The sequence below is a fragment of the Phyllostomus discolor genome, chromosome 7 (genome assembly GCF_004126475.2).
Source record: "Phyllostomus discolor isolate MPI-MPIP mPhyDis1 chromosome 7, mPhyDis1.pri.v3, whole genome shotgun sequence".
NCBI lineage: Eukaryota > Metazoa > Chordata > Mammalia > Chiroptera > Phyllostomidae > Phyllostomus > Phyllostomus discolor.
In genome coordinates this window covers 46012582-46067490 of record NC_040909.2, presented here as the reverse complement: position 1 = coordinate 46067490, position 54909 = coordinate 46012582, and the positions used below count along the sequence as shown (strand labels likewise).

General features: G+C 42.4%; 2 protein-coding genes across 4 annotated transcripts; one reads left to right on the top strand and one right to left on the bottom strand.

The window, feature by feature from the left end:
* The first annotated feature begins 11304 nt into the window (after positions 1-11304).
* WDR82 (WD repeat domain 82) lies at positions 11305-32513 on the top strand. Its single transcript, XM_028517813.2, is given in 10 exon segments — positions 11305-11783; positions 15949-16046; positions 18547-18613; positions 25941-26040; positions 26530-26646; positions 26892-26985; positions 26988-27046; positions 27478-27547; positions 28346-28488; positions 29462-32513. Coding segments are annotated over 10 exon segments (939 nt in total). The 5' UTR covers positions 11305-11622; the 3' UTR covers positions 29492-32513.
* A 1772-nt stretch (positions 32514-34285) lies between these two features.
* On the bottom strand, positions 34286-39275 carry PPM1M (protein phosphatase, Mg2+/Mn2+ dependent 1M). 3 transcript variants are annotated; one of them, XM_028518868.2, is made up of 10 exons: positions 39015-39274; positions 38098-38215; positions 37715-37969; positions 37128-37240; positions 36500-36584; positions 36289-36407; positions 36059-36122; positions 35748-35855; positions 35490-35638; positions 34286-35144 (listed from the first exon to the last, which is right to left on the bottom strand). In XM_028518868.2, the coding sequence occupies exons 1-10, from the start codon at positions 39236-39238 to the stop codon at positions 35000-35002; spliced, it is 1380 nt and encodes a 459-aa protein (XP_028374669.1). In that variant the 5' UTR covers positions 39239-39274; the 3' UTR covers positions 34286-34999. The 3 variants fall into 3 exon arrangements, with proteins under 3 accessions (XP_028374669.1, XP_035886756.1, XP_035886755.1); XM_036030863.1 differs by having other exon boundaries at positions 38098-38263; positions 39015-39143; XM_036030862.1 differs by lacking the exon at positions 35748-35855 and having other exon boundaries at positions 39015-39275.
* Between the last annotated feature and the right edge of the window lie 15634 nt (positions 39276-54909).

The window sequence follows — 54909 nt, the reverse complement described above, 5'->3', positions numbered from 1 at the left end:
GGAGCTGACAGAGTTTGGAAGAGAAAGATGTACATGGTTTTAAAAGAATTTACATTGGCTATGGATAAAGGGGTGGGGTAAGGTGAAGTGGTGCTGGTTCTGGGACAGGTGCATAATTGGTAAGGAAGAAGTGTCTGTTCTTTTGGATTGGTAGTGGGCAAGAGTCCAGAAAGTTCATACATAAGTAGAAAGCTGTGGTATCTGGTGGCTCTTGTGGTAGCTGTGGCTCTTCCCGAGATAATCATGAAAATAACCACCTGGAAGTCAATTCGAAATTTCAACATACATTCAGGAATGTTAGCAGTCTTGCTGGTTTTTGACATGTAGCTGTTAACTAATTAACCTCCCTTTGTTTCTTCCTCCCACCCTCTGGCCAGCTGTTAATTTAATTTAGGAAACCACAGAATTTTCTCCTTGTCAACATCTTAAACTTACACAATGTTATGTATCAATTATATTACAATAAATCTGGAGAAACAACAAAAAAACAACCCTACCCAACTAGCTTAAATAAGAAAAAAATGTGTTTTTAACATAACAAGTAATCTCAAGATGAGAGGGCTACAGGGCAGGTGCATAGATCTCGAGGATTCTGTGTCACTTTCCTAAGGGTGCTGTAAGAAAGTCACACACAGACTGGGTGGCATAAAACAACAGGATTTTATTGTCTCACAGTTTCTGGAGGCTAGTGGTCCAAAATCAAGCAGGGCCACACTCCTTCTGAAATCTGTAGGAGAGACAGCACAATCTCTGCCTCCATCGTCACATGACCATCTTTCTGTGCGTCTCTCTTCTTATGAGGATACCAGTCATATTGGATTTAGGGCCCACCCACTCCTTATCTAACTAATTATATCTGCAACCACCCTTTTTCTAAATATGATCACATTCTGGGGTACTAGAGGTGAGGGTGTCGATATATCTTTTTGGGAGGACATAATTTAACCCACAACAGACCCTTTCCATCTTTCTGCTTTCCTATTCTCAACCTCTGGCTTGCCTTTAGGCTGCTCTCTTTAAGGTAAAACCCGGCTACAGAAGTCCCAGGCATCACATTCATCAGAGGGATCATCTCTTCCTTGTATCTCTTTCAGAAGCAAAGAGATGTTTCTAAGACCTCCTCCTGCAGCAGACTTCTTCTCACTTATCATTTTGTTGATAGTTTCCTTTGCTGGTGGAGATATATACCCCCAAATGTTACTAAGAGTAAAGTCAGAGAATTTAATTCCTATGTTTTCTTCTAGGAGTTTTATGGTTTGGAGTCTTACATTTAAGTCTTTAATTCATTTTGAGTTTATTCTTGTATATGGTATAAGTGGTCTAGTTCCATTTTTTTTTACATGTGTTGGTCCAATTTTTCCAACACTACTTATTGAAGAGACCATCCTTACCACATTGTATATTTTTGTCTCCTTTGTCATGGATTTATTGATCATGTACGTGTGCATTTATTTCTGGGCTATTCTCTTCCATTGATCTATGTGGCTGTTGTTATGTCAGTACTATGCTATTTTGATTACTAGAGCCTTGTAGTATAGTTTGGTATCAGGTAGCATGACATCTCCAACTTTGTTCTTCTTTCTCAAGTTGCTGAGGCTGATCTGGGTCTTTTGTGGTTTCATATATGTTTTAGGGTTATTTGTTCTAGTTCTGTGAAAAATGCCATTTGTATTTTCATAGGGATTGCACTGAATCTTTAGATTGCTTTGGGTAGTATGGACATTTTAATGATGCTAATTCTTCCTATACATGAGCATGGTATATGCTTCAATTTATTTGTGTTTTCTTCAGTATCTTATAATTTTCTTAGCACAGATCCTTTGCCTCCTTGGTTAAATTTATTCCTAGGTATTTGATGCAACTGCAAATAGGATTGTTTCCTTAATTTCTCTCTTTCTTTTTTGTACTTACTGATTTTTAGAGAGAGAGAGAGGAAGAGAGAGAGAAATATGGACTTGTTCTTCCACTTATTTATGGATTCATTGGTTGATTCCTGTATGTTCCTTGACTGGGGGTTGAACTCACAACCTTGCCATATACAGATGACGTTCTAACCAACTGAGTTACCCAGCCAGGGCTTAATTTCTCTTTTTTTTAATTTGTTATTGGTGTATAAAAATACAGTTGATTTCTGAATAGTAATTTTGTATCTTGCTACTTTAGTGAATTCATTTATCAGTTCTGGTAGTTTTTTGATGGACTTCTTAGGGTTTTCTATATATAGTAACATGTCACCTGACCATTTTTATTTTATTAGAACTGTTTTATCCAAGTATAATAGGAGGTCTTAAGAACAGATCAAACCTCACATTTTTCAGCTAGGATGTGGTCAAGAGCAATTCTGTTGTATAATATAATTTGTGCAAGGGAATTAAAAGACTTTTCCTGATTGGCTGTTGCAGTGATGGTCATTGTAATACCTGCCCAAGGGAAAACTATTCTTTTAAATCTGGTAAGTTTACTGGGGTTGATATGTCCAGGCATTTAACATCCTAGATAATGTATGTAACCAGCTGCATGTTTTGACCTATGAGATAGGTTTAGCCCTGGTGGGGTGGCTCAGTTGGTTGGAGTGTTGTCCTGTATATCAAAAGGCCGCATTCTTCTCTGATCTGGAAGCACATGGGAGACAACCGATCCATGTTTCTCTCTCAAACTGATATTTCTCTCTCTCCTCTCTCTCTTCCCTCCTTCCTCTCTATCTAAAATGAATAAACATAGCCCCTGGTGAGGATTAAAGAAATAGGTTTAATGATCTCTGATGTTGAGTTACCTTTCCGGTCAGAAATTCAGGGGGAAAAAATTAACAGTAACTATTGTAGAGAGTACTTGGCCTCTTGTATTATTTGTGAGGTGGGAAGAAACTGAAATTAGGTATGGATTATACAGGCCTGGTCCAGAGTCTTGGGTTAGTTGTCCATAACACATATTGTCTGCTTTATTTTCTAGCAATTTAAAATTTTAAATCTTCTGTTGGTCAAGCAGTTCAGTTAGGTGTAAGAACTTTCTTTAAATTGGAAAACATGGCCCTAGCTGGGGTAGCTCAGTGGACCAAGCATGGGCTTGTGAAGCAAAGCGTCAATGGGTTTGATTCCCATTTGGGGCATATGCCTGGGTTGCGGGCCCTGTCCCCAGCTGGGGGGCATGTGAAGAGCAACCAAACACTGATGTTTTTCTCCCTCTCTTTCTCTCTAAAAAAAAAATAAATAAATTGGAAAACATGAATTCAAGAGTCATCACCTATAAATTTAGCCATACATGGATTAGTTAAGAGCACCTGAAATTTTGGAGAGATGAGGTAGGGGAGAAAAGATATGTTTTAATTTTGTTTATAAAAGTATAAGTTACTGAATTGGTATAGGTCATAGGTAGCTTAGGAGAAAAATTTTTTTTTTAATTATATTTTATTGATTATACTATTATAGTTGTTCCAATTTTTCCCCCTTTGCCCCCCGCCTCCACTGAACACACCTCAATCCCTCAGGCAATCCTCACACTTCATTCGTGTCCATGAGTCATATGCAAAAGTTTTTTGACTATGCTGTTTCCTATGCTGTACTTTATATTCACATGGCTGTTCTACAAGTACCTATTTGTACTTCTTAATCCCCTCACCTCTTCTCCCATTCCCCCATACCCACTCCCATCTGGCAACCATCAAAACTCTCTCTGTATCCATGATTCTGTCTGTGTCCTTGTTTGCTTAGTTTGGTTTTTAGATTCAATTGTTGATAGATTTGTATTTCTTTTGCTATTTTGTTGTTCATAGTTTTGATCTTCTTTTTCTTAAATAAGTTCCTTTAACATTTCATATAATAATGGTTTGGTGATGAAGAACTCCTTTAGTTATTTTTGTCTGGGAAGCTCTTTATCTGCTAGTTCAATGTTATGTTTTTAAAATTATTAGAAACCTGTAGTTTAGAGTAGTTGTCAGGTATTTTTAAAGAATTTCTTTGAAGATAAAACATGTTTATAAAAACATTTTTTTCCCAAAGCATCAGAATAAAACAATAATTGTCTATAAATGATAACAGACATAAAAATGGCCATGGTTAAAAATCTGGTGAGAGTTTACATATATACACATATTAAATAATACAGTTGACTTAGCTATCCATTCCAATCTAGTTAGCTTGACCATATTCAGGATGGGGAAAAAGTAGTTTCACAGTTGCTCTTATAAAAATAGTACAATAATTAATAAGTGCTATCACAAGAATAAATTTTGTGCTTTGCATACTGACAACTGTAAACCTACTTTTGCCCCACCCTGTATGAAATTCTTAAGACCCCTTTACCATGAATCTTCTATAATTTCTATAAACTATTTACAATATCCATAATCATTTTGTAACACTTGTACATTTTTCAGCTTTTTTCCTATCTTTTTCTTTCTAATTTTGAAGTAATTTTTAGGACAAAAAATTTTTTTTAACCAAAAAAAAACCCAAAACCCCACCCTTCTAAAACCCCTAACCAAGCAAACAAATAAACTAATGTCCATTGTAACTTTCCTTATCCAAAAAAATATATTTTGTTTTTCTTTAATAAAGTGTATCTCTATGCTTTATATCTTTTTAAATTGAAAACATATATCTTACTTTCACATCTAGTCATTTTGTTTTATCCTTATTATTTTCTAGTAGATTTACAAAAAAACTCCCATAGTTCTGTGTTTTAAAAAGGCCTCTTTTTTCTCCCACTCAGTTTCTATGAACAATGTTTTGGTTAGTTCCTGTATGTTTACATTTTAAAGGCATGATAAGATTTACAACTTTCATAAATAGAGAAAAAATGTTAAGTTTTTTAGCATGTTACCAGGACTTGTCAGAATTTTAGGAACTTTATATAACTTCTAGAAAAATTACATTAATATTAATAATCTATATAAATATAATCAAAGGTTTAATATTATTTATTTGATAATGCTTCCCATGTAATTTAAAATACCAAATAATTCTAACTATGTTAATATTTTTCTTTCATAAAGAGGAAGAACAAATCCTTTGAGGTGTTTCAGGGCCCTCTGGAACACCCCAAAGTTATTCTTAGGTCATTAAGACTTTATTTAAAATCTGATTTTGGGAAGTTTGTTAAAAATATTAAATGTTTAAAAATACTTGATCAAAAAGATCACAGATCATTAGGAAATAATATTTAATTATCCTCTTAACCAAATGATAATAAAAGATTTTAAAGACAAATAGATTACAATTGTAAACAACATTTTAGTTCTTATTATTGAGAAGATTCTGTTTTCTTAAGGACCTGATTACATAAAATACAGACCTTTATTTATTTTTTTAAAAGATTTTATTTATTTATTTTTAGAGAGGGAAGGGAGGGAGAAAGAGAGAGAGAGACAGAGACAGAGAGACAGAGAGAGAGAGAGAGAGAGAGAGAGAAACATCAATGTGCAGTTGCTGGGGGTTATAGCCTGCAACCCAGGCATGTACCCTGACTGGGAATCAAACCTGTGACACTTTGGTTCCCAGCCTGCACTCAATCCACTGAGCTATGCCAGCCAGGGCTAGACCTTTATTTTTTATGCAAAAAACTTTATAAATCTTATCAGGAACAGACCAATGACATAAGAAAACTGTCCTTTCAGTAGATGAAAGAACTTAAGTTTTAGCTTTATATAAACACATCATTGATAGTAAAGATTAATTAATTTTTTAAAATCCTCATAATAATAACTCAATGTTAGCCAGCTTAATTATAAGAAATAGTATTTTCTCATCCTGTCTTCCCATTCTGAAATTACCAAGACAAAATTATTTTTATTTCCCTTAAGGAAAACATATCTCTGTATCTTATACCATCTTTTATTAAAAACATATTAATTTCTTCTATATTAGCTATAATTTTTAACCCTTAAAATCTTAATTTTAGTGACAACTAAAAATAAGCAATTTACATTCTTTAGATTCATAAATTTATTAATACATTTCATTCCAAATGATTATATAGCTCTGTATTATTGATTGACCTGGAAGATGTTCATAGTATTATATGAAAAGGGTAGGTTATAAATAATATTATATTATGAAACCATTAAAAGTATTTTAGGAGAAAAATCTGAAAAGCTCCACATCAAAATGCTAAAAATTATGTTATATATATTTTATCATAATAAAAACAACTGTAACAGTAGCTATTTCTGGATCCTATTTTTAAAAATTACTTATTTGTATTTTTTTAAGTTTTCTGGAATGGATGTATATTTCCTTGCATCAAAACTAAGTAAATAAATGAAATAATGATTTAAACAAAGAGGAAAAAATTTAAGTCTGATGCTCTTTAAGGCAATCTGGTTCACTTCTGACTGCAAGCTTTCCCCTTTATACCCCCCTGCCCCCCACACACAAAGAGCTGGCCTTTCTGAGTCAGCTTATAGAACCCAGCCTTTAAGACAGCAGTCCCCAACCTTTTCGGCACCAGGGACGACCAGTTTTGTGGAAGACCTGGGGAGGGGTGTGGTGCAGGGGATGGTTTTGGGGTGATTCAAGTGCATTACATACAAGCTTACCTTGTGCTGTGCAGCCAGGTCCCCAAGGGTATCTACCGGTCAGCTGCCCTGAGGTTGGGGACCTCTGCTTTGAGGCACCGTTGGACTGGAAGCCAGGAGAGCTAAACTCTAATAGGGCTGGGAGCTAAGCTAGGAATGTAAAACAGGCTGAACCATTTCAAGACACTCTTAAAACATGCAAAAATGACCTTCATCATTCCAGAAATAATTCAGGAAGTCAAGTCTTGGAAGAAAGCTTCAGTTTTAACAATGAAATCTGTGAAAGGTATAGGAAATACAAAACTTAAAAGATACCCTGCAAAGATTTCTTTTGGCTGACAACATTCAGTAGATTATGGCTGTGTCTGTGGTTATTTTTGTAGGTTAAGAGGAACCAAAAAAACTTAATCTCAGTGCGTGTGTTCATTTCCCAACATTTATGGGACATGGCACTAGATTTGTCCTTGTTGCCATCTAACAATTCAAAGTCAACTCTACATCAGCCTTTCTAGCCTGTGAAATAAAGAAGCAGGGATTGCAGGGAAGTGAGTGCTCTGGGCCACGCAGGGCTTTTCTTCCATTGCTTTGCAGTTTGGAAAGTTGCCATCCATTCATGTTTCACTCAAACAGGCTTTTTCCAGACCCCAGAACAAAATGTAGCCAGGAGCTCTGCTCTTTGTCAAGGAGGCAAATTGTAGCCCAGACTGAGCCAGAATCTTCCCTTCTCCCCTCAGAGAATAACTTTTATGTGTAGGAATCCTGGCTCTTCTTTACTTAGGGGATGGGATACAGCCCAAAAGTTCTATCCAGAAAGACCCCAATTGTCCCAGGGTTTCTGTAGTGTTTTTACTCTTGTCCAGGTTATATCTGGATCTCTGGATATCACATCTTCCTAATATCAGTGATTTCAATGTTTCATCCTTTCCTCTTCAGCCACTGCAGTTTAGTAAAAGACTGTATTTTGCCAAGTATAATGCACATCCACGTTTTTGGCCCAAACTTTCAGGAAAAAAATCTTTTGATTTTTTAGTTCAATATTTTATTTATTTACATTTAGAAACAAAGCCGATTATTGTATTCCAGGGTAGTACTTTACATACAGATATCATATTTGCTTTCTAGAGTTACACTTTTAATGCATAAGCATAAATAAAAGAATTAAAAACATTTATATAGATAGGGAAGTAGTACTACCTATGTATAATGTACATCCTTATTTTTCCTTCAGAAATTTGGACAGAAAAGTGCTCATTACATTCAGCAAAATACGGTGGAATAAATCGGCTCCATCTCCATTGTTGGAGACCCCAGACAATTAACCATTTGAGTAGCTGGGCATAAGTTAAACATCTATGAACCCTCACAGGCTGCACCAAGTTTAATCCCTTGCACAGAAAATTAAAACCAGAGTTGGTGGTACCTATTTTGTGATTAGACATGCTTTCCTTTGTTAAGGGTCACCTTTCTCTCCTTTTAAGGCAAAGAATCCCATTTAAGAACCATTGAAACAATCCTGTTGACTATAAAGAGGGTAATTCTATTATTGTTCAGTATCTTTAATGTGGTGGTGGTTGCACAACTGTATATGGGTGTTAAAACTATCAATGAAAAAGCTTGATTTTTACTGTACATAAATTATATCTTGATTAATAACATCAACAACAATTGGTTTAGTTACATGAAAAACGTGTACAATAAAATACTAAAGCAGGGAAAAAAATGGTTGCATCTATAAAGCTTATACATATGTATAAATAATGAGGAGAAAATTAGGAGAATTTAAAACTGCATTTTGTTGAATGAGGAGATAATTTTCCCTTTTAAAAATTTCTCTGTAATTGATGCTATGAGTTTTGGAGCTGTAAATATGTTTTATTTTTTATTTTTATTTTTCTACACACTTCTTTTTAAAAATTTTGTTGAATTTATGGGACTGACATTGGTTAATAAAATTTTATAGATTTCAGGTGTACAATTCTAAATACATCATCTGTATGTTGTATTGTGTGTTCACCACCCTGAGTCAAGATTCCTTCCATCACCGTTTATCCCCACTACCCTCTTCTACCTCCTGCCACCCTTTTCCTCCAGTAATCACCACACTCTTGTCTGTGTCTATGAGGTTTTTCTTTCCTTTTTTTCGCTTATTCCCTTCACTTTTTTCACCTAGCCCCCCAACTACCACTCCTCTGACAGTTGTCAATCTGTTCTCTTTGTCTATGAGTGTTTCTATTTTGTTAGTTTATTTTGTTCCTTAGGCTCCTATAAGTGAAATCCTATGATACTTGTCTTTCTCTGAATGGTGTATTTCCCTTGGCATAATATGATCCAGGGCCATCCATGCAGTCTCAAAAGCTAAGATTTCCTTCCTTTTTATGCCCAAGTAAGCATCCCATTGTGTAAATGTACCATAGCTTTTTTACCCACTCATTTTCTGATGGGCACTTGGGCTGTTTCCAAATCTTGGCTATTGTAAACAATGCTGCAATAAACACAGGGGTGCATATGTCCTTGAGCATTTTTAGTGTTTCAGTTTTCTTAGGATATATTCCCAGAAATGGGATTGCTGGGTCAAAATGCAGTTCCATTTTTAATTTTTGGAGGTAATTGCTTTCCACAGTGGCTGCACTAATTTGCATCTCTACCAACAGTACCTGAGGGTTCCTTTTTCTGCACATCCTCACAACACTTGTTGTTTATTGATTTATTGATGATAGCCATTCTTATAGGTATGAGGTGATATTTTATTGTGGTTTTAATTTGCATGTGTCTGACATCTAGTGACATTGAGCATCTTTTCATATGTCTACTGGCTATCTGTATGTCCTCTTTGGAGAAGTGTTTGTTGAGGTCCTTTGCCCACTTTTAAGTTGAATTGTTTGTTTTTTTTTTGGTGTTGACTTGTATAAGTTCTTTATAAATTTGGGATATTAACTCCTTATCAGGTGTATCATTGACAAATATGTTCTCTCATTCAGTGGGGTATTTTTCCATTTTGTTGATGGTTTCCTTTGCTGTGCACAACCTTTTTACTTTAATGTAGTCCCATTTAAAATTTTTTTCCTTTGTTTCCCTTGCCTGAGGAGATATATCAGAAAAAGTATTACTATAAGATATGTCTGAGCTCTGGCTGGTATGGATCAGTGGATTGAGTGCCAGACTGGGAACAAAAGGGTAGCCAGTTTGATTTCCAGTCAGGGCACATGCCTGGGCTGCAGGCTACCTACCCAGTGAGGGGAGAGCAAGAGGCAACCACACACTGATGTTTTTCTCCCTCTCTTTCTCCTCTTCCTCTCTCTCTAAAAATAAATTTTAAAACAAACTTTAAAAAAAAGATATGTCTGAAATTTTATTGCCTATATTTTCTTTTTGGATTTTTTTATGGTTTCGAATGTAACATTTAAGTCTTTTATCAGTTTTGAGTTTATTCTTGTGTATGGTTTAAGAAGGTGGTCTAGTTTCGTTTTTTTGGTACATACCTGTCCAATTTTCCCACATCATTTATTGAATGTACTGTTTTAACCTCATTGTATGTTCTTGCTTCTTTTGTCAAATATTAATTCACTATAAAGGTGTGGGTTGTTTCTGGGCTCTCTATTCTGTTCCGTTAATGTATGTTTTTATGCCAGTATCATGCTGTTTGATTATTACAGCCTTGCAGTGTAGTTTGATATCAGATAGTATGATTTTCCAACTTTCTTCTTCTTTCTCAAGATTGCTGAGGCTATCCCAGGCCTTTTGTGGTTTCATGTATGTTTCTGGGATATTCTAATTCTGTGAAATATGCCGTTGGTATCTTTATAGGTATTGTGTTGACCCTTTAGATTGCTTTGGGTAGTATGGACATTTTAATGATGTTAATTTTTCCTGTCCATGAACACGGTATATGCTTCCACTTATTTGTATCTTCTTCAGTTTATTTCCTTAGTGTCTTATAATTTTGTGAATACAGGTCTTTTACATCCTTGGTTAAATTTATTACTTGGTACTTTTCTTTTGACACAACTATGAATGGGATTATTTTCTTAACTTCCTTTTCTGATGACTAATTGGTTTAAAAATGCAACTGATTACAGGATATTTATTTTGTATCCTACTACTTTACTGAATTCATTTTTCAGTTTTTGTAGTTTATTGGTGGAGTATTTACAGTTCTCTGTAGAGTATCATGTCATCTGCAGTAAGTACTTTTTAAAACTTAGATGAGTGTTTATTAAAATTTGTGGATCTGTACACTTAAAATTAGTTCAGTTTGTGCACTTTTATATTATACACTTAAGTTTTAAAAGAAGGCTTAAAGTTCTGGCTAGTGGTCACAAGAGTGTATAATCAAATTAAAAAATACTCATCCACTAAAATTTTGTGCAGTCTTCCATATGTTATATCTTAATAAGAAAAATACATAAAATGAAACTCTGTGCTGGCTCTGTCCGGGACTAGCGGCCAAAGCGGGCCACATCTGTTCACTGACCCCAGAGAGGCTCCAAGACCACAGCAGATCCCCACAGGACCTGCTTCTGCGTGGCCTTCGGTCTGGGCGCCTACGTCTCTTTCCGCTGGTTTTAAGATCCTGAGCTAAGGCCCATAGCTTCTAGGCATCAGAGGTCTTCCAGCCCACTGGATAAAGCCATTGGCAATCCCACTTCTTCAGCCCCACAACCTGGTGGAAAATCAGGGCCTCGAGCCATCCCGCCACTCCACATCTCGTTGGCCGTACTGACGTCACCGCCCCGCCTCCCGGCCTCGCGCCGCCGTTCCCGCCCCTCCCCTTTTCCCGGCGTGCACCGCGGTGAAGTCCCTCGCCCTCGGCTTCAGCCTGTCGCCCCAAGATGGCGGACACAATGAGCTGATATCGCGCCGGTTGCCCGTGAGCCTACCGTGAGGAGAAATGGTCGGCAAGGCCTTCACAGTCTAGGCAGGAGAACGTTGCACGAACAGGAGGAGGGAGAGGAGAAGGCGGCCCGACTGTCGGCCGCCCTCCCGTTCACCGCTAGTGAGGCACCCGCTCCTTCTGGGTCGGCCCCTCGGCAGCCCGCCCGCTCGTTCGCCCGCTCCTCGCGGGGCTCCGCCCCGGCCCTGCTCCGCTGCTGCCTCCTCCAGCAGCCGCCGCCATGAAGCTGACAGACGGCGTGCTGCGGAGCTTCCGCGTCGCCAAGGTGTTCCGTGAGAACTCGGACAAGATTAACTGCTTCGACTTCAGCCCTAACGGCGAGACGGTCATCTCAAGCAGCGACGACGACTCCATCGTGCTCTATGATTGCCAGGAGGGCAAGTGAGTGCGGCGGTGGCCCTGGGCCCGGATCTGAGTTCCTCCCTCCCTCTCGTGGTTCGCCCCGCGGCCGACTCCCCGCCTCGACTCCTGCCCCCGCCTTTTTTGCACTGGCTCTTGCCAAGGCCGCTTCCACTCCGAAGCCATTCAGATCTTATCTTTTCTTTTTAAAAATACACTAATGTTAGTATTATTTTGTATGTCTTCGGTCTCTCCAGAGAGCGCTGGTACATCTCTTGCCAAACCCCACCTTGACCTTGACCTTTAAAGCGTCGGGTTTGCCCAACCCCCTCCCCAGGAGGTAGCTTTTCCGCCCCTCGTACTCTATCTGAGCTGCCTGTCGGCAGAGCCTCTATCGCTGAACCGCCGAGGCTGCTCTCCTGCCTCATCCAACAGTTCTCTGTGCCCTCTCGTAGGTGACCTCGATTCAGTCCTGGCATTCTGCCCATCCCGTCCCTCAGCTTTCCCCGGCCTTTCTGCCGGAGGGCCGCGTGGGTTGCAGTTCTTAGGATTTATTTGTTGTGTTTCTTTGGGCCCCGTGACCTTTCGTTTCTGTTCCAAATCATGTTCTTACTCGTAAAGACGCGAGGACCCCGCTTATAAGTGAACTTTTTAGCAACATCTGAAACTTTTCCTTTTTGCCACACAAACGAATTTGGCTGTCCCATCCCGACCTGAATGTGAACCTCCCATTAGAACAAAGAAAACAGCGTTTAACAATTTCGTGTTTCCTCTTATGCTTAAAAAAAGTACACTTGTTGGTCTACTTGGAATTATCAAAATTCCGAGTCTAGTCTGATCGTGAAATTTCTACGTTGTCCCAAGTCCTCTGGAGACCCACCACCCCTGCATCTCTGCAACATCTTGTAAGCATAGCATTTTTCGCCTTTTCCCCTGGGGACCTTGTCAGTTTCACCTCACTCCTGTAGACTTGCTTTCTTTAAATCCTTGCTAAATTGTGAGTTTCTTTAGAGCAGAAACTGGTTTACGCTAAATTTGATTTCCCTCCAGCCACCTTTTCCAAGCAGCCTTGCAGATGTTAGGTTTTGTCAGACTTCATTCTATTGCCTAGTTCCAGATCTTATTTTGAAATCTTCGGGTTTTTCCTTTATCTGCTCCAACTGTCCTTTTTGCGTTAAAAAAAGCCGATGTCTTCTATAAACTTTCTTTTGGAACTTGTCTCCTTGTTTATGAGTTTAGTTATCTAAAGTAATTCTGTTTTGGTCTGAGCCATAATGTTCTCATTTTTTTTCTTCCACTGGGGCTATGAAAGGGTATTATGTAACTGGCTCTGGATCTGCCTGCAGTATGTGGGAGGGTTGCCTGTAGTGGTGGTCCTGGGGGAAGAGAATTTGTTAGTTGGATCGATGCTGAGTTACTTGAGTCAATTTAATTCATTTAGTGTATGGTTTGCTCTCCACATCTGGCTACTTTAATCAGCTTAGAAGAGAGAGTGACATATAAAGCTCTGGATGAGGATCAGTTTGGGGGCTCTGGAACTAGAAGTAGCTTGAGGTTGGCTTACTTGAAATGTTCAATGCTTGTGCACAGATTAGAACCTCTCCCTGGAACCTGAGAATGGATGTGTATATCCTCATTCAAAGGAAATAAAGGCTGTGATAGTATTTCTTCCTGGTTTGTCTCGTAATTTCCATTTGTGGGGAGGGATGACAGTGACTTTAAATCCTGTCTTGTTAAAAGTAAAATGTTAATTTTATGACATACTGTCATTTATTCACTTATGTAGCGTCATTATGTAATTATAAATTTACAGAAAAGTTTAGTGATCCAAAGAACTCCCATGTGGTCAAATAATTGGCTACATTTTGCCCCATTTGCTTATTCTCTGTGTACATATTTATACATACGCATTTTCTCTGTTTTTTTTACATACGCATTTTTTCTAAAAGTTGAAGATACCAGGTCCCTTTATCCCTAAACATAGATCCCTACAACATGGTTTTTTACACATGAGGACATTCTCTTACATGAGTATAACCAGAGCACAGTTATCCAAAGTTGGAAATTTAATATTGATATAATAATGTAGGGCATGCTTTAAATTTTTTTCTCATCAAATAATTTTGATCTTGTTCTATTGTGATCTGTGGCAGGAGAGTGGTTTCATAGTTAGGAGACCTTGGTTCTAGTTTGGCTTTGTGACCAGGTGTGTGACATTGGTCAGATCACTTCTCTGGTTATTAGGTGATCTCTATCCTCTAGGAGTCCGTGGTCCTAAGTGGTAATGTGAAGAAAAAATTTGCCACTGGTGTAGGTTAAACCAATATTGGAAGAAAAGTCGTTTTTTTGTAAGGCATAGTATCTTTATTAGCTGGTACTAATGATAGAAGTTGGGAGTTTGAAAATGGCTAAAATAATATTCTTAATGTTTTCTAGTTTACTATTCACTTAAACTTTCTTTATAATGGAGTTCATCCACTGAATGATTTTTCAACTTGATAATATGAAGGATACTATCTGTGGTAGGTGATGCAAATTATTCCAAGAAAAGGCTTTAATATTATTTATTCATACTTGATTACCAGAATCATAGTTGGTGGAAAGGAGCTTGTTAAAATACTTGTGAAAAAATGTTCTAGGGCTTTGCAAAGATCCTCTGAAATGGATGCAGTACATTAGAAAGTTGCTTTCAAACTAGGAAATGGTATGTGGTAAAAGATTCCTTTTATTAACAAAAACCCAGGTTAGGGTTACTGATAAATTTGAGGAAATAGGCTATATTTAAGTGGAGCTGAAAATATTCCTTATACCACACACACTCTAACATTGGCTCTTGAGGCTTTTCTGTTGCAGATAGACTGAAATACTGGTATAGGTAAACTCCTTTAACTGGTAGAGGCAAAGTTAATTTGAGAGCAAGCATATGCACACACTCATACTCATTTACTTACTGGTTACCACTATACAGTAGGTAACTAACCCAATGCACAACCCTGGTCAGAAGACTCTGCTAGGTAGCCTCTGAGCTGAACTGTTTAGTAGTAATGGTAGGAATGTGGAAAATCCAGTGCATTTGGAATGAGAAGTCTTGTTTGGAAGTAGTTTTTATGTAGGAAAACCCTTAACCTCACTGACATTAACAAATATTGAAAATGCAAATATTTGAATTCTTAAAGCTACCAGAGTCATCTGACTGTTTAGCATCTATGTGCCAAGATGATTTTGCATTGATGACGCAGTGAACTTCATAAATTGGAACTCTTGGCAAATACTGGTAAAGAATTTATTAAATCCGCCTACACCTAAGTGTAGAACAGGGGTGTCAAACTCATTTTCACTGGGGGTCACATCATCCATGCAGTTGCTTCAAAGGGCGGAAACAATTTTAGGACTGTATAAATGTAACTCCTTAACTGTTAATGAGTAGAAATTACATTTGACCCTTTGAAGACTGCCCCGAGGCTGATGTGGCCCCCAGCCCCCCCCACCCATGAAAATGAGTTTGACACCTCTGTTGTAGAACATTATGAAGTTTTTGGTTAATGATTTTGCTGAGTTAGGTTTGAGCTTGATCTTCAGGCTTCTATAGAGGAAGACATTTAAGGAACTTTAATGAATGGATTGATGTCCTCTACCTTGGAAATACGTGATTTTACATTAAAGTAAAAAGAAAACACCCAATGACTAGTTTTGCCAGGGAGAGTTAGGCTTGCCTTTCAAAAGGCTCAGTAATTGCTTTTGACTTGTAGGATAGGGAGAATGGATAGCTTCTGCAACAGCAGGTTATATTAGGAATGGTAATCAGTAAGTTTTGGTCTCACTGGTTTGATGTATTTCCATATCCCTCTTGGTCATCAGGATGACTTATGTTGTTTTGTGTGCCTTTCTTCTCAAATAGATGTACTTTTTCTCAAAGCTGCTTTTGAACATTGTAGTAAAGACTGAATTGAGCCCTCAGATTTATTCTACATCCTAACCATGGCATTTGGTGTTCAGAGGTTAAAGGCTGTTGCACTTGATTGATTCCATTTGTTTTCTTCCCTTTTGGAAGAAATTCTGTGGTTTTTTTTTTCCCCTCCAGTGTTAGAGCTTACCAAGAATCCTCACCCTTGCCACATCATTCAAATGCTTTTCTCTTTATGAAAATCCCAGATTTTTCTGATGGAGTATTTTGATGGTTTTCTTTCTTTGTCCATTTCCTTATTAGACCAAAGAGAACCCTGTACAGTAAGAAATATGGCGTGGACCTCATCAGATACACTCATGCAGCAAACACAGTCGTTTACAGCTCTAACAAAATAGACGGTAAGCAAGCCCTCTTTTTAGGAGTTACAGTCATGGTTTTCTTCGTTGAATAATAGTTCACAGAATCTTTGTGACTACTTCTGTTTTGGTTATAGTTACTTTAAGTTAAATATTTTCCTATGATGTTAGCAATGCAAACATTGTTATGACTGAAAAGATGCTGGAGGCAAGCCACTAGTGCCTTTGAAGGACGCGAAACTTGAGTATAAAAGGTCTTCTTCAGTTTAGAGTGGAAAGTGGAAATAGGAAGCAACAAATATGTATTTATGGTTTGTACTTCTTGAAACTTAAAACAATATTTTTAGAACAAATAAAAGGAAAGAATACTTGATGCACAGCAAGAGGTAAACAATAGTATCTTCTGTTCAAAATACTGAGGTTTGAGAAAAGTTTTCACAAATACTTAAGCTGTAATAGTTTAGGGGATGTTAGAAGAGTTTTGGTATATGCCAGTCTTTTATGATCTGTGCCATAAAGGGCAGTATACTGACCTTGGTTATCTTTGATTATGGGGACATTTAATCTGAATTTTATCCTTTTTCCTTTTAAGTAAAGCTAATGTCTTTGAAGAGTAAAGAGTTATTTTTAGAAATTAAACTTGTGAATTTCTTTCTCTAATAAATGGTCTGTTTTTAACCTGCATTTCACCTGGGATAAAACAATCACACTTATTTTCATGTTAGGACTCCTTTTAAAAAAATTTAACTTTATCTCACTGATTTATTGATTGTTTCACTTTTTTGTGGTAAGATTTTCCTAATGTCATTCAACAAAGATTGCTTAGACTGCTATTTTGGCTATGCCTGGCTCAGCTGATGGGCAGGAATGGTTTTTTTTTTTTCAATGAGATTTTTCTGCCTGCACTTGACTTTGAGTAAGTATACTATTTCTACTTTTCATGCGTCTGTTTCAGAAATAGTTTTCTAAGTTACCATGCATTTGATGCTTTTGGACAAGAGCATAAAACACTAGGTTCCTGAGGAACCATATCTGTTTGAGCATCTGCATGACTGGTATATTTCTTTCGTTGGGGTGTTTATTGGGTGATTGAGGATTGTCCAAATATGGTTCAAGAAGAGGCAATTGTGTGGCACTTGCAACTTTGCTGCCAGGCCTCTGCTGTGAGGATGTTGCCTTTCCTGTCTCGAGTGCATCCTGAAGAGTTCTTCCAACGCTTCGTTTCCTTTTGCCTGATTCCAGGCTGAGGTAGTAGTTTGTACAGTTTGAGGGTCTATGATACCACCCGGTACAGGAGATAACTGTACAGGCCACTGCCTTGCCAGGAACAGCGCGCCAGCTACCGAGTGGGGCGGAGAGGATGGCGACGCCCTGCTCATCTCTGGGAAACCAGGTAATGGGGAGGAAGCCTTTTTGCTGCTTAGGGCAGGTGAGTAGCTCCTAGCAATGCAACAACTAGAAAGATTTTGTAGTTGTTATTCGAGAACTCTGAAGATGTATTCAAGGAAAACCATGTAGAGTTCAGTTTTGGAACAACCTTCTTCCAGGTTAAATGCCCTCTTATTAGAAAGTGAACTACTGGGGTGACTTGATGCTTCAGTTTCTTTGTTCTTATGTTCTTTTTGCCTCCAGAATGTTCTTTATGCTTTCCTTTTTGTATTTTGTCATCATTTCCTATTACCCCCCTTTTCAACAATTGTTCCTTGTTCATAGTGTTTTAGGGGCATTGTATTTTTCCACGTCTGTTCTTTATGGCATTTCATTTTCTTCACACCAGTATTTTTTATTTTTTTCAGATGGAATCATTTGGTTTTTAAGAGTGTCTTATTTTTTACCCAAGCACAAATCTCTACAATTATTCCTTTTCTCAAAATAATCAAAACCTCACTGTTATGATTTGTTGGTATAGTTCATGAGTTTTGTTTTGAAACCTCTTGAGTTTTTGTTAAAAAGATTTTATTTATTTATGTTTAGAGAGAGGGGAAGGGAAGGAGAAAGAGAGGGAGAGAAACATCAATGTGTGGGTTGCCTCTCATGTGCCCCCTATTGGAGACTTGGCCCACAACCCAGGCATGTGCCCTGGGAATTGAACCTGTGACCCTTTAGTTCTTCCACTGAGCCATTCCAGCCAGGCCTGTTGAGATCTTTTAAACCCAAGTTTTCTCACTTCTTTTGGCCACATTATTTTTAACTTACTGCTCTGATGCACAAGGGACCAGTGGGTAGTTGGTTTGTTAGAAAGGAAGTAGAATATTCTCTTTCCATTTTGTTTAGTTTCAGTGTAATTTGTATATCCAGTTAACATTCAGGTGAGGTCATTGGTCTGTAGGCTGTCAACTTAAGAACTCTGCTGTTGAATTATGTCAGATTTGTAGTACCCTCTCTTCAGCTGTGGAAAGATTCATTTACTATTTATTCATACTTTGCTTGGGTTATGGACAACAATGAATTCTTTGACCTTATTTTTTAATTTTCATGAAAATGTAAAGTAAATTTCTTAAAAAATAGTGGCCTTATTTGTGCCTTATTTGTCTTCTTACAGATACTATTCGTTACCTGTCTTTGCATGACAACAAATACATCAGATATTTTCCTGGACATAGCAAAAGGTAAGACCCAAGTGTTACAGAAGTAGGTAGTTCTTTTATCCCTGAGGTTCCAGACAATAGAGGAATGGAGAGATTTTATCAGTGAACTAAAGCATTTCTCACTGCTGTTTGGAATTCCTCTTAGTCTTTTGTTAACCCCCACCCAATCAGCTCTTGATTAACAGGTTGTGGAGGCAGGGGTAGGACTTCATACATAAACTGAAACTACAATTAAAACATAATTAGGACAAAAGGTCAATTTAAGATATTCAGTGGAGACTTCTGGCCAAGATGGAGGCATAGGTAGACACACTATGCCTCCTCACACAACCAAGATAAGGACAACAAAAATTTAGAAACAAAATAACAACCAGTACTGACAGAAAATTGAACTGTATGGAAGTCTGACAACCAAGGAGTTAAAGTAGGCACATCCATCTAGACCGGTAGGAGGGGTGGAGTGGGGCAGCCAGGCAGAGGGCTCATGGGGGTGGGGTGGGGGGGGAGCAGTGACTGGCAGAAACCAGGCATGAAGGCGGCAGTGGGTGGATCCAGCAAGGCAGCGGATTATGGAGTGGCTTGGCGTGTACGGTGGCTTGTGGAACCAGGCAGTCCCACATTCTCACACAGATCAACCAGATGAAACTGGGGAATGAGACAGACTGCTCAACCCAGGGCTGCAGTGCGAGGAAATAAAGCCTCAAAACACAGATTGAAAACACCTGTGGGTGTTGAGGTGCTGGGAGAGACTCCCAGTCTCACAGGAGAGTTTGTTGGAGAGACCACAGGGTCCTAGAATGTACACAAACCACCCATCCAGGAATCAGCACCAGAAGGGTCCAGTTTGCTTGGGGGAAGTTGGGGAAATCCGGCAGGGAGCAGAGCAAATGCCATTGTTCCTTCTCGGACCCCTCCCCCACATACAGCATCACAACCCAGTGACTGGGTTGCCCTGCCTAGGCGAACACCTAAAGCTCCATGCCTATATGTAACAGGTGTGACAAGACAAAAAAAAATGGCCCAAATGAAAGAACAGGTCAAAGCTCCAGAAAAATACAACTAAGCGACAAAGAGATAGCCGACCTATTAGATGCACAATTCAAAGTACTGGTAATCAGGATGCTCACACAATTGAATGAATTTGGTTGCAAATTAGATGAAAAAATGGAGGCTATGCTAAGTGAAATAAAGGAAAATGTTCCCACCAATAGTGACGGGAAGGAAACTGGGACCTCAAATTAATGGAGTGGACCAGAAGGAAGGAAGAAACAAGCATACAGAAAAGAATGAAGAAACAAGATTTCAAAAAAGCGAGGAGAAGCTTAGGAGCCTTCAGGACATTTTTAAATGTTCCAACATCCAAATTAATAGGGGTACCAGAAGGAGAAGAGGAAGAGCAACAAGTGGAAAAGTTATTTGAACAAATAATAAAGGAGAACTTCCCCATTCCGGCAAAGGAAATAGATTTTCAAGAAGTCCAGGAAGCTCAGAGAGTCTCAAAGAAGTTGGACCCAAGGAGGAACACACCAAGGCACATCATCATTACATTAGCCAAGATTAAAATTAAGGAGAGAATCCTAGAAGCAGCTACATAAGGAGACAGTTACCTACAAAGTAGTGCCAATCAGACTGTCAGCTGATTTCTCAAAAGAGACCTTACAGGTAAGAAGAGGCTAGAATGAAGTATTCCAAGTCATGAAAGGCAAGGACCTACATCCAAGATTGCTCTATCCAGCAAGGCTATCATTTAGAATGGAAGGGCAGATAAAATGCTTCTCAGACAAGGTAAAGTTAAAGGAGTTGATCATCACCAAGCCCTTATTTTATGAAATGTTAAAGGGACTTAGACAAAAAAAGATAATAAACAAGTACAGTAAAAGGACAGCAAACTCACAATTATTAACAACCACACGTAAAACAAAAACAAACTAAGTAAACAACTAGAACAGGAACAGAACCACAGAAATGGAGATCACATGGAGGGTTAGCAATGGGAATGGGAGGAGGAAAGAGGGGAAAAAGGTACAGAGAATAAGTAGCATAGATGGCAGGTAGGAAATAGACAAGGGGGAAGGTAAGAATAGTATGGGAAATGTAGAAGCTAAAGAACTTATGACACATGGACATGAACTGAAGGTGGGGAATGTGGGTGGGAGAGGGTGTGCAGGGTGGAGGGGAGTAAAGGTAAAATGGGCCAACTGTAATAGTGTGATCAATAAAGTATATTTAAAAAGATATTCAGTGGAAACCTGTGTAGTAAAAAATACAGTTAGCATTTAGGAACTATAAATACCAGGTATCTCTTAATGAAAGGCTCTTGTACATATGTGAGGTCTTCTGGTATAGGTGGCCCCCATTTCATCATGTTCCTGCTCTGCACAAACGTATTCTATGTGAGGATCATAATGATGATGCAAAAAAATTAATAATTGTCCTTTATGACTTTTGAAAGTCAAGAAGCTTGTTTCCTTATTCTATTTTGTAATGTAGGTTGCTTCTCTCTGTCTCTTACTCCAATTTCCACATTATTTTTTCTCTGTAGTTTTTCAACTTTTGTTTGAAAGTTAAACACATTTTCTCTTGGATGATATTTTAATTACTGGGAGGTGGGTATTTCTTCCTGCTTTTATTTGCAAATGTACAGAAACCGAGTAAGGCTTGAGGTGGTAGAGAGCCCTGACAGGAGGTGGACCGAGAGCCAGGCTGTATTTCTGATTGGTCAGGGTCTTTTTATGTTACTAAAGGTAAGAGGTGGCAGCTATTGGTTACTGTATTTTCAGACAAAGAATGGCATGTGACAGGTAGATGTTTTTGCTTGTTTGTAATTAAATTAATGTTCACAAATGTACTTTCTCTACTTGAGTTGACTGCAGTCAAAATTCTTGCCAGTCTTCCCAATTATCCAACCTCTTGACTTCCTGATTCTTAGTAGATGACTTTACCCCTCTTTTTTTTTTAAAGGTCTTATTTATTTATCTTATAGAGAGGGGAAGGGAGGGAGAAAGAGGGAGAGAAATATCAGTGTGTGGTTGCCTCTTGTGCACCCCACACTGGGGACCTGGCCTGCAACCCAGGCATGTGCCCTGACTGGGAATCAAACCAGTGACCGTTTGGTTTGTAGGCGGGTGCCGAATCCACTGAGCCACACCAGCCAGGGCTTTTTTTTTTTTTTTTTTTTGACAAAATTAAGGCCATCCAAATGAGTTCTTTTCAAATTCTCTTCCACCTAAATTTCTCTCTTCCTTGGAACCCTTTTCTTGAGAAAGAAGTAACCTTACTTCCTTGACAAAACCAACCTTTCTGTTTGCTTTCATGTCAGTTGGACTTTTCCTTGCTGTCTACAAACTTATTTGGTTGTTGTCATCTTAAATCTATTTTTTGAGCCTATCACCTGCTCTTTTTTTACTCAAGTTAATCTGAATACTCCCATCTTCACCTTTTCACAGTTATTCACTGTTTAAATTGCTCTCAGTCTAGTCCCAAAGTCATCTTTGGGGCTTTTTTCAAGTTGTTTTACTTCCCTTTCCCTTTTTCGTTTTCTTAGGGGGTGCTCATCTTCTCAGCAAAACATTTTTTTTTTCCTTTGGCAGCTGACTTTTCCCATCTTGGTTCTGTTCTTGCTATTCTTGGCTTCTTGCTCTCCTTTTGACTCTGAAATAAACAAGGTTTTATTCTAGCCTTTTCCCCTTCTTTTTGGTGTTTTTGCAAATAATGCCACTGATTTCATTAATTTCTACTCAGGTGGCTTCCCAAATCAGTATTTTTAGCTCATGTTTGTCATAATTTCCAGACTTAACTTCCACCTATAGGTTTTATACACATCTACACAGATGTGTCTTCAATGTCCCCACCTGACAGGTCTAACACTCTATCCATCATTGTTCTATTTCTTGGGCCATCTCCTGTCTACCCGATATTTCTTCATCTCTGTGCCTTTCAATTCTCTGGACTCAAAGCCTCTGTTGTCTGTTCACTCCCTTTCTTCTCCCTTCATATCCAGTGAGACGTTAAATCCTATTGATGCTACCGAGCTTTAATCTCCTGTGTCACTCTCCTCCCAACTCCCTTCTTTGCTTTTTTTTCCTGGCGTGTGCCTTGTTAGGGTAAATTATTGTCATCCTAAGTAACCTCCCCATGCCTCATCTTCCTGCTTCAGCACCCTATATTACAGTTTTGACCACTTCACAGCTCCCTCAGGAAGCCTTGGGTTCTCCACATCTGCCTGTTCCTTTCCCTTGGAGTCAAGTTCTCCTCTCTCTGGTTCTGACCTGTTTTCCAGCATTATCTCCCAGTTGAGGTGAACTGAACATGTGCCTCTTGCCTCCCTAGTCGGAACCTCCTGGAAAAGCATCTCCCATTGAAACCCTATTTACCATAGGCACTTGCTCTTTTCCAGGAAGCCTCCTCTGCCACTCTTGGAGTCGTCTGGATTAGATAGTTAAGCTTCCATAGAGTTGAGGTATTATTCCTCTTTGTGGAGGAATAATTGTGTTCCCTGTTCCTCTCAGTGTAGAGTCTTGTGCAGAGATAGACTTATCCCGAGCTATTAACCTGAATACCATTGTATAAAATTACATGTGTATATGCATTTTGCTCACTGTGTTTTAATATCACCTCAGCATTCCCAGGAAATTTTGGCTTACAGTATATTTTAAATTTTCAGGTTGAGGAGCCTAGTGTAAGTATTAGTTGAGTTATATGGGAAGAATTATTATTTTTTTGGAAAGAGAAATAATTCTTTAAAGAAAAAATAAAGTAAATTTGAAGAAAAGTAAATTTTCTCATTCTCTATTCACAGCATAGATTTAATTCTTTCTAGTGGAACCAAAACCTCCTGAACCCCTTTCAGTACCTTGCAAAACTTGAACTTCCTCTATTTCTAGATTTAAAAAAGAAATCCATTCACAAATGAGTTTTGTAATTTAGTCACTTTTTTTACTTCAAACTTTTTTTGTCAAAGTGAAATAGTATAGCACACACATTTCTTCTGTAATCTTATTTTTAAAAATTATTTATTTTTAGAGAGAGACAGACATCATTTTGTTGTTCCACTTATTTATGTGTATGCATTCATTGATTGCTTCTGATATGTGCCCTGAACGGAGAGTGAACTCAAAACCTTGGCATTGTGGGATGAAGCTCTAACCAGCTGAGCTACCTGGCCAGGGCTCCTCTATACTCTTGATCTGTGATACCAGCTGTCATATTTATGAAATGTTTTGCTAGCAAGCCAGAGCGTGGAACTACTCGTCCATAACACCCAGAAGGAAGAGCCATCTGAATGTCCGTTTCACAAGGGCTTTCTCTGTAGGTGGTACTGTAGAGTCACAGGCTCTATATAGGTCGTACCTTGCTCTTCAAGGACCCTATGGTCAGGGCCATGGCGGGCTCTGTGGTCCTTCTCTGTAGGCCAGGCCCAAATGCTGGAACGGTGGAGGGTATCTTCAGAGCAGGGCATGGCAGAGGGAGGACTTCAGCAGAGGGGACAAGATAGCTCAGGATGAGCACTTGGGAGAAATGTTTTTATAGTGATTTTTTTTTTTTAAGAAGAAACTTTTTTTTTTTAAAGATTTTATTTATTTATTTTTAGAGAGGGGAGGGATGGGGAGAGAGAGAGAGAGAGAGAGAGAGACAGAGACATATCAATGTGCGGTTGCTGGGGGTTATGGCCTGCAACCCAGGAATGTACCCTGGCTGGGAATCGAACCTGGGACACTTTGGTTCCCAGCCCGTTATAGTTATTCTTAATGGTAAAACCATAGAAAGGGACCCATGTCAGAAATACAGTGGCTGTTAGCATACGCCTGTGGTTTTGTAATTTTAATGCCCAAACCAGCACTTTTGCCATCACCTAGGAGCTTGTTAGAAATGCAGACCCTGTTGCAGGGATGTCAAACTCATTTTCACTAGGGGCCACATCAGCCTCGAGGTTGCCTTCAAAGGGCCAAATATAATTTTAGGACTGTATAAATGTAACTCCTCCTTGACAGTTAAGTGAGAGTTGGGCTCTGCGCTGGATAAAACAAGGTGGAGGGCTGGATGTGGCCCTTGGGCCTTGTGTTTGCCACCTGTGCCCTATTGGATTAGTTCTGGGAGAGGATCCCAGCAATCTTTTGTTTTAACCCATCATCCAGGTGATGCTGATACCACTCAGGTTTAGAATATTTAGTCCACAAACCTGTAGTTAAGTTATCATGCTTTAAAAAAAAAATGACATAATAGGTCAGTACCAACAGGGTCAGTACCCTTTTAAAGTATATAGTTCAGTGGTTTTTATTATTTATAAAGTTGGGCAACCATCACCATTGTCTCATTCTAGAACATTTTCATCACCCCAAAGAGAAACCTTTTACCCATTAGCAGTCAGTTACCAGTCCCTTGCAACCACTAATCTACTTTCTGTCTCCATAGCTTTGCCTGTTACAGGCATTTTATATAAATGGAATCAGACAATGTGTGGCCTTTTGTGTTTGTCACTACGTTTCCAAGGTTCATAAGTACTGTAATGTGAATCAGTACTTTACTTTTTAATGTTGAATGATATGGCATTGTATGTAATACACCACATTTTGCATACCCATCCAGTCATTAGTTGATAGACATTTGGGTTTCCAGTTTTTGGCTATTATGAATAATGCGGCTGTTAGTGTATGTGTAGTTTTTTTGTGTGGACATATATTTTTATTTTTCTTGTAATTTCTGGGTCACATAGCAACCCTAATTTTTTGAGCAACTAAAAAACTGTTCCAAAGGAACTGTGCCATTTTTCATTCCCATCAGCAGTGTGTGAAGATTCCAACTTTTCCACATCCTTACCAACACTTGTCATCTCTCTCTCTCTCTTTCTCATCTCTGGTTTTAGATTATAGCTATGTTAGTGGTTGTGAAGTGGTATCTCATTGTGCTTTGATTTGCATTGGAATCATACATTTTTGTGCTATAGCTTTAAGTTGCTTTTTCATTATATACACTATTTGCCTTTGAGTTGCTCTAGATTGCTTATGTAGTGTATTCCTTAAAGTGGAAGTTTGGGGAGGGCAGGTATAGGTAGGTCGGTAGAGTGGTTTAGAGTTTGCATCATTTTTTCTTTAATCCTTGCCTGAGGATTTGTTTATTGATTTTAGAGAGAGAGGAAAGGGAGATAGAGAAATATGAATCGGTTGCCTCCCATGCGTGCCCCAACCAGGGATTGAATCCGTGTCCTAGGTATGTGCCCTGACTGCAGGTGAAACCTGCAACCTTTTGGTGCAGGGGACAGTGCTCCAACCAACTGATCCACCCGGCCAGGGCCACATCCAGTTTTTGCAAATATTTTGCTTCAACTTGTATTTATCTCTATGCATTTCAGGGTGGTGGCCTTGTCCATGTCACCTGTGGATGACACTTTCATTTCTGGGTCTCTTGATAAGACCATTCGACTCTGGGATCTCCGATCTCCTAACTGCCAGGTAATGGTACTTCACAGTTACACAGTGTTTTCTATGATAGGCACTATCATCAAGTCCCTCTCAAGGAAGGGAGAAAGCAGTGGTTCCATTGCTTTCCAGCACTGCCTCAACCAGTAGAATCCCAGTCTTTTAAAACTTTGGAGAAAATCAGATTTCCTGGTAGGTAGCTGGTAATTAAGCAAATGCCCTTAATCCATTGCATATTTCATTTTGCTCTGTGGCTTATTGCTTTAAAAAACAGTTTTCCAAGAGCCTTTTAGCCTCAAGGGATTTTTTAATTAGAATTCATTATCTATAAAATTGTATAGTGGGGGTTGATCTGAAATCAGTTGTATGGAGATGTTTTTTAAAAGCCTCATTTTAGTTTTACTTTTTCAGTCTTGTAGGTAGGCTGGTGTCGGTGTCCCTTAGTTTTCTCTGGGAAAAGTAAATTTTGTAGGTGTAGGATCCTAGGTTCATTAACTTTTTTTCTTATTTCTTTTTTCTTAGGGCCTCATGCATTTACAAGGCAAACCAGTTTGTTCTTTTGATCCAGAAGGGTTAATTTTTGCTGCAGGTGTCAATTCTGAAATGGTCAAACTTTATGACCTTCGCTCTTTTGATAAGGTAAATTTTTGAATTTTTAAGCTATCTTGATATTATGGAAGTTTTGAAGGATAAGATGAACATTTAAGAACCTTTTCTATGGTAGAAGAGATATGTGGTAGATATTGGAAAGGGTTCTATCAGTAGTTAATCCTCTGTTTTCCCTAGTGAAAAAGGAATCTAAAGGGATGGAATAAGAATTGGCTCTGGTAGAAGGAATTATTGATGTGCCTTGGGCCTGGGGTTGCTACATTTATCTTTTGCAGGGGCCATTTGCAACGTTTAAGATGCAGTATGATCGGACTTGTGAGTGGACAGGACTTAAGTTCAGCAATGATGGCAAACTCATCCTCATCTCCACCACGGCAGCTTTATCCGTCTCATCGATGCATTTAAGGGAGTGGTGATGCACACGTTTGGGGTGAGCCGACAGCCTTTCAGCATGGCTGTTCCCATGTTCCTTCCTCATGTGCTGAGAATTGCGTTAGCTGGTTAGTGGAGATGAGCAGTGTTATCCTTGACTCACTGATCAAGACATGGGCTTGCATTTTCTTCCTGCTTGTGAATGTATTTCTCTTGTATTCTAAGACATTCACTTCTTACCCAGTGACCCAAGTTTTTAGATGTAAAATAATTCTTGATCATAAATGTTTTTTTTGCCCTCTTAAATATGGAGTTGGGGATGTGCAGTGAATTGTATAGGGTAGTGGCAAAGTCTAGAACCTTGGTAGCACTGTGCATGAGGAGAGGGCTTCACCGAAATGGGGGTGATGAGTCTGTTGGGTCACTGTTTCTAGGCAGTTACTTTTTGTTAATGACACTTTGACAAGGGAACTGTTCTGATTTTTTTAGGGTTATGCCAACAGCAAAGCTGTCACATTGGAGGCCTCATTTACGCCAGACTCCCAGTTTATTATGATCGGTAAGTGTCCTTTACCCCCTTTGGGGGTTATTTTTCTGGTACTGAGATTTCATTTATATTATTTTTGTTAGGTTTTTCCCCCCATTATTTATTTATTTTTTAGAGAGGGGAAGGGAGGGAGAAAGAGAGGGAGAGAAACATTAGTGTGTGGTTGCATCCCGTGCACCCCCTACTGGGGACCTGGCCTGCAACCCAGGCATGTGCCTTAGATGGGGAATTGAACCTGCAACCTTTTGAATTGCAGGCCGGCACTCAGTCCACTGAGCCACACCAGCTGGGTCTATTTTTGTTAGTTTTAACTAAGCTATTATTTACCATCCTTTTGTTAGATGTTCTTAGATTTCTGTGTAGCACAATATGCTAAAAGTATAGTGTCTAAACTGTTCTGACTTTGCAGTTCTTTACTGGGAACTGGCATTAATGTTGGTCTTTCCTGGACTAGCTTTAGAGTTAAAACTCTATAAGCACTATCTTACTACTAATACTAACTTCCTGATATAATCCTGCTTTCAGTCATCTTAAAGGCTGCATGTTGGTAGTGTAATGATATTCAGTCCTCATTTTCAATGAGAAAACTGGAGTCAGAGAGGAGGTGACTTGCTCAGGAACAAATAACTAGGGTCAAGATCATTCTCTAAAGTGTCTTTTTTTCACTGCCTTTCCTTCCTCTCAATTTCTGCTAACGACTGAGTTCTGAAACATAGCCTCTTTCCAGGTGTCAGTCTTTCTTTGTTTTTTCCCCTCTTGTCTTTGTATTGTGCCTTGAGCTGTTGTGTGTTCCTTGATCATTCTCTTCAGGTTCAGAGGATGGCAAGATCCATGTCTGGAATGGAGAGAGTGGTATAAAAGTAGCTGTGTTGGATGGCAAACATACAGGCCCCATTACCTGTTTACAGTTCAACCCCAAGTTCATGACCTTCGCCAGTGCATGTTCCAACATGGTATGTGAACAATGGGAGATGTCTTTCATTTGGGTCGTGGGTATTTCAGTGAGCACAGCAAGCTATGTTCTAAATAGGTACGTTATAAGCACCCAAGTTCATGTTTCTCAACTGGTTGCTTCAGTGTTTCACCTCTTATTCTCTCATCTCCGGTTGGGCTGGCCTTTCACTTACTCTTAAATCTGAGATCACCTCTGAGCTTCTGGGAGATCATAGGCCAATTTTAGCTCTAGCTTCTGGTTTTATGCCCAAACTACATGGGGTATGGTTGACAGCTTTTTGGCTTCTTAAAATACTTTGAATAAGCCTTTTGTGGCTGCAACCTTTCAGTTTTTCATTTTGTCAGTTTCTGCTGAATTCCTCAGAATTTTTCACAGTTGATCATAACTCACCACTTAGAATTTTCTCTAGGCCTGGTCTCTTTCAGATAGCGCTAGGAGAACAAAGCATCATGAGTTTCAGCTTCCAATTTCCTCTTGGAATCTTCTAAACCTGCATGGGTATTTGGAGATGAGGCACTTTACAACTAGTCTACCCAGAACACATCTCTCCTTCCCCCTCTACCTTTAACTAAAAAAACAGTGTCAGAAAAAAAATGCAGCAAAACCATTCTTTTTACAACTTAGGAAGGTGAGGGCCTGTTTGAGGTCCCCTGGTGTATTACCAGTGAGGCCAGGTTGCCCACACCCCCATCTCCTGGACAGCACTCCTTTTTTCCCTTGCCACTGGGCCCTATGGTAGAAAGTAGACAGTGTTGGAAGAAAACAGAACTAGTTTGCTTTTACATGAAGCAGTGTTTCTCTATAGATTGCCTGAGTTAGTCAGTCAGTCTGTTGGTCAGTTGGCAGGGAGGGCCACCAGCTATAACTGTTCCACCATTGGGGTTGGGCAACTTGATGTGGGAAGGAATAAAGAACCCTCAGCAGTTAAGAGAGAGGCTTGGCTAAATTGACTTGTCTTGTTCTTTTTCCAGGCCTTCTGGTTGCCCACCATTGATGACTGACCCTGATGCTGTTCCGCTGTTCCTGTACAGTGAGGGTGGCCAGCAGGAAAAGAACCAGACTGAGATAATAGTGCTGTTGGATCATTTCACTGGGCTGGAGAGCATCCTTCCACATGGCCTTCCCATGGATGTGCTGTACCTCTGCTCAAAAGAAAAAATACTTTGCCAAGCTTCTTCAAAAGGATTCTTGGTGCAGCATTTTTAATTGTGACAGATTTTCTAGTCGTCATCTGCACCGAGCTCCTCCAGAGGAATGACCAGACTCATGATTAGGGTATAGTGAGGCCTTTAAGGCACCTTCAGTTTTGAATGTATTTGCTGCTGAGGAGCCGGTAAAGTTATTAATTCTGCACATCCCTTCTCCCACCCCTGTAAATGCATGGGAAGCCACAGTTCTGTTTTTGAAATGCTAGAGCAGCTCAGTGCCCCTTGCCCTCACCCTGCATGTCTTGTTCTTGGGTTTCCCTGTGTCATTGTGGTATAACCCACAACCATCATGTTACTTAGGTGCCAAACATTTACCAGAAGTAAGTCTTCATGTATCTTGGGGTCAAAAAGGGACAGATGCAGAAAGATCTTGCTTGCCAGGAAGCCTTGCAAGTTAGTCATTTGAGTGTGGGTGATCTAGACATGCCTCAGGCTCTGGGTTTTGGGTGGGAAAAGGCTCAAGAGTTTGAAAGGGAGGGACCGGTAGCAGATGAGTTCCTAGGGCTGGGGTGTTTAGCAGTAAACACCCACTAGTGTGGTCCCTTTTCATCAAGACAAATCGATAGTGGTCCTGGGTGCCTACCCAGTGTGGTGGTGTACAAAAGCAAGGTGGGAGTCTATTTTTGTACAAGATACATCACACTTTCTTGTGGGCCAGTATTGTGGAGTGAGTCTGAGTTGTTTACACTGATGCCTTCCCTGCCCACCACAAATTGTGTACATAGTCTCCTGATGATACCACCCCCTTCCCCAGCTCCCAACCATGAGCTGGCTCTAGGCCTGTGTTATATGTTATGTTTAGTCTTTTTATATACGACCTGGGATTTCTGTTGTTTGTATTTTAGCACAGTGTGTACGCCATCATTTAAATATATCTGTGTATGTGCATACATATATATGTGTGTGTATGCACATATATATATATGCATTTATAATATGCATATATATATAAAATACCTGTTGTTTTCAGAGTTTAGCTGAAGGACATGGAGTTCTGCAGCTTGGGGGAAAGACTGTGTTCTTGCTAATAGTGTTTGCCACAAGTGTTAGTAAGTCTTCCCTATTACATTTTTTTTTTTCCTTCAGGAGACTGAATGAAGCAAAGCTTCAAGTGTTTGCTAATCCCACGGCAGCTAAGTGAGGGTCTTGGGATGACTCTCGTGTTCCTCAAGCCGCACTTTGGGGCCCTCTGTGCAGTATTAGCCCCTCTTTTGCTTGGTGATGCTCTGTCTGCACCTATATATGTGTGACAGTCACTTTTGCATGCCTTCTGTGTCTGGCTTACAGTATTTGGGGACAGAATGCTGGAACCAGGCCATTTTCAGTTTGTCTGAGGCTTTACCAATTATAGGTCACTTCTGTTTACCTCTTATGTCTGCTTTCTTTTCTTTGCCTTCTCTTGGGAGAGGGGTGGGTTCTGATCAGGGTTGAGTTGAGCTGTGGCTGGCTTATGGCTTTTTCCTCCCCTGCGTGGCCTTCTTAGAGCAGGATGAATTGCATGCCTTTTCACTAAATTCCCAAACTTTTAAAAAGCAGGTTCCCTGCACATCCAGAAACAGCCTAAACAAGGTTATAACTTGTCTAAGAGGACTTGCCCAAGTGCATAGCTGCTAGGGGGAAAGCAAGCCATTACTGCCTCTGTTCAGCAGCAGGAATAGGCCATTGATTGCAAGCAATTACTGTTTTGTTTTAGTAATTACTTTTTATTTTTAATCCTCATCCAAGGATATGTTTATTGATTTTAGAGAGAGGAAAGGAGAAAGAGAAACATTGATTTGTTGCCTGTAGGTGCCCTGACTGGGAATCAAACCCACAATCTGACCAGGGATTGAACCTGCAACCTTTTGGTGTATGGGACGATGCTCCAACCAACTGAGCCACCTGGCAAAGGCAGCAGTTATTTTTTGACTTCTTCCTCAAACTTGAAGGTCAAGGGGCATGTATGCATCTTTCCCAACATGACTAGAACCTGTAGCTTCTGTGATATCCACTGTTTATAGCTCTGCCATCTCAGAGTAGGGGGACTTGTAGAAACCAACTGGTCTGAGCTGTTACTCGCACTCCTGGCTTTCCAGGGTAGAAAATTCATGGTAGGAAAACTGTTTAGAGTACTTGGAACTGAGTTAACAAGAAAACCTGCTTAATTAACATCTATAATGAGGGCAGCCACCAAGCATGACTTGTCTGTTAGCAAGAAAATGATTTGTATTTAGCTGTGTGTCCAAAGCTGAGATACCATGTCCTTTAAAAATATGCACTGCACGACCTCTGTTTATGGGGACCCGTGGCTGCAGAGTTGGGAAGGAAAGGGAAAAGATGCAGCTGGAAGTGACTGGAGATGATGTGATGGTGGGAATGTCAGAATAAAGGGAGAAAAAAGGCTGTGGGCCAGAGAGGCTGAGGGCTGGGGCTGCAAGGATGCTCTCAGTGGGAGCCAGAGGTGCTTGAGTGCTCGGTGGGAAGGAACTCACCACTCCAGTCAGGGCCAAAGCCACCGACTTGTATGTGACAGTAACACTGCACTACTCAGCCATCAGCCAGTGGGCTATTTTTTTAAGGAAAAACTTCCCTGTTGCAATTATAATTAATTCTTATTAAAGAAAATTTGAGAATTTTAAAAAGAATCAGTTTGCCACCCAAATGCTACCACTGTTAATCATTTGGCGTTAAATGTTCCTCTAGACACTTCTGTGTGTAGATTTCTGGTGTGTTTACATAGTTGTTATTCTACTGTATATACAATTTTATGTTCCTTTTGTACTTAACATAAACATTTTTTTCCATGTTATCTGTCTTAAACAGAATTTTATGGCTGCAGCCTCTTCCATTGAGTTTCTGTAGCATTGTTTCTTGGTTCCAGGAATTGGAGGGAAGGATGGGTTGTCTCATGACTCAACCTGGGACTTGCCGTAATGCTGTGTGGATGGATGTTGGGATCCCTGGGACTGTTCCTGACTGGCTGGTGACTAAGGCTTATGGGCTGGTGGGAGAAACATCTAGACTCATGCCTCAACCCTGGCCTCTAATAAGCAACCATACAGCCAGAAATGAGTGACTGGGAAAGACCAGCCTGAGCCAACCTTGATTGTCAAAGACGGCACCTGGCATGTACTTCAGGCCGCATTTCATCCCCACTGTTACCTCAGTCCTTGATCAGATTGGCAGCTTCTAGCTGGAATAACTAAGAGTTGTTCTAGGCCCTGGCTTCTGGGGGGGCAAGAATAGTGGTACCTCTCTTAGGCTCCTATGCCAGTTCTGGCAGAAGGTCCAGCCAGTTGCTTGGTTGCCCATTGCCTGGCTTGTGAGTTGATAACTACTAAAGCCTATGATCTAGCTCTGTCTTCAAAGCTACAAGGACCCGATGTCTGCCTCATTCCTGGCTTTGGGCCCATCACTTTGTCCACTATCATTGGAGGTTGGCCAAGGGCTCTGAAGGGCAGCAGAGGGAACATGCCAGCTTGTGAGTGGTAGACCATGCATAGGCTCTCCTGAGACATTGCTCAAGGAGGAAGAGACCTCACAGCCTGGTGGCAGGGCTGCCACAGCACTTGGCTCTGCTAAGACATGAATACATAGGTGAGTATAGCCACCCCTGCTGCAGTCATTCCTGCCAGCTTGGCTTGCTTGCAGTTGAGAGACCCACTGCACCCACTCACTGGACTTCAGCCTGTTATGAGGAGCAAACTCTCTGGAGATGAACTGGCTCAGCTGTTAATGTGGGTGAGGTGCAGGTACAGGATGCTGCCCATGCTTTTGGGGGAGGGTCGGGGAGACTGCTGAGGAAAGAGGAAGTGAAACTCCTGCAGGCTACTTGAGCATACTGCATTTGCCAGTTGCCTAACCAGAGGAGTCCTGTGTAGGCTGTCCAGGGCTGCTGGGGCTGACCATAGTTTGTCAGGACCCAGCTGTGGACAGGTGTAGGTGCACTAGTGCTGCGCTGTGGAATATGACTGCAAAAGGAGAAATTGTAGTTTTTTTCAATTTCCTTCCTAAAGAATGTACAGAATAAAATGAGTTAAAGGTAGGAAAGGATACCTGAGTCTCCTCAATGAATTTACCATCAATTCTGGGCCCTATTGGCCCTTGTCCTTCCTAGCTGCAATCCAGGACTGTCAGTTGCCTGGTAAGAACTCATCTCAACTGTAAATAAACCAAAGTAGTGAATCAGGGAGAAGTTGAGTAAGGCTGAGCTCATGAAAGTGATTGCTTTGTAAATGAATAAACACTTTCCAAGCACTTGAGCCTTGGCAAGTGCTAGATGGTAAAACAGTCTTGTGGAGGAGGTGAGGAACTGAGCTGTTCGTCAAAATGCAAGCCCTGGAGCTCTGCATTCAAAAACAAGTTAAAGGGCAGTTCTTTTGACACCTCAAGCCCATAACTCACAGAGGACTATGGAGACCTTTCTGTTCGACAGGCAACAATCTTCACTGGGGCTCACCCCAAGCTAGGAACTAGGGGGGCCGCAGAGGAGAAACATGGTGCTGACTATAAGCTTGCAAGGTGGAGCTAAGACATTCTTTGCAAGGCAGAAGAGCAGAAGGTATACTGTAATGCCAGGCTATACAGCAACTCACAATTCACAAGGGCTTTTCTGCACACATTTAATCAGGGAGGAGATGGGGAGCAACAGAACAAAGGCATTATTAAGGCATCAACCTAGGGTGGGGCTAGGGCCTGGAGGGAGCAATCGGGATGCAAGTCCAGAGGCAGGGGTACCAATTGGAGGGAATTCCCCACTCAGCCAACTGGGGCTCCTCTTGCCCCTTTTCTCCAACTTTAGCCTCAGGGCCTGCTTCAGGATGGCTGTTCAGCAGATGAGGCTGCCCATGACTTCCCATAAGTTTCCCTGGATGAGTTTTGGCATTGTTAAGTAGATACCCTGACATTCATGGAATGGAGACTTGGATCCAAACATAGGCTATCTGACCCTCCCAGCATTCTCGGCCAATTCCTTTAGTCTGGCTGTCCCCACTTGGGAATAATATATTGGACTGTTAAGGATTCTCTCTGAAGAGCCTCCTGTGGGTGTTCTAAGTTATAAACTGCCTGTCAGGGGGACATTATCATTGACATAAGCACTTTCCCTGCCTGCCAAAGGAGGGACCTGGGGAGCTGGGTTCTCTGCACTGGTCAGCTCTGCCTCCCTGGTATAAATGTTCCCCTTGAAATGGGTTGGGAGGGAGAACAAGAGCTCTGGGCTATGTCTGGTGGCAGGGCAGGCAGGCCTGCTGTTGTTCACAGTGGAGAGATGCCCAGACTGCACCTGGTCCTGAGTGGTTCAGGGATGCGGTGTCAGAATCCTCAGTGGCGACTGTTCCTTTGGCCCTGGCTGTTCAGGGGGATCACGAACACAGAAATGTCGTCGTAGGACACCTGCCCTTCTGCTGTGAGACTGTTGTCCTTCCCTTGTGTGCTGTGTATCAGCATTCGGGCCAGCTCTGAGAACCTGTGGGGACCATCCTGCAGATGTACTCCAAGGGTCAAAGCAAAGAGGCAAGGCCAGCTCTCAGGGAGAACTCAGCACTGGGCTAGCCATTTGGGGACCCAAGCAGTTCAACTTGGGGCCAGGCAAACTACAAGCCTGGGAGGGCCAGAGTGTATCACAGGAGTCTGGACCCAGAGATTTATGGGACCCATAATCACACCCACCCTAGGAATCTTGAAAGCACACTAATCCTGACCACCTGCTCTTAGATGAGCTCATCGTCAGCACTGTCTTCTCAGCCATAACTATTGACTTGGTGTTGCTGCTGGCACCCAGGCCCAGACAGGTCCCCAGAAGTTACAGTACCTATGTGGATCCTCTCGATTGCCAGGGAGGAAGCTCTGCACTATTCGTGCCACCTGCTCATTGGACAAGACATCCCAGAGCCCATCAGTTGCCATGACAATCACATCTTCCTCCTGCAGCTCCAACTGGTCCAAATCCAGCACTGTCACCTGCAAGTTAAGTCTGAGGATCCCTCAGTGTTCCCTTCTCAGCTCCCACCAGCCTCACTGTCTGCCTTTCTGGGCAGATGGAAGCTGGGGTGGGCTGTTGCCCTCTCACCTGTGGGACAGAGAGCAAGAAGGGCTTGAGCTGAATGTTTGTGTCCAAGACTCTGAGCTGATGGTCTCCCAGGCCCCGGGAGACGGCCAGTGTTCCCAATAACCGAGCCTGGGGACAAGGGAGATGTGAGGTGACAGCAAATAACCCCAGTAAATGCACAAGTAAAGCATAGAGGCGGACTGTGGCCCTCAAGCACTCTGGGCCTTGGAGCAGTCCCCAGGACGCCAGCCATAGCCACAAGACACAAAGGAGCTCCTACCTCTGCAGGGGGCAACTGAAGAGGGATTCTCGAAGGGGGGCCACTCACTGACCTGCCTGCCCTGTCCATGGATCAGGGGGTACTTGAGATCCGACTTCTCCACACACTTGTAGCTCCTACCACGAGCAGACACAGCATCAACTCAGGCCCTACTTCCCACCTCACTTCCCCTCAACACAGGGCCCACCCTGCTCTGGTGGAAGGGGACTGTCCCGGGCCACAGGGAGGGGCTTGTGCCCCATGGTTCTCCCCACTGTATCCCTCCACCCCCACCTTGCTCACCAGCCGCTCATGTGGTGATCCCTGAACAAAACCTTCTGCCCCAAGTCATCCCCCTTCAGTCGCCGAGGGAACTCCAGTCGGGTGAATTCACCAGCCAGAAGCTCAGGGTAGACAAAGGCCTGGGGTAGGGATGCCATACTTAGATCAGGTTCTCTCTGGTAGCTCTGGACCAAGGAGTTGGGGCTCCACAGCCTCTGCCAAGGGCACTTACCAGCTGCTGGATCCGCTGTCGCTCAGTCTCTGGGGTGAACTCAGAGCTTAGAGGCCGTACCTCATCTCTCTGCACCAAGATGGCCCTGGATAGGATTGTGGAGGGGAGGGAGAGGTCTGTGGTGTGGCCTCCTGCTGGCCCCTCCTCCAACCACCAGGTGCCAGCTCTGCCCATACCAATCCCTTGTTTAAAACTCTCCATTACAGCCCTGGCTGGCGTAGCTCAGTGGATTGAGCGCGGGCTGGGAACCAAAGTGTCCCAGGTTCAATTCCCAGCCAGGGTACATTCCTGGGTTGCAGGCCATAACCCCCAGCAACCGCACATTGATGTCTCTGTCTGTCTGTCTGTCTCTCTCCCCCCCTTCCTTCCCTCCCTAAAAATAAATAAATAAAATCATTAAAAAAAATAAAACTCTCCATTACTGTCTGCAGGGTAAAGGCTCAGTCCCTTCAGCTTGTGCCCTCCCTGGCATCTGCTGTCCACTCATACTCCATACATGCCAGGTATACAAATAACTCAGCCAGTCAAGCCTCCCCATTTCCATCCTTCCACTTATAGCCCCTTTCACTATCCCCACTGCCTCTGGTGCCTGCCTGCCCACCTGCCCCACTCTCCAAAGCTCACTCACCTGCTATCTCCGGCATTGGCCACATACAGCTTTCCCTGTAGGGACACAGCCACCAGGGCTGTGCAGCCGCCCACCTGGCCTGAGGCCTCCAGCTCCCGCCCGATCATCTCATCCTGGGGCAAACCGAGATCACTTTAGCTGCTGCTTTTTTGCCACAATATCACTCTATCCCTGATCCCCACCCTGTAGTTCATTTCCCCACCAACAAGCCTGGCAGTCCCAGCCCAAAGTCTAGCTATGACTCCAGGACCCAATGGTCAGATCTGGATGTATCCCTTAGGAGGGAGGGAAGTCCTTTTCAAAACAGTGAGGAAGGGGAACCAGCCCCTGCACCAAGGAACAACAGGGTGTGCAATGAGATAATGCAGGTAAAAGCACATAGCACATAGTAGGCACTGAATGAGGGGGTTTATGATGACAATGATGGTTATTAGTAAAGAACGAACCAACCCAATCTTGTTTTGCCATTTCAAACATCAAGGGTGACCACCACTGTGTACCGGAATGCCCCGTAGCCTGGAGTCCCTCAGGTCCCTGGGAACATAACCCTTCACTCCTTCCCCAGTCAAAGGCCACACTTAACTTACGCATTCCTGGAAGGCGCTCTCCAGAGCCCCAATCACCAAGTCTTCTGTCCTAATGCCCTTTTCCTCCACAAATTGGGGATCACTGGGACAGACACAGTGGCCACTGAGGTGCATGGGGGGCTGAGTGGCCACCAAGCCCTCTGCTATGGCCTCCAACTGCCGCCGCAGGCAGGAGTGCAGGGTGTTGGCAGCTAGGATGGCTGCAGCTGGACCGCCGTGCCCATCAAACAGTGCCCAATAATGACCTGTCAGGAACTGTACAGAAAAGGGTTGGCGTCAGTTTAGTTCTGGCTTCCCCAGTTGACCACTGGCTCAGCATGGGGCACTGAAGTCCTGGCTCCAGTTCTGGCCTGTAAGAGTGGCTGAGACCCAGTTGCACTCACCTCTTCTGGGCACAAGGTCACCCACTCCTGGTCCTCTTCAGTCTCACATCGACGGATGCACAGCTTCCCACAGGCAGCCTGATCCTCATTGAACTCAGATTTTTCTGCGTTGATGATCCTGAGGCCAGGAAGTGATCAGTGACCCTTCAGGGACACAGACATGTCCCTGTGGGCACAGAGACCAGAGCTGGTACACAGAAGGAGGAGCCCTCCTTCTGGAGCAATAGCCTCCACACTCTTTATACCTGGACAAAGATGGTGAAGTTTCGTAACTGATCAGTGACCTCCTGGTTTTCTGGGCCTTGAAGCAGTGGAATCTGTTATTTCCTATTTTTGCTTTTCTCTCATGGCAAAACTCAGGGCTCAGCCCCTCTGGAGCCTGCCTGCTGACTTGGACTGGGAAGTAAGGGTGGGGCTGCCTGGGGAGATCTGAGGCTTCCTTGCCTGTTTCTCAGGAATCACTATCCTATACTGCATAGGCCATGACACACGGAGAGGGAAATGGGGTGGAGTGTGCGTATGTGTGTGTATGGTGGCGTGGGGGGTGGTTAGTGGAGTGGGGGATGTGGTGGTTATCTGGCACTCTATCCAGTGTCTCGATCTCACGCTGGAAGCTTTTGGGGTGTAGGTCCTTCCCAACTTGCAATTCTCTCTAAGGGAGTCTTAAGTCCCAAAGAAAAGTCAGAGGTGGGATAGGGGAACTCGGTCAAGAATTCAGAGTTGACAACAAAGAGTTATCCACGAGGTTGGGGGCAGTGGTCACTCACTCAGTTTAACCCATTTTCTAGCTCAGCGCAGTTCCCCAGGCTGGATCCACAACGGTCCGGGGTCTGGAGTCCCGGTACAAGGGTAGCGGGAGTGGGGAGTGTTGGATGAGGGTCGCTGTGGGGGGTGGGGGGTGGGGGGCGGACACTCACTCTGCGTAGCCTGCGTTCCAAGGCAGCTCGCGGCCCCGTGCTGGGCAGCGCACGGGTCGGGCTTCCGGGCGGCGTGGGGTGTCGGTTGTGCCAGGGCAGGAGACCGAGCCGCGCAGGAAGCGGGGCCGCCGGTAGGGCACGGGGCTGGCGCGCGGCCTGGGGGGCCGTGGTGCGGGGAGTGGACCTCCCGGCAGGAAGCGGCGCCGGAACCAGCCGGCGGACATGGTGCGGTCGCAAGGGGTGGGTGGGAGAGCTGGACCGTACAGCGCCAGACCGCTAGACCCCAGGCAGGAAGCGAGCCACGGGGCGGGGCGGACAGGGGCGGGGCGACGACTCCCCGAAACCCCAGCCTCTCTGCTGAGTGTGTTCGCGCGCGCGCGCGCGCGGCCTGGTGCCGTCGGGCTTGTCCAGCCTCATAACAACCGTAAGAAGCAAACGCTGTTACTAGTCCCACTTTACAGGCCAGAAAATTGTAGCCTAGAGGGGGAAGTCGCCTGCCCCGTGTCACTCAGTATCCTGAGCAGGCTGATCGTTCACCCACATGTGTGGGGCACTAACCTCGGAGAGGGAAATGCCCTCACTCTCCACCCAAGGAGGCCCAGTAGGGGTCAGAGCACACCTTGGGCCTCCTGGATGGGTCAGTGTCTACAGCAGAGCATCAGGCCCTCTCCCGCTGGGCCCGGACCTTACGCAAGGGTAAGAGGGAAACAGGATGTTCTTAGAGTTGTGGGACTGGCCATTGAGTAAGAGTCTCAGAACCCCGTGTTCCCCCCAGGTGGCCTCAACTCCTCACCCATTCAGCCCGGCAACTCTCCACCTTAGGATGGCTTTATTCATCCTGACACACCGCTCCTATCCTTAGGCCAGTCTCTCCTCTCTTGGCAGAAAGCAGGATCCTCACTAGAGTGTGAGTGGCTGACAGGCAGTAGGAATCCATGGTTCCCAAAAGGCTCCAACTGGTTAGAGTTCAGACCTGGGACTAAAGTAAGTGAAAGAATTTCATCTGGGCTGGAGGCAAGATGTTGCAGTCAGCCCCTGGCTAGCTGTCATTGTAGGTTCTGTGGCAGTATCCCTGTTCACATCTGCATATTAACAGAGTGCTTTGTCACTTAAGCTCAACTCCCTGTGCAGGTCTGTTATTTCCATCTCATAAGGGGAACTCTGAGGCCTATGCAGAGGAAGTATCCTGATGTCCAATGCTGTGCTGTTTCCATTATGACAGTGCAATTGACTAAAAACCCACTCCCTAGGGAATTTCTCTTCCCCTTTCTTCCTCCAGGAAGGCAGGCTAGCGAACTGAAAGCTGTGAGGCCCACAGCCCGGGGCCTCCAGGCAGGGCTACAGGAAGAGTCTCTACCTCTGCTCCTAAACCCAGCACATACTCACTAGCTCTTACTTCCTCCAGGTTGGCCAGCCCTGCCCCATTGGGAGCTCCTCCTACCCCAAAAGGAAGATTCTTGGGGCAGGGAGCTGTGCCCAATACCTCCTTCCTCTGATGATTCAGTTCCAGAGAGCCTAGGGGCTAATTTACTGACCTCACTGTGTACACTAGGCCCCAAGCTGGGTGCAGGAGTGTAGATGGCATTAGAGGACAGGAGGTCCCCTGCAGTGTTGGTGAAGTCCTGGTGGATGGTGCTTGTTGCAGCTGGCAAGGGGTAGCGGTAGGAGAAAGCTTCCCAAAGGATATCTGAGCCTGTCATTGGACAGAATTGGACCAGGGAACCAGAGTTGGGCAGACCTAATTCAGTCTTTGGGGTTACCTCATCCCCACCAGCCAATGGCCCAGAGATTTTTAAAGTCTAAAATTAGAGGAAATAACACGGATACAGTTTATTCCTCCAGCCCACTGTCTGGACTCTCCTTGGTGGGTTGAAGCTCCTGTTCTTTAAGGTGTATTCAGAGAAGTTGGCCAGATGTCACAGGTGGTTTGTTGACCAGCTAAGACATTTTAAATCTTCAAAGGCATGTGGAGCCCTATGACAACCCCATTCTCCCTGTTCCAACGTGTCCTGAGTGTTCCTTCAGTGATACCCAGGATCCTCTGGAACCCTAGGCTCCTATTCTTGCTTGGATCCCAAGCCTGGCTCTCTTGGTTTATTCCCTCATTTTGATGAAGCACATCCTCTAACAACTTTCCAAGAAAGGATGACTGGAAGACAATTTCCTGGGTCCTTGCAAGTCTGAAAAAGTTTATATTCTGCCTTTGCTTCTTCTTCTTCTTTTTTTAAAATCCTCACCCAAGGACATGCTTACTGATTTGAGAGAGAGAGGGAGGGAGAGAAAGACACACACACATTGATGTGAGAAAGAAACATCGATCAGTTGCTTCTTGTATGTGCCCCTACTGAGGCTTGAACCTGCAACCCAGGTGTGTGCTCTGACCAGGAATCGAGCCCACAACCTTTTGGTGCATGGGACAATGTTTAACAAATTGAGCTACCAAGTCAGGGCTGTGCCTTTGCTTTGGATTGATATTTTGGCTCAGAATTCTGACTGCTCTGTTTATTAACTTCTGCTGCTGCTGCTGCTGCAATCCAGTGACCATCTTATTTCTAGGCCTTTGGATTGGCTTGTCATTGCCTTTTTCTCTCTTCAGAAACTTTCTGGTTCTCCTATCTCTGGTGTCTGAAACTGTAGGTGAGGGGGTGGGTCTGTCTCATTCCTGGTCTGGCTCTCCCTCCAGGTCATTCAATTCCACACTCCCCAGTGACACCCCTTTCCAACTGCTTGAATGAACTCAAATCAAGTGCGCCCTCTCCTGGTAGGAGGCCTCTCCTCTGCTAACAGCTAGCAACGTGAAGGATGGAGGGTGGGAGAAGAATACGCTTAGCAAAAAAGAGGAAAGTTTTTATGCTACATTTTTTTTCACTCAATGAAAATGGCTTTTGTTGAGTCCCACATCTGTCCTTAACAAAATTTAATTTTTAAAATTTAATACTTTCATGTAATTCCAAATGAAAAGGGTATAATAGTGTATTTAACAACACTACTTCACAACCCCATCCCCTGGCCACCCAGTTTCCCTCCCTGAAGGCATCCAATATTACTACTTTCTTGTGGATAGGGTTCCACTGAGATGGAGGGACATCTCCATCTTAGAGATGTCGGGGTATTCTGTGGAAATTCAAGTAAAAAAATTGCATTACACATAAGACAAGAAATAAGTGCTGGCGAGGATGTGGAGTTGTGCACTGTTGTGGAAACTGTTGTGCACTGTTCATGGGATTGTAAATCAGTGCAATCACTGTGGAAAGCAGGATGGAGATTCCTGAAAAAGTAAGGGGATTAGAGTGCTAGCAGAGAGATGGGAAGAAGTGGCTGGATTTGGAGGGCTGTAGGAAGTGAAACTGAGGGCTGGAGAAATTAACTAACTTGACCAAAGTCATATAATGACTGCTTAAATTTATATTTATTAAAATGACATAAAATTAAACATTTCACTTTCCACTGGCATCAGCCACATTACGAGTGCTCAGTAGGCACATATAGCTACCTTATTGAGCAGGCCGATTATGTAACATTTCCACTGTCACAGAAAGTGCAGTTGGACAGCACTCACTTAGAATCTGGGTCTCCTGAAGTTCCTTCCTAGGGCTCAGGCAGATTCCCTGCTCAGTTTGGAGTCTCTGAGTGTTTCAGGGCTGAGGTCAGCAGCTCTAGATTGTGCTTGACCTCTAGGTGCTCCCCAGTCCTTAAAAAAGAGCTGAGTCCAGAGCAGCAGAATTATTCCTGCCCCTTTACTACAATACAAGGTAGTGACTGAGAAGTAGAAAGCAGCTGTCACTAATGTGTTCATGTGAATTTGATCACAGGGCCACCAGGACTGCCTGGAGACTCAGGGACCAAACACAGACCCTTCTCCATGTGCGACTGCATGGGACACTCAGGGACTCGCCCGGCTTCTGAAAATATTGGCCCACAGCATGGACACTTCATAGCCAGAATCGCACATTTCTGAATTAGATGCCAGAAGAATAATAGTCACTTTTGGTGAGTATATATTATCTGTAATGAAATAAAGTGGGGATTGCAGCAACTACAACTCAGTCTTCCATATCAGAGGTTTATTGGCTTCAATCCCACTAGAATTAGGAGCAGGACCTGAGAGTGTAATAAAATGGACTCATTTTTTCATAATTTTTCCACTACAATTTTTTTTTTATAAAACAAGCACTTGTTCTCATTTCCCCTGCTAATTTGTTATTTTTGTGGTGACTCCAGTCCTGTTGTTTCAGATAGTGGCTTCCACCTCGCCCAAGTCCAGAGCCGGGACAGCAAGTCTGTGCACGGGTTTTCACCCTCTCCCTTGCAGATGCTGTCATCAGTTACCGAACTCTCTCCCACAACTCCAGATGTGGCCTTAGGATCCTTCTCTGCCCAGTAGTCCAAGTCAAGGAGAGAATAGGTTAGAAACCTAGTTGCTATCCTTGGATTAGGGACAGGCATTCTATCTGAAGTGGAGCAAGATACAGTTCAGTTCTCAGAACAGCCATAGAAAATTGTTCAGAGCTATCTACTTCTGGGAAAAAGGAGAACATTCTTGCTATTTTGGGGCTGTTAAGGAGAAATGATTTACCTAGTCAATGTGGCAGTGGCTACAATGGTGGATGTAGCATCACAGTGATAATAGGAACCCTCAGCATGATAATGAAAATATTTCTCAGCACATCTATCAGGCTTTTTATTTTTTTGGTCCAATTGATGAGACGTGGGGCTGCCCCTGGGCCAAATTGGGCAGAAGCATGTTGTGTCTCAGGTCTGGCTCTGGCTTCGTTGCCCTTCTTGTACACCACTTTGCAGGTGTCTTCCTCAGACAGATGAACTGACTGACGTGGAATGAAGGAGTTCTGGAACTTAGGGAGATCAAGAGAACGTGTGTTAGTGAATGAATAAATGAACATAGCCTGGTATTCCCTAAAATAGGCTCCATGGAACCCTTCTCCAAGTGTTAGTAGAAATTGTGGGTTAAAAGGGTTTCATGGTCAACCATGCTTTGGAAATGCTGGGTTCAAACAAGCTTCTTTAACGCAGGACTTCTCTGTATGATGGTGTATTTTGTGATTCTCCAAAAGGGTCATTTAATATAGTACGTGTTTCAAACTTATTTGATCACAGGATATTTTTCCTTTTTCTTTTTTAATGTATGAAATGTCTTGCAAAATTAGTATTCTAAGAAACACTTTGGGAAACACAATGCTGGTCCAAACTCTTCATTTTGTAGGTGACAAGAAATGAGTCCCAAAGGGGTTAGCATAACTTTCTCAAGGTCTTGTAGGAAGGTGGTTAGGCTGGGATTCAAACTTGTCTGAGGCCAGTGCTTGGGCCTCTATATCAGGTCACTTACTGGGGAACTGGGAATACCTTGCAGGTCTTCCTTTCACAAGAGATCCTGGGTTAATGCTGTCCCTTCCAGGCAGACTATTTAGTGTGTCATAAGTAGCGCTGGCTGAAGCCAAGTCTCAGGAACATGCCCCTAGGTCTGTTTGGTTCATGGTCATCACCAACAGAGGCTCCAGGTGAGAGGTCTTTGTTGTCCTTGCTAGTGTCACTATGGAAAAGGAGCACCATTGTTTTTGTTTCTAAATAACAGTGCACAAACTCTTCAATTGATCCAAAACTTTTCCATGGATCCTGGCTATTCTCCTTCTTGGTGACAAGGAGTGTCTTAAATTGTGAGTTCCATGAAGGCACAGAAGTGATTTGGGACATCCTCTTGGACCTAATAAAATTGTTGCAGATGCTTATTTAAACTATTAATATATGCAAGTGTTGTGGAAGCCCCTCAGAAAAGTCCCTTACCTAGACCACAAGACCCCTGAAAATACTGTGTAATGGATTTTTCATTTATTGGGCAATTGATCAAAATAATGAACTGTAGCTAGTTTCTAATATTCATTTTGTGGGGTCCTGTAAGTTTTCTGAGTCTTTTTTTCAAAATGGACTCCTTATCTATTTGCTTAAAGTAAGAGAATTTTTAGTGTTTTCAAACCCTCTGCGGAACACTCCTTCATTTAAAAATTACCCTTTCTTGTTATGCTTATTCTTAGACATGCTCTCATTCAAATTAGCGGGGCAGAGGCTTTTATTTTGTATTTCAAAAATCGCCCAAGAAAACAGGGTTTAGGATAGCACCACAGCCTCTCAATTTCTTTCTGGGAGAAAGCACTACAAGGAATTAGCCTGCCCTTCTTTTTGGGGAATAATGGCCCAATTTTTCTGAGACCCAGGGATGTTCAGACTATTGAAGAAACAAGACTTTCCCAGAGGATAGAAGCAGTGTGGGAAAACCTGGATATGGCTTAGCATGGGTGCTAGTAGGCCATAATGAGGGAGGAAAGTCATTTTTGCTGGTTGCTGGTTCTTTGTGTCTGCAATTTCTGTCTTGGTGTGATCAGATGGGGTTGAATTACTGTTTAGACCAGAGAGAGAAGCAGCCCAAGTCTGGCTGATTTCAGGACAGTGCAGTTGGCCTTGCTTACACCATTTTGTTCTCCAGGTCTTGATAGAAATTATTGGGCTCTCACCAGTTTTCATAGGTCAGGTGGCATTCTGTTCTCTTGTTCCAGGTATAATGGCTGTATAACAAATTACTGTAACACAGAATGAGTTATGCCCATGGATTCTGTGGGTAAGGAAATCAGTCAGAGCATAGTGGGGATTGCATGTCAGTGTTCTAGGATGTCAGGGTCTCAGGTGGGAAGACTCAAAGTTTGGTGGTGATGCAATAGCAGGGAGCTGGAATCTCTTGAAGGTTTATTCCTACACATATCTGGTACCTGGACTACGAAGACCCAGAGTCATTTGGCCTTTCCATTCAGCAGGATTACCCCACAGCAGGGCCACCTTGGGGTAGTTAGACTTGAGGTAGAAGCTGCCTTACCTGTTATAACCCAGCCTCCAAAGCAATTTGCATCAACTCTGCCCTTCCATACTGGCTGAAGCACCTGCAACCCTGCCTGGTTTCTAGGTTGGAGAATCATGTAGTAGTAGAGCCTATGGCAGACATTTTTGGCAAACACAGTACTCTGCCTCTCTCAGGAGTTCAGTGTGAGAAAGGCCAAGCCAAAGAAGGGGTGCCAGCTTCCAGGCTATGCACTAGACAAGTGCCCATGACATCTGCCAGTGCTCTGAATTTCCTGGAGTGGTGTTCTTTCTGTCACAGGGAACTCTCCACAGGTAGTTGTGAGTCTTAAGCCATGTGGCATACTTGTTAGCATGTAACATTTTTTCCCCTAAATGCCAACCCTCTGAGGCAGTTGTAGCATATGGGGGACTTTTATATAAATTAGATATAGATGCCCTGTGGGTATGAGGGAGTGGCAAGCAGAGGGCAGCCCCTCCCTGCTTGGATGAGCCCCTTTTTCAGGGCACATATTGCACAATGAAATGTAGCAGTCCTAGTAACTTATTGTTGTAATTGGTTTTACCATTAAAAGAAATCAAAGCATTTAGCAGTTCTCATGCCTAGGGCCCTCCTGGTTGCCTTTGCCAGGGTCCATTCCTAAGTGCCCTGTTCACTGGACCCACGTTCTTTCCTTTTCTAAAGCTCCCACTTTTTTCCAGAAACATGATGCTCTCATGAATTTGGTGACGAGAGGTACATTGCCAGGAATGCTGATGGCTTAGTAGGACTAAATATGCATTTAAAATATTTCTGAACAGTTTTTGAACTTCTAACTTCAAATGTAATGCACATGTGTTATAAAATTCAAGCTGGCAATATAGAAAGGTGAAAAAAGATAGTGACTCAGAACTGTCTTTACCTATGGGGATTTTTAGCAATATGGTCGCCTTGTATGAATGTAGGGTAGAGGGGTGTGTGAGAAAGACAGGCAGACAGGGAGGGTGGGAGTAGGGAACATTCAGCTTTTGCCTAATGACACTGCTTCTGTACTGACATTAGGTGTAGGGAGTTGTAATTGGTGAAATGAATTCTTCCAAAAGTAAAAATAAAAATTTATGGAGAAAGCAACCATGGGGTGGAAGAAAAGTCGCCTTTGATTCTTTGAGTTCAAAGTTCTTGAGGTTAGAAGTTCTTGTAGATTTTTCTCCATGGCTTACCCTTCAAAAAGACCAATTCAAAACAACACAATTGTGGTTACTTATAAGAAAGTTAACTCTGTGAATATAGTAAAAACCGTTGAATTATATACTTTGGGTGAATTGTATGGCATGTGAATTATATCTCAACAAAGCTGTTACAGATAAATAAAATTTTGAAAGGCCCAAATTATATAAGCACTAAGCTTTCTGAGAACCAAGTCACTTTCCTGGGAAATTAACAGTCAGATGATAAATCTTAGGTCAATTCATCTTGCAGACTTTCTTAGGAAGGTGTTGTAATTGAAGTACATTATAAAATTTTTAAAAAGGCAACAAGATGAATGGTACTATACAAAGTACTAAAAGGTAGATTTTTAAGACAGCATCAGTAGTGAAGAGATGGTAAGTTGTTCATTATTGTCTTTCTTTTGTTATCTGCACTCGATTTATCAGATGCTGCTCATTTGAGCTTGGTGGGTAGGGGCAGGGGTGGCTACGGATGAGAAATATTAGCCAGTTGGCTTCTGTTAATTTTTCATAACTCTCATTAACTGAAATCTGTAATTTGAACATGGCTCTTCTTTGAAATGCACTGGAGTTCAATCAGTTTCTTAATCATGTTGCAACAGCGGGAGCCACTGAAAAAGAGACCTGGGCTACAGAAAACTACACACGTTTTCTTTCACGGGGTCCCAAACAGGGAATTTGATGTCTCCCTCACTAAACCTCATCTACTAACATTGCACCTCTGAGTTACTTGGGGGAGGGAAATAAAATGTATTTTTAAATGAGAAAAAAGAAAGCCAGAAATCATCATTGTTAGATAAACAACTCCTGCAAAATCAAGACCTCAACAGCGCCTGATGAAATGCAAATTATTATTCACATTGGTCACTTTTTCTCCCCTTTTTCAAATGATGTATTATCTTTTGATATTGCATTCAGTTAGCTAGCTTGCCGCAGCATAAATATTTGATTTTGTTATAATGCTTTTTACGACTACTTCTTGCTATAGACAGACATTCTTATTTTTTGGTCCCATCTTTCCTTCATTAAAGTGAAGAGGCAAAAACAAGTAGTAGGTGAGCAAAGAGAATAGAAAACATTGACCTGTAAATTATCCAAGTGAGGGAAAGCTCTAGGGGATAAGAAAAATTTTGGTAGGGAGAAAGTCTACAACTGCATTTCCTGGGGGCCACAGTCAGCTTGTTCTCTTTCAGTTTGCTTTGTGTTTACTTGCAGGGAACAATCAGGACATCATGAAATTCACTTTGTCTTCAAACCTGTCTTTTTGTTCTTTAATTATTATTAAAGTGAACTGTACAAGAAGAGGGGCTAGATTTTTAGACAGTCCGTATACATGTCAAAATGCAGTGGAGTAGAGTTGCTGGGACAGAGCAAACATTCAGTTGCCTTGCGGTACATCCCATGTAGAATTTCTCCAGAAAAGGGTGCCTCTGTGAGAATTTAGAAGCCAGCATTTCCAGCAACTTGGGTGTGCTAGGATAGTCTGGTAAGGGGGACCTGGGTGGGGCTGAGCCTCCACTACAACCATTGACTTGAGTTCTGCCTTTTTTCCTTAATTTTTAAATTATGTTTTATTGATTATGCTATTATAGGTATCCCAATATTTCCTCCTTTGCCCCACTCAACCCAACACCGCGACTCCCCCAGGCAATCCCCACACCATTGTTCATGTCCTTAGGTCATGTGTATATTCTTTGGCCATTCCCCGTACTGTACTTTACATCCCCATGGCTATTCTGTAACTACCTATTTGTACTTCTTAATCCTCTCACCTCTTCTCCTATTCCCCCATGCCATCTGGCAACCATCAAAAGCTCTCTGCATCCATGATTCTGTCTCTGTTCTTGTTTGCTTAGTTTGTTTTTTAGATTCAGTTGTTGATAGATACATATTTGTTGCCATTTTATAGTTGATAGTTTTGATCTTCTTCTTTTTCTTAATTAAGTCCCCTTAACATTTCATATAATAATGGCTTAGTGATGATGAATTCCTTAAGCTTTTTCTTGTCTGGGAAGTTCTTTATCTGTCCTTTAATTCTAAATGATTGTTCTGCTGAGAAGAGCAATCTTGGCTGTAGGTCCTTGCTTTTCATGGCTTTGAATATTTCTTGCCAATACCTTCTAGCCTACAAAGTTTCTTTTGAGAAATCAGCCAACAATCTTACCCTGTAGGTAACTAACTTCTTTTCTCTTGCTGCTTCTAAGATTCTCTCTTTATCTTTAACCTTTGGCATTTTAATTATGATGTGTCTTGGAGTGGGCCTCTTTGCATCCATCTGGTTGGGGCTCTCTGTGCTTCCTGGACTTGCATGTCTATTTCCTTCACCAAATTAGGGAAGTTGTCTTTCATTATTTTTTCAAATAGATTTCCAGTTTCTTGCTCTTTCTTTTTTCCTTCTAGCATCCCTGTGATGTGAATGTTGGACCTCTTGAAGTTGTCCCAGAGGCTCCTTATATTATCTTAATGTTTTAGATTATTTTTTCTTCTTGTTGTTTTGATTGGTTGTTTTTTGTTTTCTTATGTTCCACATCATTGATTTGATTCTAGCTTCATGCACTTTACTGTTGTTTCCTTGTAAATTGTTCTTTATTCCAATTAGTGTATCCTTTGTTTCTGACTGGATCTTTTTTATTCTGTGGAGGTCCCCACTAAGTTTCTGGATGATCCTAATAACCAGTGTTTTGAACTCTGCATCTGATAGATTACTTATCTCCATTTTGTTTAGTTCTTTTTCTGGAGTTCTGTTCTTTCATCTGGGCCACATTTCTTTGTCTTCTCATTTTGGCAGCCTCCCTGTGTTTGTTTCTATCAACAAAATAGACTTGCTATGACTCCCTGTCTTGGTGGTGTGGCCCAATGTAGTAGGTGTCCTAAGGGTCCAGTGGCACAGCCTCCCCTATCACCTAAGCTGGGTACGTAGGAAGCGCCTTTTTGTGGGCTAAGTATATCCTCCTCTTGTAGTTGAGCCTTGATTATGATTGGAAGGTGAATGAGAAGGATTTACTCAGGCCAGTCAGCTGCAAACACTGGCTGTGACCACTGACCACCAACTTTAACTTCTGTGGAGGATCAGCTGTGCAGCGGCAGGGCGGTGGTGTTCCATCATGGTCTGTAGTTGTCTACTGGTGCAAAGGCTCTGGGGTTTCCCTGATGGTGCAGGCCAAGGTCAGCCCGCACCTGTGTTCTGCCTGGGGCCACCCTGCATGAGCTATAAAGCAATCTGAGGTGGCTGCTACTTGTGCTGGGCTTGGAGATTCCCAGGTGAATTGAAGTTGTGAATCTGGGCTGGTTGTTGCTAGTGCCAGGCCTGGGGCTCCTTAGCAAGAGGTATGGGGGTTTGGGTGCTCTCTGAGGCTGGATGTTGCTTGAGAGGATTTATGATATTATGAAGCAAGAGCCAAGACCAGCCATTCATATGGAAAAATCACCTTGGGTAGGCCTGTATGTTGTTTGAGATGGAGTCTCTGGGGATCTCCATGTAAGGGCAAATAGCAGAGCCAGGTTGATGGAATCTCAGATATGGCACCAGACTGCCAGCTCTGTGGCTTTGTGTGGGGAGGGTTCAGAAAAAGGACAATAGCCTGACTTTCTGTCTGGGAGAAGGCTGTCTCCCAGCTCTTGTCTTGATTCCATACACTTCACTTTCTCTCTGTATGCCACTGGTGTCTTTCAGAAATTGCTTGGGGCTCCAGAAGTTTCTTCCACTGATTTAATTCCTGCTGGTTTTTGCAGCCAGAAGTTATAGGGTCTTATCTTCCTGGCACTGGAACCCTGGGCTAGGGTGCCTTGGTGTGGGGCTGGGACTCTTCCTTCCTGAGGTATCCCTCCAAATTTTTATCCACCACACATGGATGTGGGACCAGCTCATTCTGCATCTCCACCTCTCCTACCAGTCTGGATGGATGTGTTTTCTTTAATATGTAGTTGTCAGACTTTCATTCAACTTCATTTCTAATGATTCTGTGTGATGGTTGTTCCATACTTTAGTTGAAATTTTGATGTGGTTGTGCAAGGAGATGAGCTGCAAAGGGGCTGGCATACAGAAGCTTGAAACACGGGAAAGGATTACTATTATTTTCCCTACCATCGATTCTTCTCCTGCCTTACTTCCATTCTTTGTTGGTTTGTTTATCCTCATTTGCTTCAAATCTCAGTTGAAGGAAGTCTTCTTTGATCATTCTGTCTGAAAGAGATTATTTCCTGTTACTCATACCACCTTTTAGACTGTAGTGATTTATTTACATTATATACATAGTCATTATCTGTCTTCCCTACCAGACTGTTAAGATGCTTGAGGGCAGGCACTTTGCTTTTCTTTCTTCAGTGTATCTAGTACCTTGCACAGAGTACACACACTCTGTATAGTTATTAGATGAAGATATGATAATTGTCACCACAGTGATGGAGAAGGCCAAAGCAGGGCTAAAGTGAATTTACAATCACTGGAATTTTCACGTACAGTATGCTTCTCCTTAAATGGCTTTAATCAAACTTCCAAGTGCCACATTCTATGTTTCTGTGACCACAAGTCTGAATCAATGCTCATGAAATGGTGTCCACGGCACAGTGACTTTTGCATGTAAACAGGATTCTGACATTCTTTTTCCACATTGGGACATTGTCTCCTTTCATACCAGTACACCCCTCTGAGTTTCATCTTTACCTTTTCCCACCCATCCATGAGCTTTCCTACTAAAAATGCTGACGTTTGTTCAGCACTTATCATGTGCCAACTACACATACAGTGCTTTCAGTGTGTTATCTTCCAAATCATTACTATCACCCTTTGTGATCAAGTCACAAATATTCCTAGTTTACAGAATTCCTAGTTACAGTTTATTCCAAGAGCATTGGGCTCTGATCATACATTTTTTTTAATGTATTGATTTTTAGAGAGACAGGGTGAGAGAAATTGGGGGTGGGGAGAGGAGGAGAGGGAGAGAGAGACAGAGAGAAAGGTTTCTTTGTTGTTTCACCTATTTGTGCATTCATTGGTTGATTATTGTATGTGCTCTGACCAGGGATTGAACCTATAGCCTTGATGTGTCAGGACAATGCTCTAACCAACTGAGCTACCTGGTCATGGCCTGGCTATGGATTTTGATGAGAGAGAGCAGGAAGCCAGTAGAAAGCAAATATGGACAAGGATGGAAATGGAAGATAGGAGTCCCCCAAAACTGGTAGTTGGGCTAAAACTGATCAGAAACCAACCAAGAAATTATGTCACCAGTCCCAAATTCAGGAAGCTCAACCTGCTTCGGGAGCTCACCATTCCCAGGGAGCAGACAATCCAAGACAATCAGAGAACCACTGGTCCAGACAATGGACACTGAAAGGCATCTTCCATAAGCACCATGTGGCATGGAGATCTTGGTGGCTTCCTGCTGGGGGATCCTCCTACAACCAGGGCCCCCTGGCATGTCCTGCCTCTGGTTTGCAGGTGAAAGTGAGGGTGGGGAACACCTGTTTTGGAGAAGTCAAGTAGAGGATATGAACAGATTTGCCTGGGTATGTGTGGGGGGTTGGTAAAGGCATTGCAGATACAAAACACATTTTTAAAGGCATCTTCATCAGGAATGTTTTTTGAAAATGGGACAGAAACCTCTTAAATGTTGAGAGATAGGTTTTTTTTAAAGATTTTTAGGGTTTTTTTTTTTTAGATTTTCTTTATTTATTTTTAGAGAGGGAAGGGAGGGAGATAGAGACAGACACACACAGAGAAACTTCAATGTGCGGTTGCTGGGGGTTATGGCCTGCAACCCAGGCATGTACCCTGGCTGGGAATTGAACCTGGGACACTTTGGTTCCCAGCCCACGCTCAATCCACTGAGCTACGCCAGCCAGGGCTGAGATAGGGTTTTTGCCAAGGCAATAGAATACTGAGGACTGCAAGGAAAGATTCTTATTACATAAAGGTGCTGCATTCTGAGGTGTTTCCGACTTGGTGTGTGTGTGGGGCTCTGGCCTCTCTCTCTGTTGCTATTATTATCTCATGGGTATACAGTTAATTTTTTCCTATGGTGGGTTTCCTTAGTCACTTTTCCAGTCCTTTAGCTGCCTCTGAGAGGCAGTTTCTCACAAAGTACTCAACCACCAACAAAAGCTGTGCCTGAATTGCTGACTACTAGCAGTTATTTCCTGGCCATGGCCAATCATCAAGTTTAATCACAAATGATTAATAATCATTTTCCCAGATGGCACGGGTCAAACTTTAGATATTCCTGACACTGAGTCTGTTGGCAAGGATGTGGTGAAAAGGGAACCTTTGTGCACTGTTGGCAGGAATGCAGATTGGCACAGCCATTGTGGAAAATAGTGTGGAGTTTCTTCAAAAAGTAAAAAATGGAATTGCCTTATGACCAAGCAATTCCACTTTTGGGAATATATTCAAAGAAACTTGAAACATTAATTTGAAAGGATATACACACCCCTATGTTCACTGCAGTGCTATTTACAATAGCCAAGATTTGGAAGCAGCCCACCAAGGGCCCATTGGCAGATGAGTGGATCAAAAAGCTGTGGTACATTTACACAATGGAATACTACTTGGCTGTAAAAAAGAAGGACATCTTACCTTTTTGCAACAGCATGGATGGACCTAGAGAGTATTATACTAAGTGAAATAAGCCAGTCAGAGAAAGATAAATACCATATGAGTTCACTTATATGTGGAATCTAATGAACAAAATAAAGAACAACAACAAAAAAAGAACAAAATAAAAACAGACTTACAGCTGTCAGAGGGGTGAGGTGCTGGGGGGCTTGGTGTAAAAGGTGAATAGATCAAGCAAAAAAACCCCACAAAAAACAAAACAACAAAACTCATAGACAGACAACAGTATGTGATTACCAGAGGGAAATTGGGGTGAGGGGAGGTAGAAGGCAAAAGGGGATAACTGGTGACAGAAAGAGACTTGACTTTGTGTGGTGAACACACAATATGATACGCAGATGATGTGTTATAGAATTGTACATCTGAAACTATGTAATTTTATTAATCAATGTCACCCTAATAAAATTCAACTAAAATAAATTACTAAGTTATTTTTAAAAAACCCATCAACTAAAAAAATAAAAAATAAAAGGGAATTTGCCAGTACCACTGGAGGTCACTGGGAATCATATCAGTGAAGTTGCTTTCTCAAGCATTGCTGAGCTCTCAGGGGAAAGTCAAGGCCATGTTTGCTCTGCTCAGACCTTCCAGGGGTGTCCCATCTCATTCACTGGAAATTCAGTGGCCTGACCAAAGTACAGAAACCATTGCATTTTCTGGTTTTGGGCTAGCTCTCACATGTTATCTTCTCAAAAACTCCCCTTACTTCTCTCCTGCCAGATTTACCTTCCTGCTATTTCTATTAGTATTCTGTTGCTACATAATAAATTACTGTGTAGCAGCTCAAACTGCCCCCACTCTGTTTTATGATTATCTCACAATTTTGTAGGTCAGAAGTATGGGATGTCTCAGCCATGTTTTCTGCTTAGGCCAACATCAGCTGTCTGCAGGACTAGATGCTTGTCTGGGGGCTCTGGAAAAGTCTACTCCCACATTCATTCAGGTTGTTGATAGAACTCAGTTCCTTGTTTTTGTAAGACTGAGACCCTTGTTTCCTTGCTGGCCATCAGCTGAGTGCTACTCTCTGCTCCTGGAGGCTACCCACATTCTTTGCCAGGAGGTCTCCCCCATCTCCAAGTTCACAGGTTGCACTGGATCCTTATCATGCTTTGAATTTCTCTGAGTTCCCCTTTTGCAGCTAGCCAGAGAAAATTTTTTACTTGTAAAGGACTCATGTGATTGGTTAGGCCCATCTGGATAATCTTCCTATCT

Coding starts and splice junctions, on each gene's coding strand:
- PPM1M (XM_028518868.2), bottom strand. CDS start 39,238: ATGTCCGCCGGCTGGTTCCGGCGCCGCTTCCTGCCGGGAGGTCCACTC. Junction 36,123..36,288: donor GATCACCACATGAGCGGCTG/GTGAGCAAGGTG, acceptor TGCTCGTGGTAG/GAGCTACAAGTGTGTGGAGA. Junction 35,856..36,058: donor TCCATGGACAGGGCAGGCAG/GTCAGTGAGTGG, acceptor CCTTGTCCCCAG/GCTCGGTTATTGGGAACACT.